The 71,614-nt window shown below is 40.5% G+C and overlaps 4 protein-coding genes across 36 annotated transcripts; 3 read left to right on the top strand and 1 right to left on the bottom strand.

The window, feature by feature from the left end:
* Positions 1–2,940: 2,940 nt before the first annotated feature.
* Positions 2,941–3,870, top strand: LOC113417832 (olfactory receptor 1f45-like). Its single transcript, XM_026676417.2, has one exon. It carries the CDS (start codon positions 2,941–2,943, stop codon positions 3,868–3,870), a length of 930 nt encoding a protein of 309 aa, XP_026532202.2.
* Positions 3,871–22,139: 18,269 nt separating this feature from the next.
* Positions 22,140–23,069, top strand: LOC113417814 (olfactory receptor 5C1-like). The gene has a single exon (XM_026676389.1). It carries the CDS (start codon positions 22,140–22,142, stop codon positions 23,067–23,069), a length of 930 nt encoding a protein of 309 aa, XP_026532174.1.
* Positions 23,070–28,979: 5,910 nt separating this feature from the next.
* LOC113417833 (uncharacterized) lies at positions 28,980–30,055 on the bottom strand. The gene has a single exon (XM_026676418.2). It carries the CDS (start codon positions 30,053–30,055, stop codon positions 29,066–29,068), a length of 990 nt encoding a protein of 329 aa, XP_026532203.2. The 3' UTR covers positions 28,980–29,065.
* Positions 30,056–45,475: 15,420 nt separating this feature from the next.
* Positions 45,476–65,393, top strand: ARAF (A-Raf proto-oncogene, serine/threonine kinase). 33 transcript variants are annotated; one of them, XM_087956676.1, is made up of 19 exons: positions 45,476–45,522; positions 47,530–47,683; positions 47,994–48,085; positions 51,330–51,561; positions 51,848–51,954; positions 53,555–53,661; positions 54,926–55,028; positions 55,522–55,676; positions 55,771–55,857; positions 56,254–56,389; positions 57,257–57,284; positions 58,213–58,355; positions 58,640–58,842; positions 58,956–59,132; positions 61,057–61,103; positions 61,386–61,504; positions 61,638–61,769; positions 62,885–63,019; positions 64,892–65,393. In XM_087956676.1, the coding sequence occupies exons 6-19, from the start codon at positions 53,573–53,575 to the stop codon at positions 64,982–64,984; spliced, it is 1,647 nt and encodes a 548-aa protein (XP_087812802.1). In that variant the 5' UTR covers positions 45,476–45,522; positions 47,530–47,683; positions 47,994–48,085; positions 51,330–51,561; positions 51,848–51,954; positions 53,555–53,572; the 3' UTR covers positions 64,985–65,393. The 33 variants fall into 33 exon arrangements, with proteins under 33 accessions (XP_087812802.1, XP_087812812.1, XP_087812803.1 ...); XM_087956686.1 differs by having other exon boundaries at positions 45,476–45,688; positions 58,216–58,355; XM_087956677.1 differs by having other exon boundaries at positions 45,476–45,688.
* The last annotated feature ends 6,221 nt before the right edge of the window (positions 65,394–71,614 follow it).

Genomic DNA, 71,614 nt, shown 5'->3' with positions numbered 1-71,614 from the left:
AGAGGAAAGAGAGCAGTTTTCTGCCCTAAAACTATCTGGCATTTTAGGGTGTTAGGCAGCCACATCTCTGATCCCTGGAGGAGAAATGGTGAAGGAGGGATGTGGGGAGAATACTTTTCAAACCAGTGTGAGAACCCATTGCCAGGGGTGAGAGAAAGAGCTCTTAGATGACGATAAACAAGCACAGCCTTAACGCCATGTATTCCTCAGGTAACTACTTGAAGCGTTCGCCTTGCCCGCTAATTCTACCTCGACGTTCAATCATTCCTAAATGATTTGGAGAACTTGAAGCGTTTGCCTTGCCTGCTAATTCTACCTCGATGTTCAATCATTCCTAAATGATTTGGAGAAGCACAGGAAGATGTTAGAAACATCGGTGTCTTTCACTCACTGGAGCTTAAAGAGTAAGTTCAACAGAAACATCTCCTGATTCCCTTGTGGTATAGGAGCCACAGCTCAAAAGAGATCATAATGTTTTGACTCTGTCTCATTCACTAACAGCACCCTTGGGGGGTGTTGTTTCCCTGCATATATTAATAGAGCTATTGAAAATAAAATCCATGATAGGACCAAAATTGATTTCTGAGAACATAGATTGTACCTCTTTAACATTCAACCTTAAACAAAAGAGGAATATGACGTGAACAGACTGGGCATATTTTTGTCTCTTCCAAGATTCCATTACACCACCTACCAATGATCTCAGGTGAGTGTGAGAGGCTATAGGACTTGTTTATTATTGACTAATGAAACAGATGTCATGCAAAAATCCATCAAGGGAACTCTTACGTTTCTTATTTAAGAAATTGAGGGGGGAGGAAAACCATACCAGGGTTAGGCACTTGGAAGGCTGGCTGGGGTCTAATATTGCTGAATTCAAATGGAGGAATATTATATGTGCATCCAACAGGTTCAGAACCATCCACTGCTGCTCATTTTATTGTCAATGCTGTTCCTTAAGGTGTGGTAAAATGGGTTGAGAGAATTACATTCAGGCTAACGTTAAAGAAGGCTGGGTTTAATATCACTGAATTCAAATAACAGAATATTATATATCCATTGTTGTTGATTAGAGGTTTTAGTCAGTCTAATTTTTGAATGCAAAAAGCACTTGTGCTTAGAGGACTGTATTTAGGATATAATATTTAATGTAATATTTCAATACCTAATCTCACCTCTCGTGTCCTCTGCTTCTCCTAATAAGTTCAGAGTCACCCAACCCTGGCCAATGTGATCAATGGCGTTCCTCAAGGTATGGTAATGATGGATTGAAAGGTAATGCTTTTATTTCCATTGTTGCTACAAATTACTGCTCTATCTGCATATTGTTCCATTTGTATGGAATGAGGTAGATGGCAGATGTCTCAGATTTAATATTGATAAGGACACCTGCCATTTCCTCAATTCTGTGCTCCACTTTCAGTGAAAATCACTGATTCAGAATGAATTTTAAATATTCACCATGGTTCAAAATTTATTTTAAAAATAGGCCATGAAATGACACAGAATACATTTTGCATAGATACAATCTAATAAATTACTTAATAAATGCCTTTTAATATCTCTAGCACCCTCATAATTTTTAAAAAATATATATCTAAAATTCCACCACGTGCAGAAACATTAAAAACAGAGCTCAGTTACCTAAATATGCCCATTACAGTTTTACCTGCAATTGATTCTTTTGATTAATAGATTGACTTTTTATTTGGATCCAGATCAGCCTAAAGTGGAAAGGCTTTAGCCGTCTGGTTGTCTGCCTGCCGGCCTCCCTTTTTTCCTTTATAGATATTGACACAGTGTTTGTGTTGGCTTACCAAGTCTACCAAATATTTTTATGAATGACAGGTTCTCTGTTCACAAACTTCTTTCATGATCCTGCTGCTCCTCAGCAGTGGTGGGATTCAAAATTTTTTTTACTACTGGTTCTGTGGGCATGGCTTGGTGGGTGTGGCGGGCAAGGATACTGTAAAATCTCCAGTCAGAAGTGGTATTTGCTGGTTCTCTGAACTACTCAAAATTTCCACTACCGCTCCTCCAGAACTGGTCAGAACCTGCTAAATACCACCTCTCCTCCTCTGCTTTGCATGCTCAGATTCTTTATATCCTTGAACCTTGCCAGTGAATTTCATCAGCCATTGTTTATCTTTTCTTCTATTCTTTCCCTCCTCCATGCCTTTAGTTCCTTCAAACCATCTAAGTTTGCTGTGTGGTCTCCAGGAAAAGGAACAGTTACCACAACTACTATAACACCCTAAATAGCAGCAGAAAGGGAATAGTCACTGTAAATATATTTCCTTTGCCCTTCATTTTCCACCATCGATTATATTTCACAAGGAACAAAGCTCCTTACATGTAATGGTTGGGGGATAACAAATGCTTAAAATCTAATATTCTTGAGGGAGTCTATATACTGTATATGTGAGTCACATACTGATAAAATAAGAGTCTTTTTCATCAGTTCCTCTGTTTCCAATAATAAGAAAATAAGAGTTTCTGGTTATGCAAGAATGTGCTTTTTTCCATGCATGGGAGACAAATATTTGCATATTAAAAATATTGTCAGAACAGAATATGCTTAGTAACATATTTATAGGTTTTATTATGTGTAATTTATTATGTGTAATTATATTGAATACAAACTGCATTGGGAGTTTTGACAAAATGAGAAATGTCCAAATTAATCATAGCTTAGGTTAAAATATCAGAAAAACTGAAAAGGAATGCATGACAATACCTATGTAAAATGGCTCAGATGAAAAAGATCAAAGCTAGAGTGGGAGGTTGAAAAAAGATACTGTAGAAAGTAATAACTAACCACTTTCAGAGCAGTGCCAAGAAAACTGGCAAGCAAGGGAACTCAAACATGTGTTTAGGATGTCTTTACTTACTCTTGTTCCTTTTATTTTATTTTGCCTTTTGTCCTCACCTTCCAACAGGATGGAGACAGATAACAGAACCACCATATTAGACTTCATCCTCCTTGGCATCTCAAGCCAACGAGAATGTGACACGTGGCTCTTTGCCATTTTCTTGATCATGTATGTCATCACAGTGTTGGGAAATCTTGTCATTATTTTGGCCATCCGACGGGACCACCATCTCCTTCATACACCAATGTACTACTTCCTTAGCAATCTGTCACTGGTAGATATATGTTTCACATCAACCACAGCGCCCAAAATGTTGGCTGGTGAATTCTCTGGAAAGAGGAGGATCACATATGGTGGGTGCTTGTCTCAAATGTACTTCTTTATTGCTTTTGGCATCACTGACAGCTTCCTCTTGGCCTCCATGGCATTGGATCGCTATGTGGCCATCTGTCGACCCCTGCACTATGCCACCACGATGAGAAGACATATATGCCAGCTGTTAGTGACAACATCTTGGCTGGCTTCTCACCTTCATTCCCTCCTCCATACACTCCTGATGTCCCGTCTCTCTTTCTGTGCCTCCAACCAAGTTCCCCACTTTTTTTGTGATGTCTTTCCACTGCTCAAAATTTCTTGTTCCAACACAGCTCTGAATACTCTGGTAGTACACTCAGAAGGTGCTTTCATTGTCAATGGAGCTCTGGTGGTTGTTGGCCTTTCCTATGCACGCATCCTGATGACTATACTGAGAATCCCTTCAGCCAATGGAAAGAAGAAGACTTTTTCTACCTGTGGGTCCCACCTAATAGTGGTTTCCTTATTCTATGGCACAGTCATCTGGGTGTATTTCCAGCCCTCATCCAGTTTCTCACCTAAGAACGACACACTGGCAGCCATCATGTACACCATGGTCACTCCTATGCTCAACCCTTTCATCTACACTCTGAGGAATGACAGGATGAAGGAGGCCCTGAGGAAGCTATTCAGAAGGAAATGAAGCACCCAAGATATACAGCCCTAATAGTTACATTTCCCAGTTTGTGGGTAATTGTTTCTGCTCTGCCATTTACATGCCCCAAGGTATCATCCTGAGATGTTCTGCACAATGAAGTTTAGTTATTTACTTACTTAAAACAGTTATAAGGTTGCCCAACTCAGCCAAGGTGACATTGAGTAGCTTATTCCCCCAAAAGCAAAAGTCCTAACAAGAAGAATACAAATTTCAGTACATATGCCTACAAACAATAATAAAGCAAGAAAATTTTTAAAAAGGTGATCTGAATAACAATAACACCATCATCCAATTGGAGCTCCAGCACAGCCTGACTCAAAGGCCTGTGGAAAGAACCAAGTATTGGCAACCTTTCTAAAGAAAGCTGAGGCTAGAAGGAACCATTGTCACACCAATCATGTGGGAAGAAAAGAAGCAAAAAACTATATCTCATCTTTGTTCTTATGTAATCTTTTGAATCTGCTACACACGAGGGGGTGTTCATTTTTCAGCCTGGTTTATTATAAACCATCCATCTTTCAGTGATCACACAGTAGCTTGGTAATAGGAGCAGCCTGCCTTAACAAAATGCTCACCATATTTTCCTAATTCTTAGCAAGCATGGATATAGGACAGGAAGATACCACAGTGTCTTGAAAATATTGGAAATTTCTTTTTCAGTTTACTTCCATAAATATAACTCATGACAAGAGTTCATGGGAGCAGCAATTGGCATCCTGCTACCCTGGCTATGCAGTGAAGAACTGAAATTGTGGGAGTTAAAATCTTGAATGACTTGAAATATCCTTATCTAAATATTCAGTCATACTGGGATCTGCTACCAGGAGGAAAAGCAGTAGAAGCACTGATTTTTTTTTTGCCAGTAGTTGAAAGTAGAATCCAACTAGAGGGTGTGGGCAGAGTATTATATTGCTCTATAATGAAGCAACAGTCTTGACTCTTGCCAAAATCCTTCTAGAAAGATTCTAGAAAGTCTACCAAAAATAGATTCTGTTTACATAACCATACATTGCCGTGATTTGCTTCTTATAACTTTATTTCTGGTCACAATAGACACAAACTGTTATCCACATGAAAAGAGGGGGGAAATGAAAAGCAAATATAGAATTTGTGGTGAAAACAATTATGGATTTTCCCAATTTGATGTCTTCCGTATGTGATGGACTTCAATGCCTATAAATTTTGAGAGTCCATCATATGCGGAAGCAACCAGATTAAATATTAAATACACACTATATTTAACTTGCCCTTAAAGTGTACAGTTCTAATTAAGATATCTAACTATTAAAGCAAACTTGAAGAGCATTTTGAGAATGGTTTTAAATTAATTATCCACCTTATGCTTAACTACAGTATTTTGCTTATAAGAGTGTTCTGCCTTATCAAAGACTTTGCTGAAATATGATAGATTATTATACCGCTTTGGTATAATGTACCAATAAAGCTATTAAAAGGGAAATAAAATTATTCTTATAAGACTTATGCCTTTCAACTACCAGCAGACTTCTATTAATTGTTGCATTTTTTTTTAAACAAGTTTTATTAATTTCAAAACAAACAAATCATCATCAACCATTACATATTTGAACCTTTTTCCATTATAAATTTTACAAGTCAGATAAAACCTTATCTTATACAATACAATTCTATTTTAAACCATTTCTAAATGAGCATAAAAACATCTCTTGTCCTCTATTTCTTTCTGACTTGATTATCGTCATTCTCTTTTTGTGTTTCTAAAAGGTTTCACCAATACTTCTCAAAAACATAAACAGACACAAACAAACATATAAAAATCTTTTAGTAAAGTAACTTGGCCCCGGTACCTCTCTTTATATGGGCTTTAATTATATTCATGCTCATCTTAGAAATCATTACCTATTTTGTTTACCATTCTGTATCTTCTATATATACTTCTCCACACATTTCACTCTTCATAATTCTATCTTATTCAATCCATCTTAATTTAAATCATTATATTTGTATCTTTTGCCCATCCTTTATTATCCCTCTATCTCATTCCTTATAATGAAAAAAAAAAAAAAGAATTTCTCCTGAAATCTCTAATCAGAGTATGATGCCTTTCTATCCTCTCCCTAAATATTAGATTAACATTTAAAATGACACCTAATATCCAATCTGATTCTGCTTGGTACATTCTATCTATTAATTTTACTTTTAATAACAATAAAAACAGAGTAATAAATCGGAAATGTTTAAATACATAGTATCCTCCTAAATACGTAGTTAAATAATAAATCTAAATAATAAATCTTATAGCATTCTCATTGCCTTTCCCTTCAATATTTTATTACATTTTAAAAATCAATCATTATTAAACATTTCAACATTTTAATTTCTTATTAACTCTTAAGCCATTCTGATTTTCTATTTCTAATACAATTATTACAATACCGTCTTATGTACCTTGCAAAATCTTTTTTAAAAAATTTATACTTTACCTTTATCCCTGAAAAAGATTCCTCTTTTCCCATCCAATTTTAAAACTTTGTGGCTTTTCTCCGCCTTTCCCCTTTCTTTCTTCCCCCACCAGATCTTCCTACCCCCCCTTCTTCTAACCTCTGTCTTGCTGGCATCCCTTCTCTGTTGTATTCCCTTTTTCTCTTGTTTGCTATCATTGTATTTATTTTGCATCATATTTTTCTCTTTCTTAAATGTTTTTTTTTTATCTTAAGTCCTTCATTTTCCTCGCTTTCTTCCTTCCTTCTTCCTTAGATAAATTTTGGGATTCATTAAAGATGGTGTCTTCGTCTTCTTCTTGCTGTTGTTCCATCTGTCGCATTGTCTGTTCATAGTTAACCAGCGCCATTTCTAAAAATAGAAAAGCTTTTTCCATACCATCTTTACAGGCTGCTTTTGTTTGCTCATATTCATCCCTCAGTTCCTCAAGGGAGAAAGCCATTATAAATCTTTTCTTGTCTTTTCCCCTCTTTCTTCTTACTCCAACCAAAATATTCCAAAAGAAAAGTAAGACAATCCCAAAGTCCACAATCCTCAATCAATCCAAGCCAAGCCAAAATTTCCACTTTCTCTTCCAGGGTAGTATCAGACAAAGGAAAAAGAAAATCCAAATCTGTGTTTTAAAGCCTTATTAAAATTTTATTTCTGTCTCCAAATCCTTAAGGCATCTCCTCCAACAAAATCCAACCAGATAAATATATTTTTGTCCTCTCCCTTCCGACTTATCCCATAAAGCTAGTTTTACCTGAAAAAAAAACAGGTTTCTCAATATCCATTTGTTAATTCCGTCGGGAGGGAGAGTAAACTTTCCTTTCAGCACCTCAGAATTGCCGCTTACTTTCTCTTGTGGAAAGAATCATCCAAAAAGCCATCACTTCCAGGAATTAAATTAAATATATCTCAGAGTCCTGGATCGACCAAGAAGACTTTCACTTTTAAAAACTTTCTCATCTTCCTCCTGCGCATACTTGCCCAGCTGCCGGCTTCTTTGTGGCGGCCATTACGGACCGCCGCTACGCCGTCTTGGTAAAAGGAGGTTCTGCCGGCCAGGGAGGGGTCTGCAACACCCCCAAGCCCTTTTCCGGATCCCCTACCTTCAGCTGCCCCTGCAGGGCAGCCTTGCTCCACCCTTTCGGATCGGAGCCCCAAAAGCGGCTAAGCGGCGGGATCGCGCAGCTTCGCGAATCCTACCGCTCGCAAAGCCGACAAACCAGAAATCCTGTTGCATTATTTTTTAAGGTGCTTACAGACGAACTCTTCATTACATGTTCTTGAATTTTCGGAAATACTAACATTAGACCAAATGATGTGCCCAGCATATGAAGGAGGGAAGGAAGGGAAGGGAGAAAGGATTATCTGCCATCCTCAATATTTCCAATGTAGAATCTAATAGATTCAGCATGAGCAGTTGTCTCTAATCTTACCTATTTGTTTCATTCACTCCTCTCTCAGAGTTGTACCTGCTATATAATAGAGATCATTCAACAGGAGAAAAATTAATATTCTTTATTAAAACTCTGTTTCCTAAAGTTGAAATTATAATTATGCATTTATAGAGGCAGAGATAGACAGACAGATACAGACAGATAATCTATACTGGGTGCTATTTATACCTATTTGGGGATACCTATTTGTTTTATAAGATTGATAGTGATTATTTCACTTGGAGATATTTTTTTTAAAGTAAGGAACCCATGATTTTGTTTAATAGGAAAATAATTGGAAGTATATTTGGTCTTCAGGACAAATATTGGCATTTCAATCCATTTTCTATATTTCTGCCTAAAATAATGGGCATAAAGATGGAGGTAACAGAAAAATGATTAAGCTGTTAAAGATGAACTAGGGCAGCACTATCAATCAAGATGAAATTTTGGCAATTCAAATCTTGTCATTTTTAAAAGCATCGTGCTTCCTTTACTGGCATTCTAATTGGTCTTTACACATACATAAAAAATAACTTTTTTCGGGTTTATTGAGGAGTACAATATACACGTGCACAGGCACATACACACACACACAAAGACACACCTGGACTGGTTAACTCAGCAAAAGAAAAAAAACATTTTTAAAAAGGTTCTCCTTGGTTTCAAATTTCAGCCTTGTATATGCCAGTCAAAGATAGTAGCCACTCTGCCTTTAGTAGCCACTCTGCAACTAAAGTGAGTTATTACAAACTACCCTGTTTCTCCAACAATACGGCCTCCCCCAATAGGAAGTCCCAGCATGTTTTATAGGCATGAAATGAAATTAAGCCCCTCCCCCCAAATTAAGGCCTATATTAAAACATGCGAAATGGGGGGGGAAATGGCGGGGGGGCTTGCCATTAGGAAGTACTTTTGTTGCACACCCGAATAGGGTGCTGCCTGAGTTGACCCTGATACAAAGTGCCCCACCAACAACGAGGTCAACATCCAAGCTGTCGCCGCCCACCTGCCCAAAGATGCAAGGGGGGGGAATTAAGTCACCCCCGAAAAGATGGCCTAGCCATTTTTTCGGGGCTCAAAAAAAAAATAAGACCCGGCCTTATTATATGAGAAACATGGTATTAGAGAGCAAAGTGAGCAGTGAAGGGGTTTCCTTCTTCTACAAAATAGCTAAGAATTGGTGCAGTTAGCCTACATTAACAAAAGTATATAATCCCAAATGTGCTGTTTCAGATGCACAGGAATATTCAAGGTAACTGACAATCCTTATGCTAACCCACTGTGCAGCAGAGGCTTCTACAGAGATAGAAGCCTTATTTATTTAGGAAGAAGTGGCAAATTCATTCATATTTATTTAAAGGAATGCAACAATTTTCATTTATGGGTTAAAATCTAAAACATTTTTAATATCTTTTCCCCTCTTACCCCCCATAATCTCCTTAATTAGAAAGAAAGAGAAACAGAGAGAAACAAACAAGTCTCCATGGAACAGAGCTACAGAAAACAGCCAACCATTTAAAGAAAGAAACTATAGTTGTTCCCATGAGGGTCTTATTTCAAGAAGTAGTGAGATTGGAGAGGGCGGAGCTGGCCTCACGACGATACGGCATGTGATCTTGGAGGTCTGAGAGCGCTGCCGATATCTTTGCTCCTGGACGGTCCAAACGGATCTAAACCGTCCCGAAGAGACGGTGAATGTAAAGAGCGCATCCTGTCGATCCCAGGGATACCGTAAAGTCCCTGGTAGATCCAAGAGAAGCTTTTTTTTGCCAGCGGCAAAGAGGCAGCCATTAAAGCTGCTGAAGTTGGGACAGCTCTGAAACGGAAGAGAATGGAAAGAGAAAGTGTGCCAGTTTGGTGAGAATTTTTTCTTTACTTTAAGATTTAAGAGGAGACCCTAAGGAAAAGAAAGAATTTGTAAAATCTCAGACAGAAGTAATTAAGCGGGGATTTTAAACGGGAAGTCAAATTAATTTTTTCTTTTCTTTTCTTTTCTTTTTGTTGGGCTCTTTGTGTACGATTTTTTTACTTTGAACTGGACTGGTCTTTTTTTCTATCTTATTTTTCATTTTTGTTTCTTCTCCTTTTTGTCTTTACAGTATTTTAGGCTAGAGATCCCCTTTTAGCCTTTTTTTTTTTTGAAACCCTTTTTACTTTTTAATTAACTTTTTTATAATAATCTGTTTGGAAAAGGAGGGGGAAAGTGAAAACAGAGGAAACTTTGTAACGCTGCCAACTAGAGCTTAGAAATATTGTTTCTCTCTTTTTCTCTTTTGACCAGACAAAGCTGAGAAAGAATTCGGACTTCTTTTCAAGGACTTTGAGCCTGTCTGATAAGATAGAGGGAAGAGCATGGGAGAGTGTTATTGCAGGTGCTCTTCTGGGTTTCTATCAGTAGCTGGAGTCTGGTGTTGAAGTATACAGAAAAAAGATGATAAGACTCTAGAGAAGAGAGCTATAAAAATTAACAAAAGCCTTGGACAACTAAATAGGTGTAGTGTGTTCTTTTTCTCTTTTTTAAGTTGGGCTATTCCTCACATCCCCTCCTTATTAGCTTATTATTTGTAATAGTTATTTGGATCTCTAGACTCTTGGAACCTGCTTTTGTCTTTCTTTTTGCTTTTGGAGCCTAATTTTTACTTTTGCATTTTATTTTAAAGGAAAAGTCTTAGTATTAATGTTTTCTTTCTTTCTTTCTTTTTTTTAAGGGAGTAGGCTTTTTCTTTTTCTCTCTCTCCCTCTTCTGTATTTTTTTATCTACCCTCCATATTGGGTGTTTTTTTTGGTGGCTTCCTTTTTTTGTATACTTTTTCATACCTGAGACTTTCTAATTGGATTAAAGTGTTGAAGAACCTGAAGAAATTCCTTTTTCTTTTTTACTTTTTATTTTTCTGCCTTCTACAAGATTTAACAATTTTTTCCTTTCTCTATGGTTTTTTTTCCCTTCCTTTTTGAGCTGTTACTGCTATTTAACTAATTGATTGGATTAAGGTATACAAGAACCTGAAGAAATCTTTTTTTTCTGTTTCTATTTGGCTATTTCATGAGTGGATTAAGGTCTAGAAGAACCTGAAGATTTTGAATTGTCCGAAATGAGCAGGAAACTAACAGCGGCTGGTTCTTCAATTCCTACTTCTTCCTCTTCACCATCTGGAGGACAATGCTCAATACAGACAATGTTACAGCAAGAAAAAGAACAGGAAAAGGTGACATTGCTGATGATAATGCAAGGAATCCAAAGCACACAAGCAAGAACAGAGAATATTGAAAGGAGAATAGAAAAAAACTGATGAAAAGGTGGAGAATATTCAACAAATGATGATGAAGTATGATGAGAAATTCAAAAAAATTGAAGAAGTTCAACAAAGAGATAAGAAAATTGGAGATATTGATGACAGATTAACAGTGGTTGAACAAGATGAAAGTGGGATGCTGAGATGGGAGATGGATAGATCAGAATTTTATCTCAGATTTCAAAACACCCTGTAGAGGTGGTGAAGAAGGGGGAGCCGTCAGCGGGGTTGAGGAGAGCCACATCTCTCCTCCTCGGCTGGCCATTACTCCCTTTCCCAAAGGCAGTTGCAATGGTGGTCAGAAATGGCCACCTCAAAGAAGAACCTGACCGGACAAGATTGTGCAGGAGGAAGTTTAAAGGAGAAAGTTTGACTGACTGGGTTGAATGGAGAACATCTATTTAAGGTACCTGGAACCTGAATTTTAAAGACTAATACTATTCCTAAAAAATATTTTAAGCTGAGAAAGAGAAAGGGAAAGGAAACAGAATTGGCTTTTTTTCCTCTAACATCAACAGTTTTAACTGACTTGGAACATTAAGAAGAAGAGATTCGAATAAGAAATTGATACTAATCCACTTTGACATTAATAGGCTATTTCTAGCTGAAAATAAAGTGTCAAAGGGATAAAGATTGTTGGATAATTTAAAAACTTTCATTAAAAAAAAAGAACGAAAGCAGCAGAGGGAAAAAGGAAAAAAGAGGGTGGAATCTGGAAAATTGAGGAGACCACCTGGAACTTAAAAAAAATTGATAGTGGAATTTTAACAAGGCTTGCAAAAGATACACTGTAGCTGAAACTTTGTTACAAGAGAACCAACCCCTGGAAAGAGAAAGTGAGAAAAGAAGCAAGAAACAGTTTTGGATTATTGGATGATTCCTGGAACTTTGGATGGAGGATCCTAATGAAATAAAATAAAATCAACTGGGGGTTGTTTAAAAATTTTTAAAATGACATCACTCCTTGAAGAGTTAAAAATGAGACTTAAAGAACAAAAAGAAGAAGCACAAGATGGAAGAGTAACTTTTGGCTTTGTATTTCAATTTTTAAAAATGGAGATCTTGAACAATGAAAAACAACAAGAAACACTGGCAGAACAAGAAGGGCGGGACAACGAAGAAGCCATCTTCAATGACCAAGCAATTTTAAGTGGGGTAAAAAAGGGAAAGCAGGTAAAGGGAGTTAAAAACTTAAGTACTGAAGCAACAACCAAAAAAAAGAGTAATTTGAAAAGTAATCATAATATCAGGAAGAAGCAGAAGGGAGGATCACAGAAGGGAGAATCAGATAGAAAAGGGAATAAAAAGGGGAGGGAGAAGAAGAAAGGGAAGAGGGAAAGGAAAAGAAGCTACACAAGACAGAAACAAGATATAGAGGTACAGGAAAAATGTACAAGAATTAAAGGTATAAACCTATCTAAAAGACACAGAGACAATGGTTAAAATTTAACTTAAGGAGAAGATTCTGCAAAGGTGCATGGGATAGCATTGTTATATAATATGTTAGATGATTAAAGTGATAGAAAAAATTTCTATTGATGTGTAGTGGAATATTTGTTTATAAAGAGAATAAGGCTCTCAATGATTTAAAAAGAACGTTTAAAAAAACTGAAAAGAAACATGGAAGATTTTTTTTAAAAAAACAAAACAAATTTTATTGATTTTCAAAGACAATACACAAACAAAAAAAACAAAAAACATAAAAACATAAAACATCTTTTCTGAAAGCTGCTTGATTCCGGGTTACATCTCTTTGTACAGACACAAATTCAAATTCATGTTCATTTTATATACCATTCCATATCTTATTACCATTTTCCATTTTCTATATAGCTCCTCACCTCTTGTAATTCTCTTAGTTTAATTTTATTTATCTCATCTCAGTTCAGATCATAATATTTATTATTCTTTGTCTGTTCTGTTTCCAGCTATCTATTTCTCTTTTCTCTTTAAACAAAACTTCTCCTGTACACTGATTGGAGTGTGACGCCTTTAACTCTTTCCCCTAAATTTATAATACTTAATGTAATACATGACTTCCATTGGGATTCTGTTTAGTACATTCTAAAATTACACATTATATTTTATAAAAAGAAAAAAAATTATAAGTATATAATATAATTAAAACAACTATCAATGCCAATACAAATCTAATCATTAATATTAATATTCATTTATATCTTAAACATTTTACACATCACTTTTCAATTGAATATCATACTTTTATGGGAACACTTATACCTCCCATAGTTATTTCCCCCCCACATCACATATTTTAAATCATTGTATTTAAATCATTGTATCATTAAAATGTTCCCATTTCCTCCTACTTCAATTCTCTCATTTAAATTTCACTAAGTTACACTAAATATTTTATCCCATTTTTGGTCACGTGTTGTTTCCAATTTTCTAACAATATTTCTAAGTACCAATATAAGAACAGAATCTTATGTACCTTTGCAGAATCCCTTTTTCAATTAAATTTACCCATTATCTCTAAATGAATCTTGTTTTTTTACATCTTGCTCCCCACCATTAAGGCTTCTCATCCCTTCCTTCCTCCCTTGCTTGTTCTTCTCCCTGCCCTTTTTACCCCCTTGTCTCTCCACCTCCCTTTTCTTCTTCTGCTTTCCCCCTTTCTGTTGTTTTCCAACATTATATCCACTTTTCACCTTATTTTTCTCTTTTTTTGGTTGTTTTTTCAAGTCTTAAAGTCCTCTTTTTCTTTTCCTCTTTCTCCCTTTCTTCCCCAAATAAAGTTACTTGTTCATCAAAGATGGCTTCTTCTTTGTCCCAATCATCTTGTTGCGCAGTCAGTTTCTCATAGGTGCAAATTGCCATTTCTAAAAATTGAAAAAGAGTGCCAAGAGAGTCTTTCCCTTCTTGTTCTTCTTCTTTGTATTTTTTGTATTCAATTTTCAATTCATCCACAAGTGATGCCATTGTAGAAAGAAAAAGTTTTTCCAAAACAACCACCCAAGTGTTCTTAGTCAAAAATAATTCCCAAAAGTCCCAAAGTCACCAAACAATCCAAATAAGCTGTTTCTTTTAACACTTTCTTCTTTCTTCACTTTCTCTTTCTGGGGTTACTGTTTAGTTACAAAGTTCCAGTTAAAATGTATCTTTTAGAAGTCTTGTTAGTATTTAATAATTCTTTGAGATTCTAGGCAATCTCCTCCTTACTTCCAAATCCTGCTCCAATTCTTTTCCTCTCCCTTCCCACTTACAGCAAAAAAGATTTTTTTAAAAAAATATTCAGAAATCCTTATCCCTTTAGCATTTAGTTACCTATTAGTGCCAATGCGGGTTATTCCGATTTCTCTTGCATTTCCATTCGCTGTCAGGTTATGAAGGAGAGTGAAAAAAAGGAAAAACTTTCCCTTTTAACTTCCATTCGCTGCTTGCAAATCTCTGGAAACGATGTGTCTTTCACAAATTTTAAGTTCCAAGGTATTTTCATTGTTGCTTTGTCCTGGTCAGCAAAAAGACTTTCACTTCTCAACTCCTCCTGCACTTTCTTTTTCCGGCTGAGCGCTTCTATGTGGTGGCCATTTCTGACCGCCGCTCAGCTGCCTTCGGAAAAGGGGGTTTAGCCAGCTAGAGAAGAGAGCTGCGATATCTCTCGACCCTGCCAGATCCCCCCTATCTTCGCCACCTTCTATGGAGGTGGATAGCCCTGAAGCCAGGTGGCTCAGGGCACTCCATCAGCGAGCACAGGCAGAAACCGCACACAGTCGTGGATTCCTGCCTGCCCCGAAGTGCTGCAGACCGGAAATCCCGAAACATGGAAGATTTTTATCAGTTGATAAGGTGAACTTGAATAAGAATAATAACTTCATTGACTACTGTTAATAACTATTGTTTTTTTTATTTAAAGACAGTAATAAATAAAATATGAAATATAGATGATTAAAGTGAAAGACAACTGATATTACTAGGTAATGTTTGTTAAAAGAAATAGAAATGTAAAAGATTGTTATTAATATTAATGGCAGAGCTGTACTTGAATAGAATAATTATTCCATTTACTATTGTTATACATATATACACAGATATATATAGCTTCCTAATAAATGATAGCCATCCATTTACTCAGAGCCAAGCCGCACTAAAAGCCTCCAATACAGGAAATACAATGTTGCCAGCCAATCAAGACAAAAAAAGCCACAAAACAGACAGAAGATATTAGAAACACCAATCAAGCAGAACACAGCAAACTCCAAGACCAATAAAAACAGACCAAGACTCCCAACCAATCAGGATGAAGAAAAAACCATTCTGGCACAGCAGTAGGCTGGCTCCAAATTTAAAACAGAAACGGCTGTGAAAGTCCGACTCACAGACGAACACAATACAGAAGGCTGATGATGGCAGATGAGATTCTGCCGAAACGTTGCTACAACTTTAAAAGCACAACTATAATGATGTGGGAAAATACCCGAACAAAGCTGAATACCATACATGTAAGTACCTGCGAAAACTTAAGAAAACAGATATATATACATATATACTTTTTTCTTTTAAGAATTTAGTGTGTATTTTAAGGGAATGTACCAAGCAGAATTTGATTGAAAATAGGTATATGTTATAAAATAGAGGTTAGAAAATGAATGTTATAACTGTAAAGATGTAACTTAAATTTTTTTAGTAAGATTTGAAAAAAGATACAAAGGTGTTACACTTCAGTCTAGTAATTACAGGGGAAAAATTGTTTTATGAGAAAAGATAATATGAAATTGTAAACAGCACAGACGAAAGTATAAAAACATTGATTAGAAATATTTTAAAAATTAGAAAAAGATATGTAATTGAATTAAGAAAGGAATGAGATAATTTAAAATAAGGCTATAGGAAGTAAAGAAAGGGAAAAGCTATTGAAAAAATTGTGAAAATAGTTATAAGATATGGATTAGAATGTATAAGATAAATATGTATTGAGTTTATGTCTGTATACAGAAGTGATAACCCGGGGCCACGCTGTTCTCAAAAAAAGATATTTTAATTGTATGTTTTGTGAAAACTTAAATAAAACTTTGGAGTGGAATTAATAATTGCATTTTTTTAAAAAAATGTTTGACATTGTGGGGAAAACAAGACTCCATATATCAATCAATTCAAGATTAACTATCATTTCAAGGAATATTTTGGGTAGTTTGCCTTGTATCATTTTTAATCCCATTTACTGATGTTCTCTTTGGTAAGCAGATTACTGCATTCAGATCTCCCATTAGGTACTAATTTTCATATGACACGTCTATTAACTTTCCCAAAAGTGCATTAAAATGCAGGTTTATTTTCATTTGGAACATAAATCCCAACTAAAAGGAACTTAGTTTCATTATAATTAATCTCCACTCTCAAATATCTGCCTTAATCACCAGATAAAATTATTTTCAGTTGCAATTGTGAATTTATGTACAAAAAACCCCCTTTACTTCAGCCTCCTTAAACAAAAAAAAGAAAATCCTCTCTCTCAAGTTTTTATTAAACAATTTTTTCCTCTTTCTTATAAGTATTTTTATAAACAAACTACATCCAACTTTAATTTCTTCAAATAGTGAAATAACTTCTTTCTTCTCTGGAGGGCACTTGCCCCATTTATATTCCATGGTAGGCATTTAAATTCCATTTTTATACATTTCAAAAAGTCCGTATCAATGGTACCTAAAGTAGTGGTATTTTCCTCATTTTCTTGCAACTGCATAGCCGCCCCCTGTTTGTCTTTTTGCTATCTCTGCCAATTCAACCTTAACATCTTTCCAAAAGTTTTTCACCTTTTGACCTGAATTAAATCAAAATCACTGTTGCTTAAAAGTCAAAATCGGTCCTTTCAATTTATTCTACATAAATGGTATCTTCTACTTTAATTTGTCAGTCATGAAGCTATAGACTCTCCCTTTATGCAGTATTTTAATAAGTATTTATTTAAAGTAGGATTACATCAGAATTATTTATCTTTAACTTTGTATTAAAATGTTGCTGTAGAATTGTTGTAGTGATGTACAATGTTCTCTTCCTAACAAAATAATATATCTAAAATGTCTTTGGGGACATTTCTTAGTTTTGGTGTACCTTGTATTAATTCTATAAACATTATCCAATTCTGCTTCCATATTTTCTTTGTCCCATTGCAAAAAAAATTGCAAGACTGAACTATCCTGTCCCTTATAAGTTCCCTGGGTTTTTCTGGGTCTAACTTCAAGCAAAAGCCCTTCTCTCTCAATTTTGGCAGTGCTAAATTATCTAAGTTGCTTTCTGTGTCTTAGCTTATTGCTTCAGTCTTGGTTTCTAAAATTTCTACTATTTCTTTAACTTAATGAACTTCATCTTTATTCTGTATTACCTATTCTTCAAATTTCTTATTCATTATTTCTTCCAAATTCACCAGTTTCTCCTCTGTAGATGCTGTCATTGTTGCTGTTACAGATGGTCCAACAGTTTTTCCTATCTTTTCAAATACCCTCTGTAAATTCTCAGATATATCCCCAGCTGGTTGATCAGTCAATGATCCTCTTCTTTCCTCATTCATTGTTTTTCTTATAGAGGCCATTCCTCTCCCCCCCCCCCGTCTCTCTCTGTCTGTCTGTCTCTCTCTCTCTGTCTGTCTGTCTTTCTGTCTGTCTTTCTCTGTGTCTCTCTCTGCCTGCCTGTTTCTTTCTCTGCGTGTCTCTCTCTGTCTCTCTCTCTTTGCGCGCTCTTTTTCTCTGTCTCTGTCTCTGTCTCTCTCTCTCTCTCTCTCTCCCTTACTCTGTCTCTGTCTGTCTGTCTCTGTCTGTGTGTGTGTCTGTCTGTCTGTCTGTCTGTTTTTCTCTGTGTCTCTCTCTGCCTGCCTGTCCCTTTCTCTGCGTCTCTCTCTCTCTCTCTCTGCCTGCCTGCCTGCCTGTGTGTGTGTGTGTGTGTGCATGTTAATTTACAATCCAAATAAAAGGAAAACAAGTTTTAACCTATGTTTTCCCTTTTTCTTGTTTCTTAAATCCTACACTTTTACAACAGTCCTTGAAGCATTCATGTTCCCATGCTCTTGCAGTTTGTGCATTTTTATGACTGTGCCTTACCCCTTTTGTTTAAGAAACCTGGCCAGATATTCTCCTTGGTGAGCCACAACAAAATGCTTGCCCATGAAGGTATGTGCTATTTATTTAATTGTGGAATTTAAAGTAAACAAAGTTTGCTTCATTTGAGCCATTCAGCCAGAGGGGGGGTGGTACGGTTTTAACTTTTTTACTGCTTACTTTTTTACTCTTTTATTTCTTAAACACTTGATTTGATATTACCTTTATTAAGCTATTAAGCTTCAGTCATAGCCTATTAGTCCTTTTTGAAGATCTGCACCATTTTCAAGACATCACTATTCTGGAATGATGAGGAGGAGGATTGCCAGAAGTGACTTAAAGAAGAAGGTGTAGAAAAAGTTTTCTTCTAATTTTGATAGGGACTCCCCCTCCCATCTTATTGCTATAGATTCCCAAGAAGGCGCTTTATAATGACATCAAAATTATAGTAGAAAGGGAGAAACGATGACAACAAAGGTCTGTAATAATAAAAGTGTCATCCATCATGCTACATCTTCTCAGCTGCTTGCTCTATCAAAACACAATCTCTATAATTCCTATCAAACATAGTGAACAGGAACCTTTCTGTCCCCAAGACAGTATAAGGATCATTAGGGTTAGTATTAGCTGTGGGCTAAAAGAAGAAGCCACATCTTTATTAAGATTCTTTATTAGACTTTATTAGAAGTTTCTAACTTCATTAGAAGTTCATGTCAAGATGTAAGAATTGCTTCTCCTATCTGCTCTTCCTCTCCTAAATTAAAAGTGTTGTTGTCAGTGTGTTTGCAGCATGACTACTATTGCAAGACAACCCAGGAACACAGCATAGCACACAGAGGCTTTCTTTTTTAACAGTGGTTTATATACAGACAGCTATATACGTACATATACATGGTAGGCAAATACCTGGCAAGCAATCCATCTTCTTTACTCTGCACAGAGAACCACAATTGAGACAGAACACAGGGAGAGAGAAGTATTCCCTCTCATGGCCTCATATATATAGACAGCTTCTTAAAGTGGCAAAACCCTGTGGATCCATCCTCAATCATAAAGCAGCAATAACCATGCTGATTCATTCCCATTGCATCACCCTTACAACAGCTGATCAGCTATTAAATCTCAATACCTTAACAGTCGAGGTACCTGACCTGGAGTTTAATGACAGCCTTCCACTCTCTAGTTTCAGCAACAGTAGATGAATGGATAAGGAGAAGGCCAGGGCAAGGATATGGAAAGAAAATCTTTTTATGTAGTTGCTAAGATCAACACCAACTTGATGGCACATGATGAATCACCTACATCAAGATCTCTAGTAAGCTCCAAAGGAACTAAGGAAAGTTCTTTATGTCATCCCCAAAAACAATTTTAGGCCATTCAAATCATGTACCATTTTAATGACATTTGTCACGTTTGGCTCCATTTTAAAAGGTATTTATACATTAGTCATTTGCATAAAGTAATGCCTTTTCTCAAGAAAACTAAGTAGTATAATAATATGCACCTATTAAACAAACAAACAAAAGTTCAGGAGGAAACTAGCATAGAAAAAGAAAAATGGTAATTAAAAAAAAAGTCTGCCAGGTTTCAACACATAGTAGCCACTCCGTTTTTCATTACTGCTAGTAAAAAGTTCGTACGAGATATAATTAGGAGAATGCAACATAAGCAGTGACTCAGTTGAAGGGGTTTCTTTCTTTATAAAGCAGCCAAAGAATTGCTGAAGCTAGCTTGTCAAAAGAGAAGCGTACAACCTCAAATGTGCTAAAATATAGGAATATTCAGGGATGAAATGTGGAAATTATACATTAGAAATGGAGCATTAAAAAATTTGTCCTGAGGATGGCAATGAGTGGGGGAATAACAGAAAGTGACACCATCCATTTCAACCCTGTAGAAAAAGTTGCATAACCAGGGGCAACTAGGAATCGTGGATACTCTTAAATTCTGGGAAGAGCTAAAGTCTCCAAATAATTATATGCATCAATTTGCCCGCCCTGAGGTAGACTCTTGTGTAGCAGTACAAAATGGAGAATGTTACTAACATCCATCTTTGTTTCTATTAATTTAACCAGAAATGGCAAACTCATTAATATGTACTTAAAGGCATGAAAGTTTTCTCATGTGTAAGTCTAAAATCTAAATATTTTAAAAACCTTTTTTCCCTGAGAGAGAGAGAGAGATAACAAGTCTCTTGGAAGTAGAAACAGCTAACCATTTAAAGAAAGAAACTACGGTTGTCCCATGAGGATTTTCTTCAAGAAGTAGTGACAATTACATCATCTTCGCAGCCCGAGGGGAGAGGGTGGTGGAGGAAGGAAAGGTAGAGAACTTCATAATGCAGTATAAGAAATCGGGAAGCAAAGGCATCTAAAGCAACCTCACAAGGACTGATAAAGGAGATTCATACTCTCTGCTCAGGTATGATGGGATCACGATCCATGCCGCAATTAGCCAATTGGAGTAATAGTTTCAGGGGGACTTTCTGTTTACATAATATAATATTTTGCTTCAGCATATTCAAAATCAAGGTAACTCGGTTTTTGCTGCATTGTAGTGGGGTGAATAGAAAGAACGAAATTTTTATTCTGATTAAGGGACTCCTAGATTTCTAACCTATGTCCTGTTCTGATGGCATCACAGAAAGGGACTGAAGAATTCAGACAGCTCAGCAGAAAAGAAAAAAACAACCAGAAAGTTCTTAAACTATGGGATGAGTTGAAGGAGGTGGATTGTTTTAGTCCTGAATTTTAGAAGAAATGAAGTGACCCCTAGGATGTGTTTTGTTGAAGGAAATGGAAACTATCAGATGAAAGTGTATTAACTTCTCCCCCATTCAGTTGCATGCATATTAATATCTAAAGAAATGTTCACTGCAGCAGCCTTGTGAAACCTTGGATGAGTAATATTGAGACCCATTTAACAGAATAACAGAGTTTGAAGGAACCTTGGAGGAGTCCAACCCCCTGCCCAAGCAGGAGTCCTATGCCATTTTAGATAAATGGTTGCCCCATCTCTTCTTAAAAGTCTCCAGTGTTGGAGCACCACAGCTTCTGGAGGCCAGTTGTTTCACTGATTAATTGCTCTGTCGGGAAATTTTGTCTTAGTTCTAGGCTGCTACCCTCCTTGATTAGTTTCCATCCATGGCTTCTTGTCCTGCCTTCAGGTCAGTGGTGGGATTAAAAAAAAAATTACTACCGGTTCTGTGGGCATGGCTTGGTGGGCATGGCAGGGGAAGGATGCTGTAAAATCTCCAGTCAGAGGTGGTATTTGCTGGTTCTCCAAGCTACTCAAAATTTCCGCTACTGGTTGGTGATACAGTGAATGCATCTTAGCCACTTAGACTTCTATACCACCTCACAATGCTTTACAGCCTTCCCTAAGCAGTTTACAGAATCAGCATATTGCTCCCCAAAATCTGGCTCCTCGTTTTATCAACCTCAGAAGGATGGAAGGCTGAGTCAATCTTGAGATCAGTCAGGATCGAACTCCTGGTAGTGAAAGAAAGTCAGCCTGTAATACTGCAATCTAACCACTGCCCTACCATGGCTCTCATCTTGGTTGATAAAAGAACATTGTTTGATGGAATCCTTTTTTAAAAACAAAAAATCTCTAGCTTGGACAGTTATTATATTCTTTCATTCACATTTGTGCTATCACTTCTTTTCATATTGAGCATTGGTATCTGCATTTAGTTCAAGGCTGGAAAGCTTGAGGTGATATATGCATAACCTCTGCCTTAAAACAAAGTGAAATGGCTATCCTAGTGCCAGTGGGGTAATTGAAAATTTGTTCCATTCCTATTGTGTTCTTTACACAGAAAGGAAAAAGAGCACCATCCAGTCCAATGCTTTAGAAAAGCTCTGAAACAGTGGTGGATCCTCATTAGCTGAGGGAAAGTAGGTTTCAAACAATATCATGACAAAAGGAGAACTGAGTCAAATTTCTTATGGAATAAGGAGAGGAAGGGTATGATATGATTTTTCATTCCAACAGGTACAATGGCTCTTCACCACAATACTACCAAAGTGACCGAATTTATTCTCCTGGGCTTCACTTCTGAACGAAACCTTCAGCTCCTTCTCTTCAGCTTCTTCTTGCCCATGTACCTCCTTAGTGTGGCAGGGAATCTGGGTCTAGCCATTCTTATCCGAGCTGAGCGTGCCTTGCACACACCCATGTACTATTTCCTAAGCCACCTGGCTCTGATGGACCTATGCTCCTGCTGCACTGTAGCTCCCAAAATGCTCTTGGGGCTCTTGAAAGGTTATGACACCATTCCTATCCCAGCCTGTGGCCTTCAGATGTTCATCTTTGCAGCTGTCTCAGATGCTGAATGTTGTCTCTTGGCAGTCATGGCTTATGATCGGTATGTGGCCATCTGCCGCCCATTGCACTATGGAACTGCCATGCCCCAGCATCTCTGTCATCTCCTAGTAATTGCTTCTTATGTGGCAGGGATGACCTCTGGAGTGATCCATTCCAGCATGGCCTTCCGCTTGCCCTTCTGTAGTGCAAATACTTTGGACCATTTCTTCTGTGATATCCCTCTAATTCTGGATTTGGCTTGTGCTGACACACAAATTAACCAGCTCTTACTCTTAGTTGTATGTGGAACTATCCAGAGTATCACCCTGTTGACCATTATAACTTCCTATGGAATTATCCTCTGGACTGTAGGACAAACAGGGTCGTTTCGAGGTATGTCCACCTGTGGATCTCACCTTATAGTTGTAGGGGTGCTTTATGGTACCCTTCTTTTCATGTACCTACGCCCTGATGATACCTATGCTCCACAAACAGACAAGATGACATCTGTCTTCTACACAGTAGCCATACCTACCCTCAACCCTGCCATATACAGTCTTCGTAACACTGAGGTCAAGCAGGCAGTTAAGAAGAGGCTCAGCAGGATATGTCATCAAACATAAAAACAGCACAAATATAAAGGGAGGGAAGAAGCCTTCCCAACAGTTTAGAATACTCTTCCTAGCCTAGTGAATTCCATGGGCTCCATGGTTGCAAATTGTAGATCTGAAGATTATAGGAAATGGACTCTTAACATATCTAGAGGCTAAGGAAGCCAATTACCGAATGTATCCAAGAGGAAGTTCTGTTGAAACAGCAAGGCCTGCTTCTGGATTTTTGTGGAAAAGATGGCAAATTGAAGATGGCTCTGCTAAAAGTAGAGCTAATGACCATAGAAGAATGATGAGCTGGTAAGTAGACCACCTCTTCATAATTCTTCTCCAGAGGAGGAGAGGACTTGAGATTACACAACAGCAGTGTCTGGCAGGTTTAGAGCATAGTAGACAAAGGAAACCCATCTTTTTGCTCAAACTGTGGTCGATGCCTTTCTGAAGAACACTGGATTTGCATACTTCCTTTCATAATCACTTTTGGAAATTGCTTTAACTACTTTTTAGTTATTAGGACTACTGTGGCTAGATTGGGGAGGAGGTTAATGACTGCCACTGTTAGAGTGGTTATTCTAGAAGAAGAGGAGGAGGAGGAGGAGGAGGTACAGAGTTTCATCTGACAAGTAGTATTGCAGTTGTGAAAAGAAAGTTCAGAACAGAATTCTAATTTCTTGTCATGTTTTCCGTTCTATTTTACCCTAACAGCTAAGTGTTTCATTATTTTTAACTAAAAAGAATAAATACTTCTAAACAGGAAGGATGGGCAATCAGGGACCCCAATCTGTTTGGAACTTTCCAGGGCCCCAGTTTTGCACAATCAAAATTGCCAATGGAGGAATACGATGTTTTGCTTAATCAAAACAATATGCAGGCTAAAAGATGACACTTTCTATGTAGTCTTTCCAAAATCTCAGGCAGAGAACACTGCTTCCCATCACCCATTACCTGGCTTTTAGCCATGGGTGGGGGGGAGTTAATTAAAATATTGAAATGGATTGAACTAGTTTAAAAATGGAAGGAGGAAAGTATTATGAACTTCATAATATTCACAGTGTTCTATGTCTAATTCAGCCTTAATTGCACACTGTCCATTTTTCTGTATATTATACTCTACCCAATCACACACCAAGCTTCATTTTAAAGAAAACAAAAAAAATATTCCCCTGTCCAATCATTTCCAACTCTTAGGGGGTGGTGCTCATCTCCATCTCTTAGCTGAGGGAGCCAACATTGTCCGAAGATACTTCCATGGTCATGTGGCCAGCATAACTATACACCGAAGTGTTGTGGCTCTGATTCCCAAGCCTGTGCTGTTAGAGGAAGAGGACTCGGAAGATGAGGAGGAGGAACTGGGAATGCCTTCCTCCCCAGGACCTTCCTCTCTGGCAATGCCTTCCTCCCTGATAATGCCTCAGGTTTCATCAGACAACCGAGAGGAACAGCCTGAGATTAATCAGGAGGAAGGCATATCAGAGCAGCCCCTAACAGGGAGTCAAGAGGACGAATGTTGGCTTGATCCTAAGCAGTGTCATAGGGAGAAACATGAGCAGCAAAGTAGGAGGCGTGGGAGGGTCAGAGAGTGAGCTGAGTCATTGAGCCACACCCCCACAGGGGATAAAAGTGGGTGTGTTGTCAGCTGGAACTTTGTACGGGACAAAGTTTAATCTTGCTTCAGGTTTTCTTTGTGAATGATTTTATGGTCTGCCTTGTAATTTTCTGGAAGTAGCTTTTTACTTGTTATCAGTTCGGACTTGGTAGGCAGAGCGTGTTGGAATGCCAAGGACATTATCAGTTCCAAAGAATTAACTCTGTGAAGTCCGAGCCAGCTTGCCTGCCTTTGTTTGTGTGAGTTTGTACTCTTTCATCTTTTGGAAAGAAGAAAGGTGAGACAGAACACCGAAGTGCATGGAACATTGTTATTTTCCCACCAAAGTGGTACCTATTTATCTGCTCATTTGCATACTTTCATATTGCTAGCTTGGCAAGAAATGGGCAAGAAATGGAAGCTCACCCTGTCACATGGTGCATGGGTCTCCAACCTGGTCTGTCAGCTTTCCAGCTGACAAGCTCAGCATCTTTAACTGCTGAGCCATCACGGTTAAATATTTTGATATTAAAATACATTTTTGTATATTATTTGCTATCCAATCATGCACCAAGCTTCATTTTAGGTATGATTAAAATTATATTGTTTAATGGCTAAGGAATGGGGGATAAACCCAGGAGATGATAAGTTCTTGTCCTGCCTTAGGCATGAAGCCAGATGATGTGACTTTGAACTGGTCATCCCTCTCAGCCCTGGGAAAAATGCAGGCACTAGTCTAGCAACCAATAGGATTAAACAATGAATCAAAATTACATTAAGTGTAACAATTAATACAATTAATCACCAAGTATGTAATCCTTTTTCTGATTGATATATTTAATATTATATTTCAGTAGAAACTTTGGGGATAATGGCCAAGGTTTGGGATTGGAAGTAGATGCACATCATGGTTTTCGGTGTGAATTGGAGCTGCTTGGGACTGAGCCTGGGCTGATCTACATGCCAAACCAAACAGTTGTCTTGTCATTGACGTCTCATGTTTTCCCAAACCCAAGCAATCTTCTGCATGTTCACTAGCAGCCCGTGGGCATAAATGAGGTGAATTTGAATTTTAACTAATTGCACTGAATCCATTTTAATAGGATACACGTTTGAAAGCTTATCCAATACACACATTGTGAAGAAAATGTTGCAGTTCATTTGTGGATTGGTTGACAACACAGATGTACCCACAGCTCTTAATTTAGAAGAAGCAACCCTTCTAAGCATCAGAAAAAATTCTTGTCCACACCAATCTCTTTAGTTATATCAGAATAAGGAGTTGGTTTTGGGAACTCTTCTCTATAGCTCTGCTCAATTCAAGGAGTATGCAACTCAAGGGGAAGGTCTCTAATTTTATTCTGTGAACAGATTGAGGGTGGGAACCAAGAAGAACTGACATCTTAGAGAGAATATTCCCTGTAGGCCAGGGGTGTGAAACTCACGGTGTCACAGCGGTGTCATGGACTTCCCTCTTCCCTAAACTGGGTGTGGGCATGGCCAGCACATGATGCATCTGGCCCATGGGTCAGGAGTTTGACAGCCCTGCCCTAGGCCAACTCTCCACCCATAGCCTCCCCAACCACAGGTTTCCAAGAAGTCTTTATAATGACACCAAAATCATAACAGAAAGGAAGAAACTATGGCAACAAGAGACCAAAATGACAAAATCAGAATGCCATGCATCACGGTGCATTTGTTCCAGCCTTCTCAACTGCTTAGTCTCTCAAAACACAATGTCTATAATTCCTATCAAACATGGTGGACCTCTCTGTCCCTAGAATATACATGTGTGAGATTAGTTATGGGCTGAAAGAAGATGTCATGTCTTTATTAAAATTCCCCAGAAGTTCATGCCAAGAAGTGATGAAGCACATGAGAGTTGCTTCTCACGTCTGTCCTTCCTCTCCTTAAAAAAAAAGAGATAAGGTCCTTGCCCTGGAGTTTAATGGCAGTCTTCCGCTATCTAGTTTCAGCAAGAGTAAATGAATGGGCAAGGAAAAGGTCAAGGATATGGAGAAAATCTTACTACACAGTTCCAAAAAGTCAACACCAGTTTGATGGCACATAATTATTCAATCAGAACATAGGTCAATTCTGTGTTTCTTAATTCCCAGTTATAACCTTCAAAGGCTGTTTCTCATTTTTTTAAAAAATGATGGAATTGTTCCATGTCTAGTTCAGCCTTAATTGCATATTGTCCATTTTTCTGTATATTATATGCCATCTAGTCACACACATCGCTTCTCTAAAGCATATTGAGGGAATTGAAGGTCACTTTTGAATGTTTTACTGCCAAAACCAAGAGTTAGCAGAGTTGCAATGAGATCTAGGAGATTCAGAAGTTTTTAAAAAGCAAAACTAGGAATATATTCTTCAAAGACGAGCTCAGTAATAAAGTCCTGAGAGCAGCCAAGAATAATTAATTACACTCTTCACACACAGAAGGAGAACATGCAAAGAAGGTGTGACAGGGAAAACATTAGTGTTAATCATGGCAATGGATGTAACATAAAATAATAAAGTATTAATATAAACTTGGGGGTAAGGCCAAGAAAGCTGATTCATAGAATTAAAATTGGTGGAATCAAATAAAACTTTCCAAGGAAATAAATAAATGCAAATGGAATTACTATAAAAAGGAAGAGAGAGATGAAAAAGCCCTAAACAATATGACCCTAAGGTAAAAGAGGTCACATAACCCAAAACAGATTAGTATTTCCTTGAAAAGAATGGATATAATCATTGATTGCTAGGATACAGTATAGAAGTTTGTTCTTTTGTTCAATTAATGCCAGGGGAGCAGAAGGGAAGTTTAGAATTGCAGAAACATAGAGAAACCAGTGTTACCAAACCTTAAAAAACCTATCTACCCGGAGGTGGTATTCAGCAGGTTCTGACCAGTGCTAGAGAACCAGTAGCGGAAATTTTGAGTAGTTCAGAATAACCCCTCTGACTGGCCCCGCCCCCATCTATTCTCTGCCTCCCGAGTCCCAGCTGATCGGCTGGGTCTCCTTTTGTTGCCCTGTACAGGAGAAAGGAGCTGGAAAGCAGGTTAGTGGGGTGGGGAGAGAATGGGGATTTTACAGTATCCTTCCCCTGCCACGCCCACCAAGCCACACCCATGGAACCGGTAGTAAAAATTTTTGAATCTCACCACTGTATCTGCCTTATCTGATGTGTATGCACAATTTGGGGATTGCATATTAATTATGCTTGATCATTCTCATTCTTATATATAATCTTTAGCCTGAAGACCTCAGGATTTTTAGAGCTTCGATTAGAGGATGGGTAGCCCCGAATACAGGAACTTCTGCACCTATCTCCAGAGGAAATGCTGGCTGGAGAATTCTGGGAATTGAAATCCACATTATTTTAAAGTTGCTAAGCTTGAGAAACACTGAACTAAATAAAGGTTCCCCTCCCCCTCCCCCGACTAGCCCCTTCCTCTTCTTTATTACCATTAGCAAGGAAAATACTGTATGTCCAAACAAAAGGCAGAAGTTAAAACTCATGGGTCAAGAACAAAAATTGAAACTATGTGTTATAGTGGTGTACATAATCATTCAACCTCAAAACAATGGATATATACAGCAGAATGGTTTTGTGTCAGGTTATTGCAATAAGAAGAACAACTTCCCAACGTCGACATGGAATTTAGCAAAGGGAGAAAAGCAGTAACTGCATCTTGTAATGGGATTCAAAATCATGGGAAAATGGTCAAGTAAGCAGCAATTTTCATTGTCAAAATATATAGAGACTAATTTTAAAATATTTACCAAATTAAGATGAGGAAAAAAAAATTAAACTTGTCTTGCTAAGAAAAATGGAAATCCTCAAGATGAATTATTTTACCAAAACTTAATTTTCTATCTCAAATTGAAATCAAGGTACAAAATAAGTGGCCAAACAAGTAGGTAATAAACTGTATATTGATCCTATAAAAGACCAAGGATTCAATTCAGTATCCTACAGGATTCAAAATAGTGAATTGGATTGGCAGTTTTGAACATTAAATGATATCCCTGGCTATCTCCAATACTGCCAGGAGCCAAGAATTCAGTGTTGACTCTTCCTTCTTCCCTGTGTACAAATAATGATCCTGACACTTTTGGGTACCAAAGAGAAGCTTGACAAATTTTATTTGTTATTGTGCTTACACTGTGAAGTGTGTAACTCTGACTCCTTCTTTCAGTAAAAAGGGGAACTACCTTTATTGTACACTAAAAGCAGGAGATTAAAAAGAATTACCAGTGAGGGAAGAGGCCTTCTATTAAGCTACAAAGAGGTGGGACCAAGTCCGTGAGGTAATCTCATCCTTCAAGAGCACTGACCAATGCATTATAAAATCCAAGTAGCCATATTTTTTTGGAAGTGGGCTGCTCCTAATTATCATGGAAGGCTGCGAGTAGTTTCCACAACTTCACATGCCTATGCAAGGCTCACACAAAGGCTCCATTGCAATGTCTACTCGAAGGTTCTTATAGACCATCCCCTTCCACGCTCCAGTTTCATTAAATCGTTCCACATCACCACAGGGTGTCACTTTTTGGATTGTGGCAAGAAATGGTACGACCACACTATGCACTATATCCACCCAAAAGCTTGCTATTGCTTTGGTACTGGGAGGCACCTCCACCTTCTTGATTATGATCTCCAGAACTGACCTCACCAGAGAAAAGTTCTGCTGATTGCTGTGTGTGTACTTCACAATGGGTGTTGCATCCTCAATCCTGAAACTGCAGGAAGAAGGCAATCCCAGTCCCCAGAGGTGCTGCCAAATCACTCTGTCGGTGGAGTTGGTCACCCAGTTGAGGCCAAAGGTATGCAGGACTGAGTTCGAACTTCTGTTGTAGAAGATGTGTTTATCCACAAAATGACAATGATACTGGATTGGCAAAAGGTCATTCGGGACCACGCTTACGATTTCAAAAGTTGGGAGATCAATATCTCCAATCTGGGGTAGAAAAAGACAGGTCTCATCAGGAAAGAACTTGGCTGCTTCCAGGCCATCGAATTCTCTAAACGTTCTGCACAGAAAGAGACCATTGGAGGCCCGGAAGGCTACCATATTGTCTCTGAAATACACTTCAAAACTCAGGGATGGTTTTGTTGAGTACTGAACAGGTTGGATGGGGAAGATTTTTTCTGAACGTACATCCACTGCAGCAAGAAACAAACCTAGCCAGTTTTTCAACATAACCCTTCCGGATGGTGCTGGAATCAGCCAAAATTTGCTTGACTTTCTCTTTTCAGGTACGCCTTCCACAGCCCAGTGTGAACCATTGCCCAGTGAATCCCAGTACATCTTGTTGTCCATCTGGAAAGCCACCCCTTCATCTGCACCAAGGTAGGCTTCAAGCTGGCCCAGGCCTTTCCAGACTTGGAAAGCCATTAACTGAAACAGGAACATAGTGACTTTAATTCAGGCATAGGCTTTGATCATATTGAGAGTATCGCTACCACTCCAGTCTTAAAATCTCTACCAACATACAACATGCCAATGATACGAAAGTGGTACAATTGGCTTTATCCTGTGGGAAGTGGCATAGGCCAATTGATTTGAATAGGATAGTGTACATTTAAAATTTGTTTCTGACTTCATATGAGCACAATCTCTGCAATTCATTAAAGCAAGCCAGACATTGGAAGGAACTATGCAAGTCTAAAAAAAAAATGCTACTAAGTTTAAGAGTGATATTGGGAGACTCCTTAAAGAGCAGCATCCTACTTTCAGGTACATGGGGAAGCTTGATAAAAATTGGGCTGCTTTAATAAATGGCAGAGAAGTGCTATAGTCATACTTGTAGAAGGTTCAAAGCATTTTTAAAACATCTACAGCCATTATGATTTGTAATTGGCACAAAGTGTTTTTTTTTTTTGTCAGATTGAAGATCCAAATCTTCCTAACCAATGCAATATCATTTTGCTTCCAATTGGTTTGATTTTGGTTTGTGAACCCAGCCACCAATGTTAAGTATGTCAAATCACAGTACAGTGTCTAAATCTAGTTATTTATAGTTCACAACTGATGAACTTTTTTACACTTTTACACTTTTTTTGACCATCCTTTGACACCAATAGCTCAAAAACCCAGTGTCAGTGGGAAACACCCCCCCCCCCCAAAAAAAATCCCCTTGGAATTATGTTTGGCTGATTCATGGAATCCACTTAAGTGAGATTTTTTGATCCATCTCCTTTCAAATACAGAGCTATACTTCAAAGGTATCGTTTATTGGGGCAGTTGTCCATCTGCCCCCAAAAGGGACCTAGTGGTTGAAATGACTTGGTCTTTGATGAATGAGGAACTATGAAATGGTTAAGAGTGCAAACTGATAAATCATAATGGGGTGGGGTTGTTGTTTTTTTGCAAAGACTAAATAGTCCGGCTCAGCTAGTCACCAAACTCATGCCGATTCAGGCTTCAGGACAATATCATTACTTCCTTCCTCAACATTCAGATGGGTCAGATCTCAAGGCTTCCTTACATTCTATGTAGTCATCCCACTGGTATTTTAAAATGAGTCTTAACAAGGGCCTGTGCCTTCAATAATTTAGCAGTGTGGATTCTCACAACTGTCTTTCAGATGCTTACATGATCTTCGGAAGTGCCACATGCATGTTATGTGGACAGTAAGATGTTACAGGGGTACCTGGCAGACAGGCAACAGCCCATGACTTCTCCATTCCAGTTCCTGCCTACTTTGCTTCCTAAGGTACAACTTTTAAATGAACCCAAGTTCATTTCACCTAGTGCAATGCAGCTCTTGGCTCCTCCCATCAAGGCTTCAGCCCACACTGAACCCCTCTGTAAAGTGCTAACTCTTATCAAAGCTAACTCTTTTAAAAGTTTTGTGGTCCTTGCAGCAAGTCCCTTCCAAACTAGAAGAAAGGGGGGGAAAAAGAGTATATCACATTCATGTAACAGAGATCACCCACTGGAATTTTTCAGCGATTGAGAAACAGCTGAAAGTCTGGAAAAGTTTGGCAGTTTGCCACTTGGGCACCCTGAAAACTAGCAGAAATAGGGCAAGCTACCAACAGCTGTCTGTCCTGGAAGGAACAACTATACTTTCCTTCAAAGTATTTTCCTTCAATGTTGGCATAAAAGTGGAATATCCAGCTCTCTTTTCCCTCTCACTTTTGCCCATTCTTTTTGATTCTTCTGCCTATTGTTTTCTCCTTCCTATGCAGCTGGACAGCCTCTCCCAAGGGCCCCATGGAAAGTGTACAAGATTATGGATGCATTTACCTTTCTACATATAAAATAATCTCAGCAATTAATAGGGAATATTAACCTGTTCAGTGGAGATAGGTTTATGCTGGTACAAGTACAGTAACCAAACATGCAATGGAACTCCTTTGCCTTTAAGTATCCCATTACCAATATTGTTACCCCTACCTCAGTTAGGGCAGGGGTCTTCAAACTTGACAGCTTTAAGACTTGTGGACCTCAACTCCCAGAATTCCTCCTCCAGTCATGTTAGTTCAGGAATTCTGGGAGCTGAAGTTCACTAGTCTTAAAGTTGTAAAGTTTGGAGACCTCTGAGTTAGGGGATGCAATATTTGGATATTTTCACACCACTCAGTAATGCTAGATTATGTGCTCTGCTGTGGAACTCCAGCCAACTAGAGAAGGAAGTAATCCTCAGTGGCTTTTTCCAGAGAAGGGACAAGCTTTTGCTGCCTCTCAGATGTTCTCCAGAAGTACAGAGTAACAGCATTGGAAGAGATCTTGAAGGCCTTCTAGTTCAAGCAGGAAACCCTATACCATTCCAGAGCAACGTCTATCCAATTTCTTTCAGTGATGGTGTGAAACGAGGCAGGAAGTCTTTTGAGTTTCAGCAAGGAGCCAAACCTCACACTTCTACTCCACATTCATACAGGTGGAAGAGTATCAGAAGAATGTGTGATTACTACAATATTAAGGTCATCTTCTAGGCCCCTTTAAAACACATCTAAAGCAGGTTTTAAAGAAGGGGGGGGGAACTACACTCAGAAATCTAAAACAGGATTCACGTACTAGTCTGAGCCACTATTTAAGTACTACTATTAGCAGGGTTTCCTCAAGAGACTCTAGTTTGCAAAGCTCAATAGTCAAGTTCACATTCCACACTAAGCTAAAACCTGGTTTAGCCTGAAACATGGAGTCAAAGAAAGAAAGAAAAACACTCCATCCCCTCATAAAAATACTTACCACCAAAAAATCTGCCACAAGGTGAGTCCTGAGGAGAGTGGGGGAATAAAAGAATAGGTATTCTTGCTCCAGTTGGCCTTCATATATGCCTGGCTCAGTGTATCTACCAATCAAAGGCCAGCATGGGCCATTGCTAATTGATTGCAAGTGAGGTGATTATCTTCCAGTGCACTGAATAAAAGGGACAACAATCCTAAAGGGTGGGAGACATTTTCCTTAGAAATCACTGGTTTGCTACACAGAGCCACCATATCTTCTTGAAGATAAAATAGTCCTTTCATTCTTCTTCTTAGAAGTTTCTAAACTATTAAACAAGGCCATTCTTTCAAGCTTCATTGCTAGGACAGATGCATCCAGGGAATGATACAGTTCAATGAAACCCTTCTAACTGACCCCCCCACCCCCAAACTAGATTTTAAATGAATTTTTCTATAAGGTGGGTTCTCTATTGCTGTAGCTTTTTTTAAGACTTGTGGTTTGCTGACTAACCCAGAATGACTGGGATTATGCATCATGTTCAGGCATGCATCAGGACTGGCCAACCACAATGGCTTGAGTTCACATTGCTAAACCACCATTGAGTGAAAGGCATTAAACTTAATGCAATGAGCATGACTTGAGGTTTGCACTTATGCAATCAGTAAGAAAACCTTCAATAGGCACACATACTTAATTTGTGTCACATACAGCTCTTTCTTATAGGTAAAGGCTAAAGGAATCCCAAATGACTCCCATCTTGTTGAATTGTATCTATGTCTAGATTTACATGTTACCTTAAGTCATACATTTAATTCAAACACTACCATAATCCATTATAAGACCTAGTTGCCTTTTGGCTTAGTATATGAACCCATGATTACTTTGTAACACATCAGAGGTGGTATTCAGCAGGTTCTGACCAGTTCTGGAGCACCGGTAGCAGAAATTTTGAGTAGTTTGGAGAACTGGTAGGGAAAATTTGTAGTAGTTTGGAGAACCAGCAAATACCACTCTGACTGGCCTGCCCCCGTATATTCTTTGTCTCCTGAGTCCCAGCTGATTGGCTGGGTCTTCTTTTGTTGCCTTGCAAAGGAGAACAGAACTGGAAAGTAGGTTAGTGGGGTGAGATTTTTCAGTAACCTTCCCCCAGGAATGGGGACGGAACAGTATCCTTCCCCTGCCATGTCACCAAGCCACGCCCACAGAACTGGTAGTAAAAATGTTTGAATCCCACCACTATAACACATGGCTTAAGTTATATGCAATCTGTTTTTAGCTTACTCAGCCAACTGTCATTAAAACAGTTGCTAATCAATGTGTGAACTAAGTCACTGTGTAGCTTGTTTATTTGTAGCATAGCATTTGTGCCACCCATTGTTCTTAAAACATCTTTTAAACTTAAGAATGTGTCCCCAAAAAGTTTTGGTTTATTCAATAAATCATAGTTAACAAAACTGCATTAGTATAAATGTGAGTAATGGAGATATTGGGGAAAGTCATAGCATGGAGGGTAAACTGTCATTTTACTAGTTTAGGGAGGGGATTTAAGATGAGACCCCCCTCTCCTTTAAATTGGTAGATCCCTTAATTGATGTCCATGAAATTATTTTTAACAGTGATTGAACTCAAAAGAAACTTTGTGATAATTTTTTTAAAAATAAACCTTGATTCATTCCACATGTCTATTTATACAATGCAATTAAAAAAAACTTCAGGTGACTCTGTTTAATATACATCAAAATGTTAAATTAGAGCACCCAAATCTGAGTTGCATAAATCCTGATGGCCATTAAGAGACACGAGAAGTAACTGTTTTCTGCTTTAAAAATCATGGGGAGTTTTGCAGCCTAGGCTTTAACTACTGGAAACATGGAGTAAAGGGTGCAACTTCACAGGCCAATCCTTCCACCCTCCCTTTAACCTTTTGGAAGTCTGTGAAAACGTGGTTCTTCAGCAACCTTGGGGATCTAATGGGGAGTCTGAGCAGTGGTTGTATTATGTTTCGATGAGTGTCTCCCACAATCTCTTTTAAAGTGTTTTCATAGTTGTGATTTTGTTTTAACTAAGGGTTTGTATCAGTGGTGGTATTCATTTATTTTTTACTACCGGTTCTGTGGACATGGCTTGGTGGGCTTGGCATGGCTTGGTGGGTGTGGCTTGGTGGGCGTGGCAGGGGAAGGATACTGCAAAATCCCCATTCCCTCCCCACCCCACTAACCTGCTTCCCAGCTCCGTTCTCCTGTGCAGGGCAACAAAAGGAGACCCAGCCGATCAGCTGGGACTCGGGAGGCAGAGAATAGATGGGGGTGGGGCCAGTCAGAGGGGGTATTTGCAGGTTCTCCCAACTACTCAACATTTCTACTACCGGTTCTCCAGAACTGCTCAGAACCTGCTGAATACCACCTCTGGTTTGTATGCCTCCCGAAGTCAGATTTAGGGAGAAGTTACCCCGTTCAGAGTCAATAATGAAAATCACCAGATCCGAAAGAAGTCCAGCCAAACTCCCAGTTTCCTTGGCAGAAGTGGCTTGCCATTGGCTTCATCCAGGATATATGTCTGACTTCTCAATCTAGCCTACAGCACTATGAATTCCAGAGATCCCTGGTCTCTGTTCAAAATCTGTTTTCTTTCTTTTTTTTTTCAAGATCAAAGTTGTTTTATACTGCCATCTGCAGGACAAATCTGAAATAATTGCACCTTTTTCGAGGGATATTGGGGCGGTCTTTATTTATTTATTTATTCAAGATCAAGGATGGTTTATACTGCCATCTGCAGGACAAATCTGAAATAATTGCACCTTTTTCGAGGGATATTGGGGCGGTCTTCAAGGAAAATTGACCCTTGTGATTGGACTTTCTTACCGTTTTTATTTTTCCTGTTTCCCTTTTCAATACACAATTATTATTTGAAAATAATGTCATTTATTTTAAAAAAATCTATCAGGGGAAATAGAATAGTTCCAATTTCATTCAACAGAGTGATACTAGGAACAATTCTATTTAAACTTCCTTGAATTTGCGACGGATAGGATTCACATCATAATCCAAGGGTCATGTACTACATATGTATAAAATATGACTTCGCTTGATGTTTGAACTCAGCCCATATTGCCTTGGTATGATAAATGTTTCCTTTGTCCAGTCATGTCCAACTCTAGGGGACAGTATTCAGCTGAGTATTCAGCTGAGGGAGCTAGCGTTGTCCAAAGACATTTCCATGGCCATACGGCTAGCATGACTACACACTGAGGGGCAGAATGCTGTTACTTTCCCACTGAAGTGGTACCTACTTATCTACTTGCATACAGGAGCCTCTGTGGTGCAGTGGTTAGAGTGCAGTACTGCAAGCTACTTCTGCCGCAGCCAGCTACCTACAATTTGGCAGTTCAAATCCCACCAGGCTCCAGGTTGACTCAGCCTTCCATCCTGAGGTGGGTAAAATGAGGACCCAGACTGTTGGGGGCAATAGGCTGACTCTGTAAACCGCTTAGAGAGGGCTGGAAAACACTATAAAGCGGTATATAAGTCTAAGTGCTATTGCTATTTGCATATTTTTGAATTGCTAGGTGGGCAGAAACTGGGGTAAGTAATAGAAGCTCACCCCGTCACACGGAACTTGAGACTCAAATCCAGGCTGTCAGCTTTTAAGGGGATGAGCTCAGCATCTTTAACCACTGAACCATGTAGCATGTGTAAATGAAATCAAAGTGTAAGGAACCTAGGAGAAAAATGAATGGATGACTCACTCTGCCACATGTGGGCATTTCCAATGGATCCAGCAATCTTCTTCTCCGAATCTCCATGCACAAATAATCTAGATTTTGCTTTAAAAAATATTTGACCATTTTATGAAATTGTCTTTACTGCCCAGTGTGAGGAGGAGAGCTAAGGCTCCCCACCTCACCCCGTTATCTTGCATTATAAAAAGGGAAACAACTTCCAGTCCTTCAGAGGCAGATATTGTGAGAGAGGCTCTTTAGGAAGCTGGTGGGTTTTTCACTCACAACTTCTAAAGGGGAATTTGCCCTCACAGTAAAAGTATGAAAAAAACAAAAAACCCTGAGGTACAGAATCTAAGCAAACACATTCCTTCAGAACAGCAAAGCTACTAGCCACCAATTCACTGCTGCCCAGGATGGGTTTCCAATGTCTAGAACTTGCTTTGATTGACAGGTTCTTCATAGTGACCTTCAAGGAGAGATCACAATAGACACCTCCATCCCAGGCCCTACCTTCATTCTTCCGCCACCATTTCTCTCTTAGGTTTCACTTCTGCAGTGATGGCAGCGTATGACAGGAGAAACAATAGGGTGCTTCCTGACAAAACAGTCCGTGTGCTGAGGTCTTAGGGGGCACCTTCACATTCTTGGGTTTCATCTCCTGGGTATCCCTTCTCAGAGACACAGGTTGTTCCTTCGTCTGGGTGTTGTGTCTTCAGTTGTAAACTTCTCAGGAATTGTAGTCCAGGTAATTGAGCCTTTGCAACATGTGGGGGCCACGTCATAGTGAATAGGTCTTGGGCTGGAACTTCACTCTTGTTGATATTCTCTAGTTCACTGCTCCAAGAAGCAATGGTGGTATCTCGTTCATGAAATGAGTCACACTCACAAAGGTTAATAGCGATATCTCAGTTACGGTCTGGAAATAACAACAACATTGAGAAAATATGCCTCTGGAAAGCTGTCTTGTTGCCTCTATGGCAGAGGTGGTATTCATCAGGTTCTGACCGGTTCTACAGAACCGGTAGCGGAAATTTTGAGTAGTTCGGAGAACCGGCAAATACCACCTCTGACTGGCCCCGCCCCCATCTATTCTCTGCCTCCCGAGTCGCAGCTGATTGGCTGTCTCTTCTTTTGTTGCCTTGCACAGGAGAATGGAGCTGGAAAGCAGGTTAGTGAGCTGGGGAGGGAATGGGGATTTTGCAGTAACCTTCCCCTGGAGTGGGGAGGGAATGGAGATTTTGTAGTATCCTTCCCCTGCCACGCCCACCAAATCACACCATGCCCACCAAACCACGCCCATAGAACCGGTAGTAAAAAAAAATGGAATCCCACCACTGCTCTATGGTAACTATTATATAGCAATGTAGTGTATTATGTGTATTGGGCACACTGGATGGGTAAAGCTGGGGCTTTGCCTTTACATATTGGGCCAAGGAACATCCACATACCATTTCTCATCATAGCTTTTCCCAAAGGCAGATAGGTGATCCAGAATTTAGAGGATGCTGTCTTTTCCCTTATACTTTGGACAGCTCAGTTGGAACTAGGATCCTGTAAATTCACGCATTGTCCGTTGTCCATCTAGAAAGTTACCACTTCCTTTCTGTTGCTTTTAGCAACCCCTGGGGAAATGAGCTGAAATGGGAACAGAGATTCAATTCAGGAGAAGATCTTGAGGGCTGTCACCACCACTTCAATTCTGCAAACAAGAATTGTCTGAGAACATATAAAGATCTCCAAACCATGATGGAAGATTGGACTCCAGATTCTCACTCCTATTCCACCCACAATCACCCTTGTAAAGAATTTTAGTTCATATATGTACAGTATATTACAATTATATACTTTGCAATACTTCAACTTGGGAGAACTAAAAAATGCATGAAAAGCTCCTTGGCATGAAATCACCAGCCAGCAACATTAGACTTGTATTGCATAAATCACTGAGAACCACACATTGGAGCACTTCTACAGAGAAATGATTGAGTCTGTCATCTGCACCTCTATAATTGTCTGGTTTGGTTGTACAACCCAACAGGACAGACACAGACTTCAGAGGGTAATTAGGACTGCAGAAAAAACAATTACTACCAACCTGCCTTCAATCGAGGACCTGTAAACTTTATGAGTCAAAAAGAGGGCTGTGAAAATATTTAGAGACCCCTCACATCCCAGACATAAACTGTTTCAACTCCTACCTTCAAAACAATGCTATAGAGCAGTGGTCCCCAACCTTTTTTGTACCAGGGACCGGTTTCAAGCAGAAAAAATTTTGCAAGGACCGGGGGTGGGGAAGAGAAGAGGAGGCTTCGCTCTCGCTGCTCCACCAGCCCAGGAAGAAACTGCTTCAAAGAGCGGGGGCTTTTCTGTCGCCGCAGCTATTCCAAAGCGCCGTTTCACCCCCCACCCGCCCGCCCGCCGCGCGCGTCTTCAATCCACAGTGTCCGTTCTGCCTGCCTGCCTGCCTGCCTTAGTTTCTGGTTGTTTGGGAGCAGCTTGGCTGAGAATAATAACTATTCGCCTCTTTTACTCAGCCGAAGCTGTTCCGATTCAACCATTAACGAAGGCAGGCAGGCAGGCAGGCAGAACAGAGCACTGGGTTGAACCAGCGGGCGGGCGGGCGAGCAGCGGGTGGGGGTGGGGAGAAACGGGCGCTTGGAGGCGCTACGGCGACAGGAAAGCCCCCTCTTTGAAGCAGTTTCTTCCTGGGCTGGTGGAGGAGCGAGAGAGCGACTGAGAGAGCTGACCCAGAGAGAAGGACAGGCTTCAGTTGCTTCCTCCTCCCCTTCTTTCATTTGTGTCCTTGATCCCCGATCCCAGCAGCATTCACCGAAGGTGAAGAAAGCCGCCATTTTTTTTAAAAAAAATTCTTTGCGGCCCGGTAGAGAGTGCTCCACGGCCCGGTACCGGTCCGCGGCCCGGTGGTTGGGGACCCCTGCTATAGAGCACTGCACACCAGAACAACTAGACACAAGAACAGTTTTTTCCTGAAAGCCATCACTCTGCTAAATAAATAATTCCCTCAACCCTGTTCAACTATTACAAAGTCTCCACTACTATTACTGTTAATCTTGTCATCACTCCTCATCACCCATCCCCTTCCATTTGTGACTGTATGACTGTAACTTTGTTGCTAGTATACTTACAATTTATATTGACTCTTTCCTAGTATGATTGATTGCTTATTGTACCCTATGACTATCATTAAGTGTCGTACCTTATGATTCTCGACTCCTGATGAATGTATCTTTTCTTTTATGTATACTGAGAGTATTTATACCAAGACAAATTCCTTGTGTGTCCAATCACACTTGGTCAATAAAGTTCAGCAGATGCTCCGGATCAATATCCACCCAGTATCAGAATATCATATCTATTGCATTACACTTTTGATATAAGGGACAGAGTGAGTGGAAGATAATCCTTTATTGCTTGAAGCATGAGTTTTGATGGCCCAGTGGTTAGAATGCAGTATTGCAGGCTGACTCTGCACACTGCCAGGAGTTCGATCTTCACCAGCTCAAGGATGACTCAGCCTTCCATCCTTCTGAGGTCATTAAATGAGGACCCAGATTGCTGGGGGCGATATACTGACTCTATAAACCACTAAGAGAAGGCTATAAAGCACTGTGAAGTGGTATATAAGTCTAAGTGCTACTGCTATTGCTATTCACAATTTTCCTATTCAAGTCATAGATTGGGGCCATCTGCACATTTCTGTGAAAATGAATTGATCTTTAGAGAGGCATACTGGAAAATATTATAATGTCTTCTAAATAGTCTCTACCTCTGCTTTCTCCCTTGCCCCCCCCACCCAATCAAAACTTTTTTCCAAGTCAAACAGGACTTCAGGATATACAGGTGCAAACAGGATTCAGAGGGAATCCACAAGTCTATTAACCCAGTCTGTCCCCCTTACAGCCCAAAAGCTGGGGACTCGCCATGATGAAATGTTTCTGTGGTCTTCACAACCAGTAAGTCAGAAGAGGAAGAAAGACACTGAGGTCAGCCATTGCATCATTTGAAGTGTTGGAAGCAAGTTGGACAGGAAAGCTGGGTTTCAGCCTCATACTGAACTGCAAATAAGAGTCCAAAGAACTACACTGGATCCTCTTCCTCCTTTTTACCCTTTGATACAGAAGATCTAAGTTTCCATCCAGTGAGAAGAAGTCAAGTACTTTTGTCAATTAAAAATATCTCTGGGAGAGCCACCATAACTCAAATAGTATCTCCAGTGATGACCTGAAGAAGTTTCACTTCTTTATAAAGGCCCTCCAGAAGGTTAAAGTAGCCAAGTAGATCCAGGGATATCTTCAGTTGTATGCAAACATTGCTCAAAGCTGTACTGTGATTTATTTGATAGTACTTTACCATGAGCTCAGCCTACTGTGAACAAGTCAACAAACCCGATTTAGCAAAACGTGTTAACCTGATATTAGATGGAAGAACGGGGATAGAATCAATCCTGACTCTAGAAAGGCCAAGCAAGTTTTCTGCTGCTTACTACTTTCCACCACTGCCATTTTCCAAAGCACCAGAAGGCAAAACAAGAAGCAATGGATGGAAACTAATAAAGGAAATAAGGAACCTAGAACCAAGGAGAAAATTTATAACAGTGAAATCAGTTATCCAGTAGAACAGCTTGCCTTCAGATGTTGTAGGTGCTTCATCACTGGAGGTTTTAAAGAAAAGACTGGACAGTCACTTGTCTGAAATGGTATAGGGTCTCCTGCTTGAGCAGGGGGGTGGACTAGAAGACCTCCAAGATCCCTTCCAGCTCTATTCTGATTGATGTGCAACTTCCTCCAGAATTAGCCACTATATTTTCATAATATTGAACCTGGCGCTTAGATGCTGTGACTGATTCTAATGTGTTTTTTCTTGGCGCCAACAAGAACAACAATAGGTAAATATAATTGGCTATATTTTGCTCTGTGTACAACTGCCTAGACACAGAGAAGCAAATAGCATTCTATATCATACTTATACTTCGGTGTGTTTATGAAGGATGTAATAATGTCAATTACTAATTTAAGCATACAGCAACCTCATTTAGAGGTGCACCTTAAGATGGTCCAAAGGACAACACATTTTTCAAGCTATTTTCACCATCTATGAGATCAGCAGCTGGCTTTTAGAGCCTGGCAAGAAGCTAAGAATCTCATTGCTCAGTCATTCATCTCCCTTGTTTGTTTGTTTGTTTGTTTTCACAGCCATCAAAATATTGCAAATTTCAAAAACTTAAAAGAAGATACTTGGAGACATTTTTATGAGCTTGGGGGGAGGGGGGACGACCCTATTGTGCAACCTGAAAAGTCTAAACAGTTGTTCTGGTATTCAAATGTTACTTTGAGGAACAACCCTCACGAACAATATGCTCTGTTTGCTTACTGTTCCCACTCCTTCCAGGAACAGCTGAGCAAGATGGTTGTGTCCATGTTGATTAAACTGCACAAATGGCTGTGTCCCTTTTGTACAAAAGGCAGCTTTTGTACAAGCTGTGCACGTTCACTTGAAAAGTAAAGATCTGTAAGAAGGGAAGGCAAAGGTCTTGGAGTTATTCACCAACAATACTTAGGCAGAAGACAGTACAGACACACACCTACACTCTTTATAGTTTTACACCAATTTCTATGCAAATGTGTGTCTCCTTTTGTACTCACATAGTTCCTTGTTTTAGTAATGCATTCAATCCAATCCAATCTGATTGGTTGGCTTGGGATGCACTACTTCTGTCTGAGAGATGCAGCCACAACATATTTAAGCAGCAGCAGTCTGGAAGAGACTGATATAGATCAAGAGTTCCACCTTCAGTGACCACACCCCATGGATGACAAAACCTTTACAGTATTGAGTTTAAGGATTTTAAGTTCCAAGAAGGAAAGGGTCACCTAAGCCTTTGGAAGACTGGGAATTATGAATCTTAATTACAGTTTATTAGGAATCAGGGCTGGAAACATGTAATAACTTCAAAGTCAATCAATATCTGGAAAGTTTGTCTTCTGATAGCTGCACATTTTGTGAATAGTCTCCTTCTCCACGTTCCTCATCAATCCTTAAGATCATCCATGGCTGGTCTGCTCGATGGTCTACTAATATGTCTATCAGGTCCAAAAGATTATTTGCTGTAGCTGGATCTAACAAAATATTGATATATGCCACCAGAGCAGAGGTGGCATTCCGCAGGTTCTGACCAGTTCTGGAGAACCGGTAGTGGAAATTTTGAGTAGTGCAGAGACCTGGCAAATACCACTTCTGACTGGCCCCGCCCCCATCTATTCACAGGCTCCCGAATCCCAGCTGATTGGCTGGATCTTCTTTTGTTGCCCTGCACAAGAAAACGGAGCTGGAAAGCAGGCTAGCAGGGTGGGGAGGGAATGGGATTTTGCAGTATCCTTCCCCTGCCATGCCCACCAAGCCACGCCCACCAAGCCATGCCACGCCCACCAAGCCACACCCACAGAACCGGTAGTAAAAAAAATTGAATCCCACCACTGCACCAGAGCCATGTTTTTTTTAATCACCTTCTCTCATTTATCACACTGGGACCCTTATAAAAAGTCAAGTTTGAGAGGAAATCATTATTTTATCTTCTTTCTGAGCTATTCTATATATCCTTTCTTTCTTGGGGGAAAGTTAGAGAGGACTCTGGCTCTCTACTGACATTTTGGGAAGACTGATTTTCTTTGGAATGGATGTGTTCTGCTTTTAGTTTTGATTGTTTTTAATCTATTTGTGGAATGTCATAGCTGTAAATGGGTAGCTTGTATTTTCCTCCCAGTTTCATGGCTATTTTTTTTTTTTAACAAAAGGAACGCCCAGTAATGAAGCTTGGCTAAGTTGCTGAAATATTTGTCCTTGTCATTTGCTTCATTATATAGGTAGTCCTTTGACTTACAACCACAATTGAGCTCCAAATTTCTGTTGCTCAACAAGACAGTTATTAAGTGAATTTTGCCCCATGCCATTTCGTGCCACAGTTAAGTGAAACACTGAAGTTATTAACAAAGTTGTTAAGTGAATCTGGCTTCCCCGTTGACTTTGCTTGCCAAAACGTCACAAAAGGTGATCACATGACCCCGGGACACAGCAAAGATCATAAATACATACGAGTTATCCAGTGTCTGAATTTTGACTACGTTACTATGGAGGTGCTGCAATGGCTGTGTGAAAAATGGTTAAAAGTCACCTTTTTCAGTGCCACTGTAACTTTGAGCAATCACTAAATAGTTGTAAGTTGAGGATTACCTGTACTGTGTGTGGGGGCAGATAATGGAGTATGAATCGGCCTACTCATTCTATGGTACAATAGTGGCCAAAAAATACTCTGGAATTGTTTATTCTCAGCCAAGTGTGTCTGTGTCTGAGAATAAACAATTCCAGAGTACTTTTTGGCCACTACACACACACACACACACACACACACACACCTTTTTATTTCACAATATTGATAGCTCATCTCAATCCTAACAAACTCTAGAGTACAAGAAGGTTTTACAAAATGCATTACAACATTTATAAATAGCAGTCAACAATAAAAACCCTCCTGTACCAGCAGCATCCTAAGAGACAAACACTTGCTGGAACAGTGTTGCTTTGGCCTGGTTTTGCATGGATATCTGAAGCCCCAGCTTTAATGTCACTGGCTACATTCACATAACTTACTTAATGAATTTTCTGTGTCTGTATACTCAACCAGGTGGCAGCACCTGGTCAGGTTTGGCTGTTTCCAAATCACAGTGTAGCACTTAGATGTGGGACCACCACAGTAACCTCAGAGTTATAGGATATTAACTTGAGAAATATATAAACTAGGAAGGAAAAAAAGTCAATGGCAAGTATCTTATGCCCTGTTGAGACAAAATCTCCAGCCATGCATATTCATATCACTGAGACTCAGTCTTTAGTAATGCCTTAAGCCAAATGAAATTGGGATTTACCTTAACTAAAATCATTTACTAAGCCTGGATTAGGTCTGTTGTGTGAACACTGCCATTATCAATAGAGCAAGTAATTGTCTCCTCTTAAATTACCAGAACCCATTTCTTAGGTATCAAAATAGACCCACTCCGTGTCTGTATTGGATCTTGAGCTACAAATGCAGAACTATAAGATAGAATTTTTCCAAACTGCTGGTACGTCAGGAATTTATTTTTTTTAAAGGACTGTATTAGAATTCCTCCCTTTGATATTTAGTTTACCACCTTGCAAGAGATTTATTTATTTATTTATTTTTATTTATTTGATTTGCCAATTGTTTACAAGATAATAAGTATAAGTGTATACATAGTTGTGAATACATGAAATGGTACATATAAGAAAAATAAAAGAAGAATAAGAGAAACAATAGGACAGGGACGGTAGGCACGTTGGTGCGCTTATGCACGCCCCCTGAAGAAATCAGGTGATTTTATTCACTCCCATCAGATTCTGTTGAGTTACAGACGGGAGAACTTCACTTTCAAGTACCTGCAATTTCAGGAAGCACAGAGAGAAAGGAAAATCCGAATCCCTTTACCATCCATCTAGTAATCGTCTGGATTTGTGTAGCTCAGTTCTGCCAGCCTTATTTAGGAGATCCCAGCCGGCTTTGAGCAATTTTTGCAACAAACGTGTAACAAATGAAGTGCTACTGTAATGCTGAAGAGACTCGTTTCGGAAAAGTCTGATGTGAGCATGCGTACAGTGTAACCTTTAATTTAGAAACACAGTATTTATTATGATTAACGCTGTTTTACTCAAGCTTCTGAGAAACCGGGGGCTGCCCAACCACTTCTGGTTTTCTCCTCAGATGCCTTCGGTCTTCTTTTCTCCAGCCTAGCGCGCCTTCTGCTCGACACCTTCCCTTCTGCGTAAGGCACAGAAGGAGTTAAAAACTCTTTCCTTGAGCGGGGAGATTCCTTCCCTTCATTGTGACGTCCGTTCGTTGGCCACGCCCCTTCGGAGCCGTTCATACAAGATGGTGGATTTTTCTCTCTGACAGGTAGGAAGGGGGAGGGGGGAGAGTTGGTCCTTCTTTTACATTTTCTTTCATTCCGCTCGCCTGGTTCGGCTCCACCCCTCGGTGGTAGACCAGTGGGCGGGTAAACGGCTGGAGCGTGCCCCTTCGGTCATGTACAATGGTTTCCCCCGTGTCATTCTGGACGGAGGTAAGTCGGGTTCACCCACTTCTCTCTCCCCCCCTCCGAGTTATGGTATCTTCCCGTGTAAGTAGGAGCCCTGATACGAACTGGAGGTGCTTCAGTTCACTCCGTCGGTCCCTTTCCCAGCGCCTCTGATGGACCCCCGCCCACTCCTCGCCTTAGGATCGCTTTTGTGGGCGGGGGAATCTGTTGTACATGCCCCGGAGGCCCTTTTCCCGTTAGCCGAAGGAGCTTCTCGGGCTTGAGCAGGTGAACGGGAGGGGGGGCGCTTCCTGGGTTCGGTTGCATTTGGGGGAACGGGATCGAGCAAGCCGCGCTGGAAAAGGTGTGGCGGGTCCTGGGCCAGCAGTTCGAGCCAAGAGTCCAAACGATCCGCTGGTAAACTAGCCTCCGTACCTCGGGAATGCTGCCGAACCGGCCTGGATTTGGCCTGCGGCTCTGGTTCCATTTACAGGTCGGTGGATTTTTCTCTTCCGCAAATCTTCCCCGCCCACCTTGTCGTGGATTCCTTTCCCTAAAAGTCAGTCTGAGCCTCAACTGTGGAACCAAGAGAGCCCGGACAAGTCTCCTGCAGCAGAGGTCTCCAACCTTGGCAATTTTAAGACTTGTGGACTTCAACTCCCAGAATTCTCCAGCCAGCAGAGCTGGCTGGAGAATTCTGGAAGTTGAAGTCCACAAGTCTTAAAGTTGCCAAGGTTGGAGACCTCTATCCTGCAAGGTTCTCAGGATGGAGATACCTTAGATTTTAAAAAAAAAAAAAGACAACAGCTGCCCCGGGGGTATCTTCCTGCTCCTGCCCGTCAAAGAAGTGCTAGTTTGAAGAATTTCCGCTTAGTGGGGAAAGTAAGTAGAACAGTCCCTTGTACCTGCTAAGAAGGTACAAGGCAGGACCTTTGGTTAAATGTGGCCCCAAGACAATTTGATGAAGAGTAGAAGTCCTCGCGGTGCTTCTGTCAGTCCGTGGGGCCCTGTTCTGGATCAAGGGTCTTCAAACTTGGCAAGTTTAAGACTTGTGGACTTCAACTCCCAGAATTCCTGAGCTAACATGACTGGAGGAGGAATTCTGGGAGTTGAAGTCCACAAGTCTAGATTATTATTATTATTTTCTACCGTTTAAATGGTACTCTAGTCCAAACAAGGCTCTAAGTGCCTTAAATGTTAATGCAAACATTTGAATAGAAATAACAGCCAACAAATAGCAGAACAAAACAGCAGGACCAAAGATGCAGTCAATAACTTCCAGCCCTATAGCAGGGAGAAGCCTTCTCATCCCGAATCTATTTCTCAAATGCTTTTGAATAACCAGGTTTTAATGGCTATCCAAAACACAACAGTTTTGCTAGGCCAGTTTTCTTGCAGTGAGGAACATGTGCTTGAGGGCATTTCAGTATGCATGAATAGTTAGTTGGAATTGGGCTTTCATGGAGCTTTCACCTGAGTCAGCTGCTTGCTTTGCTTGGGCGACTAGAATTTTTAAGAAATGTATTACTCACTGTAAAAATGCTGAGAAAGAAGCCCCTAATTTGAGAAATAAAATATAGGTCCAAGATTCTGCAAGGTTAAAAATACAAATGGCATCCGTGGAAGCCAAATGAAAATGGCTTCTTCTAACTGGACTGTTGTTTAAAGAGTGAGTGACATCAAAGGATTTGGTTGCTTGAGATTCCATACTTGCCCTCAAACAAGTGGATATTCATTTGATGTTTGGTTGGGGAAAAAGAAGATATCTGTATGGATCAACAGTATTCTATCAGTATTCTACTGAGAAGGATTGAGAAGATAAAATAAAAACCAGTGATTAATCAATCAGCAAGTGAGTTTAACTTAGGCTGCTATTCTGTTTGCAGTATCTGCATTTCAACACTGAAGAGATCTTTGTGAACGATCTTACCTTCACTCCAGCTCTTGTTTCCTTTTAATAAGGAAAAAAAATTGGTACAAAGATCTGCCTCCACTCCAGACGCAGCTGTGTCTAAGCAAGAGACTTGGCTTGATTGACAGGTGCAGTGCAACTTTGCTCCTTTCTGCTATCAGATATGAAATATTGGGGTATATCTGAAATCTGCAAGGCTGTTTCTTCTCTAATGGACCCCTTTGCTTTTAAATTGGGGTGAAAAATCTGTAACTTTCCAGATGGGTTTCCAATATCTCTTAACTTTGAGGATACCCACAGGGAATGTAAGAGTTGATAACTGCAGGTTATCAGGTTGCAGAATTGTTGATGGATATGCTGAGGATCTTTATTTTGCATTGAGGATGGATTTTGTAAACTCTAAACTGATTGTAAACTTCCCTTAATTGGTTTTAATAGAAAAAAAATGATTGTGATTATTGATTACAAACAGATTGAAGAAGAGCTACTAAAGGGACATTTATCCTATAGCCAGTTTCCTCTCAATTTAGGTGAGTCTTGTAATTACCCTTTCCATTCACATGCCTTGTCTTGCTTTTCTACTTTGAGGTAGTAATTTGCTGCTTATAATACCTATGATTAACATGGACTTGAGTGACAAAACTGCTCATTTGTTTCTTCTTATGGATATGCCTACCACGTCATTAGAGAACGATTTAACAGCAGAAAATTTTCATCTAGCGAAAGCAGCTACTGAGAGTTAGGCTTTAACCAGGAACAAGTCCCTAGAGCTGATGCAAATTAATTGCTGACAGAAAACTCTTGCATAAAGAGTAGCGGGGACATTGCATTTACCCCTGAGAGTCTAATTTTGTGACCTGAGATAGAATTAACCCTCATTTATTTCTGTATGCTGCTCCCTATGGACCAGTTTGACTGAGTGCAAGTGAGCTATAAATATGGTAAACGTGTCTATAAAGAGCAATATATGTATGCACACACATCATAAATTTAATACACAGAAATACAGAGTGTCTACTGCAATTGAAATTTGAATTTCTTTGTGCTGAGGAGCAATTTCTACTTGGAATTTGAGTAGTGGTTGTAGCAGGGTATATCTTCATTTTACCAAAGCTGCTTAAAGTCTGACTATGTTGCTGTCTCCTTGTTATCTTTATATATATGTTATTCAAGCTCTCCGTTCTATACATCTGTGTGACCACCCACAACATTTTCTCCTAGAGGAAAACAATATCACTTAATTAAACACTGTCAGTTTATCACACAATTGTTAATGTGCTGGGGGTGACCTCAGAGCCATTATTCTCCCATTTAATCAGGCAAACCGCAAATGGATCTTGATAGATAGGCTTTCTAATGTGCTGTATGGCATCCTCCCCCAACTCCAGTTCTTTTCAGCCTTAGCTGGCATGGTTAGTGATGATAAGAGATGTAATCAAAGGTCTGGAGCAGGGGTGTCAAACTCACATCGTCATGGAGGTGTCACGTGATGTATCAGGACTTTCCCCCCCTTCGCTAAACTGGGCATGGGCGTGGCCAGCACCTGAGGCATCCAGCCCACGGGCCAGGAGTTTGACAGCCCTGATCTGGAGGGTAAAAGAAAGGGACTTATGAATTAAAGGATCGGTTGTCTTGTAAAAGTAGATCAATACTTAGTGAGGTAGTAGTTTAGTAGACCAGTTTGTATAACATGCAATCTCTTTATGCAAGAGGATTTGACTTCTCTGACATCTGTCATATTCAAACGTGCAATTTGTCAATACTTATAGACTAGTCCTAATTTTTTTTGTGAAGCTTCTTCCCATTGTTCCTTGGGGATGAGAAATTACTAATAGCCCAGAGGAAGTGATTGATCTAGACCAGGGGTGTCAAACTCAGGTTGTCACGGTGGCGTCACATGACATATCGGGACTTCCCCTCACCCTTCGCTAAACCGGGCGGGGGTGGGGCCAGCACGTGATGCATCCGGCCCGCAGGCCTCGAGTTTGACACCCCTGACCTAGATTGTCTCTTGTTCTACCACAGCTGCAAACGTTCTGTCTATACAGGTAGTGTTTGACTTATGACTGTAATGGAACCGTCCCATTATAGTCATCGGTCATAACAGTCATGAAGTGGGTCGCCCAACCAATTTTATGATCTTCTTTGCAGCCGTGACTCCCACAGTCGTAAAGCAAGCCCATTATTCGTTATGGGTTGTCTTTGCTGAAAACGACATAAATAACAGTTGTTGGCAAAAACATAAAACATGGTCATATGACTGCAAAATGCCATAAACTGCTATAAATGCAGGCCAGTTGCCGAGCGCCCGACCTGCAGTCACATGACTATGGTGGAGGATTTAAACTTTGGAACTGGGTCTTGTACCTGTAGAGGAGGTCCTTTGTAACTTTGAATGGTCATGAAGTTACCGGTCATAAGCAGAGGACTATTTTAGTTGCTGTGAGTAAAGACTTCCAAGTACATTCTACAACCTCTTGGTCCCTGGCATGATATCCGGGGGCAAGTATTCCTTCAGATATACTGTATTCCTTAGCTACTGCCCAAACTAATTTATAAGGATGATTCTAACATACTTTCAACTTTCCAAATGACCTCACAAACATTTATGGATTTGGGACTATAAAGGAAGGGGATGACAGAAAAAGAGAGGAGGAGAAAGAGTAAGATGGTAACTACTTGGTGAAAAGGACAGAAGTCATAATTCTATTTTTTTTTTTTTTTGTTCTGTTGATTCTTTAGTTTTTAAACATTCTAATAAATTTAAAATAAATTCCAAATGTCCTCACAGTCCCAAAACAACTGGAGACCCTTACACTACATCTTAACATCAATAAACCATAACTGTCTGTGAAGAGCAGACCAGAAGAGATCCTTTAGCTGATACCGCTGAGTGGTACATCTACATTCATAACAATGGGGCAGCACTCCCTAATTTTTAAAGCATATCCTCATAATAGTAATTTAGAACTCACTCTGATGTGATGAATATTCATAGAATATGTCAATTAGGGAGCGTAAGGGCATCAACTGCTGCATTACATTTACTCAGATTATCGATTCATCCAGCTCAGTCTACACTGATTTATAAGGTGCTCTGGGTTTTCAGAAAAAGTTAGTCTCCAACTTTATCTGGAAAGAACAAGCACTATGTCTTAGTCAAGAGGTCTCCAAACTTGGCAATTTTAAGACTTGTGGACTTCAACTCCCAGAATTCTCCAGCTATGCTGGCTGGAGTCCACAACTCTTAAAGTTGCCAAGTTTGGAGAACTCTGTCTTAGTCTATTTGGAATTATTAACATCTGACTATACAATGATAATTCCCTTTGAAGCATCCGTTATCCATAAAAAAGTTTGAAATGCTTCCTGATTTGTTTCTTAGCTGACCAGAGGTAACAAGGCAGAAACCTCACTGGTGAAGAGGTTGAGATATGCACTGCCTTCTCTCTTCTCTGGTCTTTATGATCTCCATTCTCCACAGGAATGGGAGGAATGTATAATAATACTTCAGTCAAATTTCCTGTTGGGCGGTTTACTTGTGGTTTTGCTCCAGATGTGGTTCAGTTATCCCATATGTGTGTGTGCCTATGTATGAAACTGAGATTGAGATTAAAACAAGTTTTATTTGATTTGGCTCTTTCAATCAAGAAGGCGCAAACAAATTATTGCCAGCCGGAGAGATTAGACATGTTCTGTAGTATTGTAGGTCATGCACACAGATGAAAGCGCGTCTCCAATATCCATTTGGGTCTGTTGTCTTTTTTTCTTCCTCAGAATTACCTGCATGAGGCGCAACCTACACTCCTCCGACTCTCTCTCCAATGGCTTCTCCTCACCTTCTCCAGATCGAGACCCTTCAAATGGGGGTAGCAGTGAGGACATCCTACCTTTCTCGGGTAGCCTGACAACGGTGATTGCTTCTTGCAGGAAAAAATTAGGAAGGAGGGCCATGGCTGAGAATCGGAGCACTATTAAGGTGGATCTTCCCAACCAACAGCGAACAGTGGTGAGTTGGCAAAGGATCTGGTGCTTCCTTTTGGTTAAAATGCTTGGTTTCCTGTAAGGGAGGGATACAAGATCCTCTCACTTTCCAGCTGTTTTGGACTACAACTTCCACTCTCTCTGGCCTGGCTCACTGGGAATGATGGAGTCCAACAACAATTGGGAGTCTCAGGTTTTCTATGTCTGCATGAAAATGATGAGTTGTGCCCTCTCTCCCCCTCATCAAAAGTGGGCTGTGCTTTAGCCCAGTAAAATCCCTACTCTTTTTATGTTTGTTTACCTTCTTTAAGGAAAGGAAAAAAATATGGAGGTAGAGAATGAGAGAATAGCAGACAGAAAGGGAGAGAAGGAAAATCTCAAAGAGGAAGAGTGAAAGAGACAAAGGAGGACATATGTGGTAATAAATATATGTAGATCCTATTGTTTGCAAGTTAGAATTGAAAGTAAATCTTGCTGGTTTCTTTTATAATGAATCAATTGCTTTGTTCTGTTTTGTTTTTGTTTTTTTGAAAATCAGCTTTTGTTTAATTTTATGATAGTTCTAAAACAACGGCAGTTTATTTTTGTTATTCGTAATCAGTTTAAAATTTAGAAAAATAAGCTCTTAAGTAATTCTAATGAATGCTGAACCAGACTCAACACAAGGATGATTACATTTTTATCTGTATTGAAAGGGAACTGAGGTTGCTTTTATTGGATAGGGAGACAGAAGAGTTCCCAATCCCATCACAATCAAACCTGGACCAAAATTAGTATAAAATTTGCTAAAATTTCAAGCTGTGAATTTTGCCTTTGAAATTTCATTTTAAAATTTGATCAAGCGTGGGTTCTGGTTAGTCATCTGAACTTGAGCAGGAGCTCTTCTGGTCACAACCTGCTGATCAGGCAGAATTCATCGGTGCTGGAGGACACTCACGTCATAGACATTCTTCAAGAAAAATGCAACCAAGCTCAACATAAGAGCCATGATCAAGCCAGAGTAACTGTAAACAAAGTGTCTCCATCCTGTTAGGATTCAATTTCTGCTTGTTTAGGCTCATGCACAACCTTTCCAAACATCAGCTAAGGATCTCCATTACATCTGTGACTTAATCTAGGCTGGAGATTTATAAGTGTCATTTTTTTTTTTTTGGCCTGCACAGAAAAAAAAACTTGATAAGAGCAGCTTTGTTACACTCCACCCACACCTAATCCTACCAATTTCCTCCTCGTTCAACTTTAATCTTCAGAATCCATAGTGGCTAAGGTGCCCAGGTAGAAACTGGGAGGCCATAAGTTCTAGTCTTCCCATAGGCATGAAAGCTGGCTTGGTGACTTTGGTCCAATCACTGGATCTTTGCCCAACCTTCCAAAAATGATGGGTGACTTCTGATAGAGATGTTAAATAACATGGAGCAGATAGCTGGGCCTTGTGTAGCCACTCCTCCCTCTTAATTACTGTGTGGAACTATGTGCTCAGAATTGTGTGGAACCACTATAAAACTCTGTCTTCCACTTTCAAACCATGCCAAGAAGGCAGTCCAAGAATACACCATGATTAGTGGCAGTGAATACTGCCAAGAGGTCGGATAAGATCAGGAAGGCCACCATTTCTCTATATGAGTCTTTCTTTACTGCAATTATGTACCATAGCAATCAATGTACAATAGTTTCCATCTTATTCAGATCTGAATCCTAACAGAAAGATAATCCAATTCCTATAGGATCCTTTGCAACTGTTGGCCTAATCAATGTATTAGTCATTCTGTGCCAGGATTCTCTCCTGCTTCAGTGAACCACGATGGATTTCATTTTAGCAGCATTATTTAGGATTGTGGTTTCTACTCTTGTTCAGATGACCAGTAGGCTGAGATCTATATTGTAGGGATCAAGGAACAGGAGATAGAGTTTAAAACCCAGATAGAACCTCGATGGGAAATAGGAATAGAAGGATCAATTTGACAACATGACCCTACACGCTACCTTGATCACATGACTACTCTGCTGCTTCCTTCTAGGTCACTGTCCGGCCAGGTATGACTGTATATGACTCCCTAGACAAGGCCCTGAAAGTGCGTGGACTTAACCAGGACTGCTGTGTTGTTTACAGAAAAAGGGGTGATGGGTAAGTAATTCCAATGAGGAAGTTGATATGAGAAGGAATTGGAGGAAACATGAGCAGAGCTAGTTGTGTATAGACCAAAAAGCTGTCTCCTGCCACTTGGGCAGATCATCTTCAGTATGTTTCACTCTCTGTGGTTTTTGCAAGCATTCCTCATATAAGTAGCATAAATAAATATCTAGAAACAAATTCCAAACAAACTCAAAACTCCAAATAAATCTTACACTCCAAAGTTTTACATGTTTTCACAAGGAATTACTCACTGGACCAAATGTCTGCATACTGGTAGCAACTCCATCTCCAGCTGTCATTAATTAGGACATGAGATTCTGGTTTGTACCCTGTTTCTCCAACAATACGGCCTCCCCCAATAGGAAGTCCCAGCATGTTTTATAGGCATGAAATAAGAAGCCTACTTCTCCCCAAATTAAGGCCTGTTCCTATTCCAATAAACTATCCTCGAAATGGGCATTATCATTTGAGAGGGCTTCTCCGTATAAGGACATTACTTGATATGTGGACATTTCATCGGATTTGAAATCCTTGTGCCTGCCATATCGTTTGGCATGTTTTGTTTTCCTAAGTTGTGTAATATTTGTCAGTATTCCATAGTAAGGTCAGAGCTTCTTCATCATTCTCATCCTTCCTATTACCTATCATCTTTCTACTTATGACTATAACCTTCTTGCTTGTATCTTTATGCTTTATATTGTTTTATTTAGTTTCCTAGTATAATTTTGATTGCTTTTTTAGTATCCTATGACTATCACCAAGTGTTATATCTTATGATTCTTGATGAATGTATTTTTTATGTACGAAGACAAATGTACGAAGAGCTTATGCCCCGAAGACAAATTCCTTGTCTGTCCAATCACACTTGGCCAATAAATAATTCTATTCTATTCTATTTTGAAAAAGCAGATAGAGTGGAGAATAATTAGGGGGCACAAATGTAGAAAAAGGGCTATAGTATTGTTGAAAAAAGATCCTTATTTCCTCACTGCCTGTTGAAGGTTGTTAACCATTAAGTTTTGCTGTGGTGTGGTAATATTTCAGGATTGTATATTTTGGTTTCCCAAATCTGCAACCTTAATATTAGAGATCTACATGGAACTTACCTACATGTGAACACATTTTAAATTGGTCTCTCTAAAATGGGTAATGTTGCCCCTTGATTTCATGAATTGGAAGCAATGTTCGATTCGTAGGCTTGGGGTCACCAAGTTAGATGGTGCTTAGTATCTTGTTTCTATTTTCTTCTATGCAGGCGAAAAACTATCACAGATTGGGAGACAGACTTGGTCAATCTGGAAGGGGCTGAGCTTTCTGTAGAAGTTCTGGAGAATGTACCTCTTACTATGCACAATTTTGTGAGTCCTGCAAAACTCTGCAAAATCATACTACGAGTCTTATGTGCTATAGTTCTTTTCCAGGCTAATGTGTAAAATGAATGGGGGATCTGCAGACCTGCAGATATTCTTGGACCAAAGTCTCCCTCACTGATGATTGTGTGTCTTATTGGCTGGCCAGGAGTGATGAACATGGGAGACCAGCGACATGGCTGGAGGTTTCCCCATCTTATAAAAATGCTTTAATTTTCTCTGTCCCCGAGATCAACTACAGCAACTCAAAGGTCCTGTGCTGTTCTGCTGTTCAGCAAAATCACTGGATTCTATTACCAGAGCCTAGAGAATGAAAGACTTTGATAGCCTGAACTGATTTGTTTCTGAATTTATATGACTTTGGATAATTTTTCCAAATCTCATCAGATAACCTCACTGTCTACTGTTGACCATCAGGCAGATAACCAAACCTTCCTCCTCCATTTTTCCTCTCATATTCCTAATCCATTTCTTTGTACAGGTCCGCAAGACCTATTTCAATTTGGCCTTTTGCGATTTCTGCCTTAAATTCATGTTCCATGGCTTTCGATGTCAAACATGTGGCTACAAGTTCCATGAACATTGCAGTAGCAAAGTACCTACAGTATGCGTGGACCTGGCTACACATCACAAACCGTGAGTATCCCTCCCTTTCACCTGTTGTGAAGATCAGCCCATAAAAAATTGGTCTCATTGGTTTGGTATTGAAGACAATTTTTCTCCCTTGTAGTGTTTACAGCCATGAATTGTGTCAAGACAATATCCTCACATCCCTTATCCAGCCTAGCTACAAACTCATGACCCCTCAAGCAGTCAGGTAAGATACTTGTTCATTGGACAGCTGCATTGGGACAGGTGAACTAGAACTCTCTACCAGGGAGTACTATGAAGCCAGAGAGAACAATGCTTAATTTGTACTCCACTAGTAATGTCAACATGTGTTAGGACAGCAGCAGAGCCATTAGCAATCCTTTGGAGTCATTATACCAACACATCTGGAAATTACCCAGATAAAAAGACAAGCACTTCCAGGGGACTGTAGATAATTGCAAGGGGGAGGCACATGTTAATCCATAACCATATTTGTTCTGTTGCATTAAGTGTTCATACAAATAAAACTGGAGAAGAACTCACATTATGAATAACTCTAATCTTAATACTTAAGAATTTTCATTTAGAAAGTGAAAACTCTTATCCTCCTTTTCCTTTGTAGCTCACCCATCAATCAAGATGCCTTCAATTTCCCCAGCCTTCATAGTGATGGGCGTCTACAACGACACCGCTCAACTTCTACCCCTAACGTCTATATGATCAGCACCACCAGCCCTGTGGACAGCAGCATCCTTGAGGTGAGACCATCTGAACCTGGCGCATGAGCTCCTTTCTAAAATGCTTCTCTTTCTCAGTTATTTTTGCCTGCTAAGTGTCACCTAGACACTAGTATCCATATGGCTTTGCAGCAAATATGGAATCCAGGGACTGGTCTTAGTGAGCTAACATCTATTGGTCAAAATTAGCCTAGATATGACAACATGCAAGTTTTGCAGCATTATTTATAGGTTAATCTCTTCAGGATATTTGGTACATTTTAAAATATCTTAAAATGTATCTGGAGAGTTAAGAGATCATAGGTCTCAAAAAGACAGTAGGCCTGTAAACTAGATTTCTTATTCTGACATGTAGTTTGGGGTCCTTTTTACTGATCCACAGCCTCTGAAAGGTAGATCTAAAACTTAATTATTCTGATCTAGTTTAATTCACTAGATTTTGCATTTGTCTTTTTTTTAAAAAAAAATAAGATACTTGAGTTCAGTTTTTTTTTTTTTTTAAAGCAACACGAGCTGTTATCTTTCAGCCTATAGGTAGATTCTGTTTTGGTGAAATGTTTCACCATATATTTCCTGTATCTAGAAAATTAGATGTGGGAAATCAGGATTCCAAATTCATTGGGGGAATCCATAATATTCTACTTTTTATGTGAGAAGATCCTTTACCCAATCCGACTTTCTCTGGGGATGGGTTTGAACAGAGAAGTATTCACAGAGGAGGATTCTGAAATTGTATTGTATCATATCGTCCCATCTTTTTACTGTCATGGTCAAGGCCTTAGGCTTTGAAGAAAAAGTGATATCAAGGTACAAGCAAACAATCTGTGTTGAGAATCCAGTTCTATTTAGACAGCTACTGAGCACAGAGTCTTCCTTTTCCTTTTCCAGATCTTATCCAGGAACCACAACACAGATGGTGAGTTTTTAAACTAGTAATTGAAGGGGGTGCCTTGTGAGCGTTTGAGTGTTCTGTATGAAGTGCTGCACTATATTGTAGGGACCAAGTGTCAGGTAGCAGGGGTAATGATCCTCTGAGAATGAGTGACAGTCAGTGTCATGCAACAGCAGATGCACCACAGCTGGAGAGTCTAAATACTAACATGATCAGATTGTTTTTGATGAGAAAGACTGATGGGGATCCAGATAATTTATCACCACAATGAGTGGTTCTCTACCTGTTGGGTTGCAAGCCATCAACACTTCTGGCCATTAGCTGTGCTAGCAGGAACCATTAAGGCTTGGAGTCCAGTAGTATCTGAACAGCCTATATTCCACTCCTCTGCAGTCTGCAATGATTCATGTGATTCTTTTCAAAAGCCAGTTTAAAATCAAGCTTCCAGTTATAGAAAGATGCAAAAGTCTATTGTAATATGCAGTCTAATGTTGTATTAATATTTGCCCACTTTTCTAAATTACAAATTAATGGGCAGGTGAGACAATCTGTTAATTGGACTTAAAATATGTTGGGTTCACTGATGTTTGTGGTTGTATTCTATTTTATCAAGTCTGGTTTTAATTTGTAGCCTTATATTTCAAATGTGTTGATACTGGATAAATCCTGGCTGACAATTTATGTGAAATGAGTTCCATAAATTAATTGTGCAGTATGTGAAGAAACCATGTCCTTTCATTACTACAGACACTGATATCAGTCCAGTTCCTGAAATGATTGTAAACTCTGTTATGAGATGGACAAATGTTGATTTTCCAATCTGTGCTTTCTGTGAATTATTTTACATACTCCTTGATTTTTAGTTAACTTTTGTAATAGTTGTAAATTTCTTAAGGTCGTTTGAAGGGGTTGTGTAGAAGGGGGTAAAATCCCTCTTTTCCTCTTGCCACAGCAGTGAGTGGGCCTGAGTTGTTTCCTAACACCTCACCAGTCCCCTCAGTTGCCGTTTCTCCCGGTCGACGTTCTCCACACCCCAAATCCCCAGGCGAGTCTCCAAGAGAGCGCAAGGTGCCTTCTGAAGACAAGAAGAAGCCTGTGAGTATTGAGGTGGGAAAGTAGGTAATTTGGCATGTGGCTCTTGATTGGATATTTCAAAATGGTAGCCACAAGAAGTGATGGTATCTGTACTATTAAGCATAGTACCAGGGAAGAGGAATGGCTAAGCTGTTAGGGTGGACCAAGAGGTGCTAGAGGGTTGATAGCAAGGGGTAATAAGTGGAACAGTGTTTCGTTGTGGTGATAGCCAACACTATGACTGCGAACATTTTGTCTTTCTCTTTGGCTCCTCCTCTTCCTTGGTGTCACCTTGCTTCTTATAGAAAACTTTGGGCTATCGGGACTCAAGCTACTACTGGGAGGTTTCCCCGAATGAGGTCACTTTGCAGAAACGCATTGGGGCTGGATCCTTCGGCACTGTTTTCAAAGGCCGCTGGCATGGGGACGTGGCAGTCAAGATCCTCAAGGTCACCAACCCCACCAGTGAGCAAGTGCAGGCCTTCAAGAATGAGATGCAGGTGCTTAGGTAGGCCAAGTATGTGCATGCATGACCTGGCAGCCATGTTGGGGAAGGCTGGTTTAAAGGCCAATCCTGGAGACTTTGCCCAGGAAATCTTTGACTCCATTCCTACTTTTCAGGAAGACGCGTCATGTCAACATACTGCTCTTTATGGGGTTCATGACTCGACCCAGTTTTGCCATCATCACCCAGTGGTGTGAAGGCAGCAGCCTTTATCAGCATTTGCATGTGCAGGAAACACCCCTAGAGATGGTGCAACGGATTGATGTGGCCCGACAGACAGCACAGGGCATGGAGTAAGTGCAGAGCCATCAAGTCCTAAGGCAGCATGTTTTGAAGAGCAGTTGCAAAGGAAGAAAGCGGACTATGAACAATGTTCCTGGTTGGGGTCTACTCGGAACCTCTCGGCTAACTGAGGTGGAAACCTAATAATCCACAGGATTTTTAGCAATAATAAATGATATATGTATTTAGAGCACATCTTTCAACAAACAACACTTTAAATAATCTCTTGCGATAGTACTATAAAAGTATAACCAACCAATAAAAAGACCAGCAATTTACAATCATTAAAAGAGCAGAGCTAATTAAATGTGCTATACCAAAATCGCCAGTGCAACAACAACCCCAGTTAAGGAATGTAAGAACTCTGGCAGACAGGTTTAGGATTGGTTTTTTTTTTTTAAATCATCTGACTTCCAGAACCAACATTAGTTTTGCCCCCACATTGTCTGCAACACTTTTTCTCAAGCAAGCATCTTCCAGTTGCTTTGGGGCTGCAATTCCCAGAATACCGTCAGGGTTCCAAGTAATACTCCAATAGCAAACAGAACTCCGAGGCAAGCGGATTCCTCCAAGAATAGCTTTATTGGATATACCATATTGGCACAGTTCTGGTGGAAACCGACTCTGAAGGTCCCTGCGGTTTTCACCTAATTAAAAGTAAATGTTTTTCACCTTCCCCAAACAGTCATATGGCCCAATCAAGGTGCCATCCGGTCGCCTGGTAACATCACTCTTCCTCTCTCTGGCCAGGTGTTAGAATGTCCTTCGTTCCCAGAGGAAAGTATTTTATTTTGGGTACAAAACCCCAGCTATCTCGATTCCCCTCTCCCTACCCCTTCACTCCAGTGTGGCAACACTGAAGCCTCAAAATGGCTGCCATCAGGTCAGCTTCAGGGATGACAAATATCTAGGTAGAGGAACAATATTCCTGGCGTGACAGGCACAGCATAGAGAATCAGCACCTGGGCTGTAGGCTTATGTTGAACTCCACAACATCCAACCAACTGTAGGCAGAGGTCATAAGGTTCCACTGGGTTTATAATAAGTATCAGAGATGTAGAAGTGATTATAAGTAGTCCTTAGGTTTCAACAGCAGATCAGAATTGCTAGTACTAAAGAGTCCGTTATAAAGTGTGATTTCGCATGACCACATCACCTAGTAATGGCAATGGCAGCAGTCCTGTTGTCCTTATGTCAGACTGCGGCTTCTGACTTCCTGTCAGTATTCCCCTGATTTTGTTTGTGGGAAGCTAGCAGGGAATATCGGAAATTGTGCTCATGTGACTGTGGTTCACTACAACAACATCGTGAGCCTGGCACCAAGCATCCAGATTCAGTCCCATGACCACTGGGACCTTGCAATTGGCTGGAATGCTGAGGACCCATCCCCAGGACCCTTTGTCCAGCACTGCCCCAAATTTAAACAGTTTTTGAATGAGAGGTAATAACCTGAGAACCACGTGTATGTTCATGGGATCTGAGCTCTGAGAAATGGATCTAATGCAACAGAAATGGTCCTGTGGTGAATGTAAAGATGCCTGAATCAGAAAAATTAAGCAAAATAATAACAATTTCTTACTCCATGTAATGTATGCCCAATATACATGCAGGCAGGCAGACCGAAAAGTGGGAGGCACACCTAGGAATGATGATGTAAAGACAAGATGGTAAGAACTATGGTAGTACAGTGGTTAGAATGCAGTATTGCAGGCTACTTCTGCTGACTGCCAGCTGCCAGCAGTTTGGCAATTCGAGTCTCAATGGCTCCAGGTTGACTCATCTTTCCATCCTTGTGGGGTCAATAAAATTAGGACCCAGATTGTTGGGGGGCAATATGCTGACTCTCTAAACTGCTTAGAGAGGACTATAAAGCACTGTGAAGCAATATATAAGTCTAAATTCTATTGCTATAACTCATTGTCTCTTTCCCCCCAGTTATCTCCATGCTAAGAACATAATCCACCGGGACCTCAAATCTAATAGTATCCTTCTCTTGCATCTGTTCCGTCTTGGGTGGGAATCCTTTTTTAAAGAAAACCTGAGTGATTTAGTTACCTAACAGCCAGCATGTCAGAGTAGGAAAAAAAGAGGGTTTGTATTACATTGTTGAAGCTCCTAAACTGTAAGTATTTCCAAGATACTGCATGAGGTAAAAGTGAGACTTTGGGGAACTGAGGTCAGGAATAGATAACCGGTGCTTCTTGTTGGACAAGTGATTAACAACTCAGGCCAAGATTGAAGTTCTTTCACTTAACTGCTGCCAGATATCTTCCTGCATGAAGGCTTGACAGTGAAGATTGGTGACTTTGGCCTTGCCACAGTGAAGACACGTTGGAGTGGCTCACAGCAAGTGGAACAACCCAGTGGTTCCATTCTCTGGATGGTGTGTATGTTGGGAGGCAAAACTTTGAAACAGGCCAGGGCTGGGAGAGAGGAAAAGAGATAGGTAGCAGGAAACAGACAGCATCTGTCTGCAAATCTGCACATCTGAATGCCTTTCTACTGGACTCCCTCAGGCATCAGAAGTGATTCGAATGCAGGATCCCAATCCTTACAGCTTCCAGTCAGATGTCTACTCCTATGGAGTCGTCCTCTATGAGCTGCTCTCCGGGACTCTTCCATATAGTCATATCAACAACCGGGACCAGGTAAGGAAGGAAGGGAATACTGGGTTCAGCCGCATCCTGTGTCCTAACTCTTTTCCCAAATGGTCTTCACCGGCTATTTAATGCAGTCAACAGAAGGGGCTCAAGTGATTCTCAAAGTAGCCAAGGTCTTTGCTGGGTCTCTTCATCTTCTGCCTGTGGTCTGATCTCCCTCTGAAGTGTTCTTCAAGGAGAGGCCCTATCTTATTCAGATAGAGAGTCCCCCTTTTTATTAGAAAGTTCATGTTCAAAATTGGGCATTATTCAGCCCAAAACCAGAAACACACCTAGAAAATTCCTCCATTGTCTTTCTTTGGGGCACGGAGGGGAATGCTGCCAACTCTTCCATTCACGTTTTCCTCTCTACTAGTCATGTGATCCAGAGTGGAGCTATTGGGGGTGGGGACTTGGAAATAATTGTTGTGGTTCACTGGCAGCCGGTGCAGATGGCAGCGGAATCGGACAGTGAGGAAAAAAGGGGACCAGTCAGGGAGTCTGGAGAGGACTTGGACGAGGGTCCTGCATCCGATGCAGGGATGGGGCTAGGACCATCTGGGAGTGGGGTGCTGCCTTTGGAGCCTTCAGAGCCTGGCAGCAGTGAAGCAGAGGACCCAGGGGAACCTGTTCCTAGTGCGCATGTGAGCAGGGCTGCTAGAAGGAGAGAGCAGCTGAAACAGAAGGGGTGACTTGGGAGTAAGGCTGGGAGGTGATGGCCCCTCCCATAAGGGATAAAAGTCAGACCTCAGTGATGAAATCTTTGCAGGAAGCAAGGTAGTGCGATAGATTCTGAACCCTCCTCGAGGATCTCTGTACTCTGGTTGTTTTTTTCTGGTACTTCGGTTGGTTTCTGTTATAATTAATTGGATACTTCTGTTTTTGGCAGCATTCCACAGCACTGATAGGGTGTGCTTATCTTGGGGAACTGTTTAAGATTAATTCTGGCTGGGAATGAAAGCAATTCCCAGCATTGCAATAAAATAGGTTTTGCTTTTAAAACAAGTTTGTGTTTAATTACGTTTGACAAAGCCTGGGTCAGAACAATAACATCAGAAACTCTGTCTTTGCACAGTTTTCCTACATTGCTTTTAAATAACACTGCATCTCTCTTGTTCTTTTAGATCATATTTATGGTTGGTCGGGGATATCTGTCCCCTGACCTTAGCAAGGTGCCAAGCAATTGCCCCAAAGCCATGCGCAGGCTAATGAACGATTGCCTTAAATTCAGTCGTGAAGAAAGGCCTCTCTTCCCTCAGGTGAGACCATAAGGGATTGGGATGTAAGATCCATCAGTCAGGGTGATATTTTAGCTGATGGCCAAACATACATTTCTGAGAAACCAATCAGGAAAATATCATGGCAGAAAGTATCTCCAGCAATCTAGTATGCAGAGGTACAGAACATGTGCACATGGATTTGCCTGTTCCTGAAGATGTGAGGTAACTTTTGCCATGAAAGCCTGTAGACAAATTTTTGAAAGATAAAACAACTAATCATAATGGTTATATTCATCAATATATTATAATTTGACTTTCAATTGCTGGGAAATGCTAGCCAAAAATACTACTATTGCTCTTATGTCCTGCTTTGGTTTGTTAAAAGGCTATTGTTGTACAGCTTTCCATGCACTCTTATCCATCAAGTTAATGGAGAAATGCTTTACAGATAGTCCCTCAACTTACAACAGTTCATTTAGTGACCGTTTGAAGTTACAACGGCACTGAAAAAAGTGACTTAATGACCATTTTTCACACTTATGACCATTTCAGCATCCCCATGGTCACATGGTTTAGTTTCGGATGCTTGACAACTGACTCACATTTATGACGGTTGCAGTGTCCCAGGGTCATGTGATTCCCTTTTGTGACTTTCTGACAAGCAAAGTCAGTGGGGAAGCAGGATTCACTTAACAACTTGTGTTTCTAATGTTAACAACTGCAATGACTCCCTCAACAAATGTGGCAAGAAAAGTCATAAAATGGCAAAACTCACTTAACAAATTGGCAACGTAAATTTTGGGCTCCATTGTGGCCATAAGTTGAGGACTACGTGTATTGCATGTGTCCTAAAGTTGCTGATTAAATATCATAGTGTTATGAAAGAGAAAGATTTATTTTCCTCTCTTGAGCTTCTCATCTCCATAAATAAACTGCTACCGTATCTGACTTCACTTTCATGCTTTCCTCCTAGGACTTTTGATTCTGAGGCAGGCCAATGCAATTGCAGTGTCTCTGTGTTCTTTTTAACATGTAACTTCTTTCTAACAATGAACCAAAACTCCAAGATCACAGAACAATTAGAGACATAAATCACGCAGATCTTCATGGCATCACCATCTCCTTTTTTATGACTCCCCACCATCCCTTGCAGGATGGAGTCTGGGCAACTAAATGGAGCAAAGTGTTTATTGACCGGATGCCCTTCCCGTTGCCAATGCGGAATTTTATTCAGCAGATAAATTCTCATTGTGCCCAGAGAGAAATATCTGCTTCTACCTAGGATTGAACTCACAGCCTCCTGAGGCGAGAGCTCCACCTCTAGGCCACCGCACCACTCAAAATCTTCATATAACAGATCTTCATCTAACATACCTCATTCTACTTCATGGAGCTGTGGAGAGAAGGAAAAGAAATGGGAACAATAAAGTGCAGATTTACACATTTTCTCTCTTCATCTGTGTCACATAAAGAGAGACAAACTTCTGCTGAGTTTCTATGGCCTTCAAGCTCTTATAATTGTATTTTGTGCCTATTGAACAGCAAGCCCAAAGGATGGAATTTTGCTTTTCTGCAAAAAAAAAAAAAAAAAAGGTGAAAGGAAATGAGATCTGGATCGGCCCCCCCCCCCCCCCCCACCCCCCCCCCACCCGGACCCCCACCATACCGGGTGTGCCCCCCCATTTTCCCGGAGCTTTCCGGGGCCACCAGGCTTTTCACGGCGGCCCAGCGCCGGGCCGGCGCCCACACCGACGCGTTGGGGACCCTCTGTAGATGGTCTGGCAGCTTTAGTACTATTGTTACTGGGTCACTTTTAGAGCTAGGCCAGTTCTACCTGTGATAGCATTTTGAACCCAACTCTGCTAAGGTAGCATTTTGTGAGATGCTTGTTCTCTCTGTCTTCTCTTTCAGATTCTGGCCTCCATTGAGTCACTTCAGCACTCTTTGCCCAAGATAGAGCGCAGCGCCTCTGAACCTGCATTGCACCGTGTGGCCCACAACTGACCACTTTAGGCTCTGCAGCTGATGTGAATTCAGAGAGTGAGGCTGCCAAGGGCCATGCAGTCCTTGAGGCCAGTAGCTGCTGTGCTCAGCCTTTCCATAAAGTTGGGAACCTGGTGCAGTCAGCATTGCATTCTCTTTTCTACCCCTATGGACAGAGGAAGTCCCACTGAGGAGTTTTGTGTGGCCTGATTTTTATTCTATTCTTAGCCCTATGGCTTCAAGGAATTCCCAAACAGCAGCTGCTGTGTTGTAAAAGCCCACCGTGAGGTGATGTGGGCTCCATCTTCTCCAGGAGCACTTCTTTTAACGGGCTCAACCTATTTCAGGAACTCTTGTTCATTTGTTTTGAAAGTCAGAAGAAAAGTGTAAAAAAGAAAAGTGATTAAAAAAGCAATAACAATGAAAGTAACTACAATGTGGGGTTTGTGGACATTCCTTATAAGAAGCAAAGTGGAGAATTATCAAGCAATAATATCATAGAATATTAAGGCCTTTCTGGTTTAGGGATTTCTTCTGTGTGTTCAGTCCTGTCAAATTACAGATTTAAGACTGCGTCAGCAACAAAATATTACTAACCGGTTGCTTTGTTTCAAGAACTTCTGGAGAGTAAAAATTTGCATGAAGGAGATGCTGCTAGAATTCTACTGTAATTTGTAGGCTTTTGGTACCTTCAAAATAATTAGTGTTTCTGACTATTGCCCCCTAGTCCAAATACCTAGGCCTTTCATCTACATGCACATAAATGAAATAATAGTGGATGTGGCAATCACTGTGTTACCTCATTAAAACAAAATATCTGGTGCCATATGGTGATACTTCTAAGATCAGACACTGCTAAATAAAATCAGCTGTCATACACCCTGTATATAATCAGTTTAAGAGCTGCTATGGTAACAAGAAAATAGGAAAAGAAATGAAAACATCTGAACAGCATGGGTGTTGAGAGTTTTGCTCAGACCTGCAGAATCTAGTAGCATTAAAAGGAAATAAAAAGGAAATAAACCAGATGAAGCTATAGTAATGTGATGACCTGGGGCGTGGCACAAAGGCAACACAGTCAGATAAGCAATAAGAGTCCCTGTATTATCTCCAACTTTGCCCCCAATGTCCAGGTTACCTTCAGGCTGGAGAAAAACTCTTCCAGGAACAGCCTTTGACTGTAGAAAATTCAGTCCAAAACAAGGTGCACACACACTGTAACTTAAAAGTCCAAAGAAACCAAACTGAAGTAATTAGTTTAGCAGGGCAGGAGCAGGAATTTCAGACTTGAAAGCACGGCAAAACTCACACAGTTGGGAAGACGCCAGGAATACAGATAAACCACAACGATACAAGATAAAATCACGTTTGCTCCCAACAGCCTGTTTCACTCAGCTTGCCTTTTTTATACACTGTATTCTCAGCTGCAGTGAATGAAGGGAATCAGGGCCCTTTCCTCCCCCGTAAGCCACACAACCCACATTGCTCTCTTCTCTGTTCCTCCCTGCGTGCCCTAGGATGAAGAGGGGGTGGGCCTGGGTCTTTCTCTGAATTCCCTCTCCCTTGTTCTACCTCTTTCCTGCTCTGCCCAGCCGGACTTTGCCCTTTCCCTGTTTCTTCCACAGCCAATGGAGCTACTCTCCCACTCCCTGTCAGCTGTTCAGCTTCCTCCTCTGAATCAGATTCCGACAGGAATGACAAGTAACTTTAATAGTGAAATACTAAAAAGTACAATGCCAAAAGGGGAAGAAAATGATAGTGATTATAATGTGTGTGTGTGAATTTTATAGTATCCTTCCCCTGCCACACTCACCAAGCCATGCCCACCAAGCCACGCCAAGCCGCCCAAGCCACACCCACAGAACTGGGAGTGAAAAATTTTGAATCTCACCACTTATGGGGACATATTACCCTGCCGGTTCTTTGAGAAATCAAATGTGGCTAGTTTGAATGACAACTATAAACATCAAGGCAAGAGAAAATTTGGCAGAAGGTTTGAGGGGAAGCTTTAAATATCAGCAGGGTACACTGGGAAACAAAGTTTTCCTCTGGAGAAGGAGCCAGGAATAACAGAGAATAAGGTGAGGAAAAAAGAGCCACTTTCTTTTGTAACAAACTCTCTAGAAAAGCCAATATGATATAGTGGGCAAGGCACTAGGTTTAGAAACTTAAAGAGTTTTAGCGAAGCATCAAAACTAGCTGGTGACCACAAGTCATTCACTTACTTTCAGTCCCAGGAAGAAGTCAATAACAAAACATTTCTGGAAAAGCATTATCAGCTTCCTTGTCCTCATGCTCTTGGGAGGTCTCACAGATTCCTGCAGCTGTGTGTGCAGGGTGGGCTGCGCAAACAGCCGCAAGATGAACAACCGGTAGCTAATTTTATGGCCGGTTTGGCGAACCAGCAAATCCCACCCCTGGCTGGCCCCGCCCCACCCACCCCGCCCCATCCCACCCCTGGCTGGCCCCGCCCCACCCACCCCGCCCCTGCCAAGTAAGTGCAGGGCCCGTGAGGAGGCTCAATGAGGGTGAAAAATGGGCCTCCCGGAGGCTCTGGAAGACCAGAAATGGACCCATTTCCAGCCTCCAGAGGGCCTCCAGACCCTAGGGAAGCCATTTTTGCCCTCCTGGAGGTTTTAGGAAAGCCTCCGTAGCCTGGGGAGGGCAAAAAATGGGCCTCCTGGAAGTTTGGGAAGGCTAAAAATGGGCCCATTCCTGACCTCCGAGGGCCTCCGGAGTCTGGGGGAGGTCATTTTTGCCCTACTGGAGGCTGGAGGAAAGCCTCCAGAGCCTGGGGAGGGTGAAAAACAGGCCTCCTGGAAGTTCTGGAAGGCCAATAACAGGCCCATTTCTGGCCGCCAGAGGGCCTCCAGATCCCAGGGAGGCTGTTTTTGCCCTCCCAGAGGCTTGAAGAAAGCCTCCAGAGCCCAGGAAGGGTGAAAACATGCCCTCCACACACTGTGGTACAGGAGGCCGACTCGGCCACACCCACCCAGCAACCAAGCAGAGAACCGGTTGCTGAAATTTTTGAAGCCCACTCCTGGCTGTGTGCAATCATGTCTCCAGAAAGCATGTTGCACAATTAAGTTTGGTGAGTTTTGAAAACGCATGTTTTTCTCCCTTCAATCCCTCACTACTTCCCACTTCCTTAGTTTGTAGGTTTTGCTGCTAGCATTAATCCTTCCAGTTGCAGCAAAATCATTCATATGGCGTGAATGCCAAACATATTACTTATATCAGAAGCTTTTGTTGAATAAGACTAACCAGCACCATTGAGTTTGTCCATACTGAGAATCTGCAAGTACCTCTTACAAGAAAATCTCTCTCTCTCTCTCTTGCTCTGTCTCTGTCCGTCTCTCCCGTGATGAGGGCCAAATTTATGAGTGTCAAGCCAGATCCTGAATCTCCATTGTTTTCACCCAGCTCACCCAAGCCTCTCCTCCTCCTCAAACATTATCAGGAACAAGTTTGCAGACATTCAATCTTTTGTGATGCAATATTATTCCTCTCATGACAAATTCTCCTGACTTACTCTTGTCCTTATCATATAATGAATTATCTTTCTTTCTGAAGATATAAAAGGGTCCAGAGAAACTAAGAAGTGCACAGTTTCTCTGCAGCCCAGTCTCAGGTGATTATTGTGGATATGTACATAAAGGCCCTCACAAAGGAGAAGAATATGTATTTTCAAGTAGAAAATACCAACTAGGAGTCACAATTTGCCTTTACTCCATGTACTCCACTGCAAATTTCCAATGTCGACATGTCCTGTGAAGAAATGGCAGCAGCGAGTTTGCAGAAGGAATTTGGCATTGGTGAGGAAACCACCCCCCAACTGGTCATGTTAAGCTAGCGGCATCAAGTTATCATAGACCCATCTTGGGTACGGGGTCTTTTTTTTTAGGAAGCCTGAGTGGATTAATTACCTAATTTATTATACCAGTGTAAAAAAGATTGATCGTTCATCTCTTTTTAAATTTTGTTTCACAGGATCCAATACACAAAATAATACTTTCTGAGGAGTTAGTCATGTTCAGGTCATGAATATATCTGATATTTCTTAATACTGAAAACTATGGACTCTCCAAAATTAGATATTCCAATTTGTCATTAATCAAATACAAATAATTAATACTTCCATTTCACTTGTTCAGGTTTTTTTTTTTATAAAAAATGAATTGTAGTTAAAAGTACTGAATTTCTTAGGACTCCTGACGTTCCAGCAGGCTGTTAGACGTTCTGGGCCATGCTGTTCAATGCGTCTGTTTCAACTGCATATGTAGCTGTTATGTCTCACCTGTACGAAAGAGGTGAGAAGTCCAAATTCCAACTGAATACAAACAAGCAAGCAAATCCAGTAATTATAGAGTTAAATTCCTTGAGCCGATAAAGCTCTTGGCAAACTCACACACGCTGTCTGCCAAGTCCGACAAGAAAGCAGGAATATAAATCACACAAGCTGTCACAGAATACTTCGGAGCTGCTCTGGATAAGTAACATGTTGTCCCGAACGAAGCTCCCGGAGCAAACACGCCCACTTTTATTCCCTGTGGGGCGTGTCAGTCCCTCAGCTCAGTCTCTGATTCGTCCCTTCTTCCTGCGCTGCAGCTCGCACTTTTGCCTGCGACGCTGCCTCGCATCAAGCCAGCATTCCTCTGCTTGATTCTCAGTCAAAGACTCTGATACGCCCTCCTCCTTTTCCTGATTAGCCTCAGGTCTTCCCTCCCGGTTATCTGCCGACACCTGAGGCACAATCAGGGAGGAAGGCATGGACGAAGAGGAAGGTCCTGGGGAGGAAGGCATTTCCAAATCCTCCTCTTCCTCATTGTCTGAGTCTTCGTCCTCTAACAAAGCAGGCTCAAACCTCAGAGCCACAACATGTAGCCATGCAAAGATTGTAGAAAATCTTCAACACAGAATCTCACAAAGCGTTAAAACATTTGAAATCAACGGATTTTGATCTCCTATGTGCCCAAGATTTCTAGCAAAACATCTTCTCTCTTATTTTCAAATCTGGTTATTCCATAACTCCAAGTTCTCATATGATTTGGAATGAAAGTGTAACTGCTCATCTATTAATAAACAAATAGGTTTAGCAGCCAAGATCACTACATCCTGAAGTTTGCAAAAGTCTTGGACTTTTCAAAAGAAGGCAAATATACGTGTCCCAGGATCAATGTTTGAGGATCCAATCTGGGTCAGTCACCGGGACCAGAGGTTTAATCTTTGGAGGTTTCAGACTTAGATAACTTCTCTCCATCAGTTATTTTTTCCTCAAACCCCTCCCCCCCCCCATTGGACCGTGAAGAGTCTAGAAACACAAATGGCTGGTTTTTATGGTCAGTGTTAATATTACATTAGTGTAAGATAGGCTGTGTCCAAACCTGTCTTCCAATCTACTCAGCAAATCAAATGGGAACATATGCTGCCAGTTCTTGGAGAAATCAAGAGTGACTAGTTTGAATGAAAACTATGAAAAACAAGGAAAGAGAAATTTGGGGGAAGGAGTGAGGGGAAGCTTTAAATACCAGCAGAATAGGTTGGGGACAAAATTTCCCTCTGGAGAAGAATCCAGGAGTAACAGAGAATAAGGTGAGGAAAAAAGAGTCAATTTCTTTTGAAGGAGAGACAGTTTGGTATAGTGGGCAAGGCAGTAGGTTAAAAACTTCTGGTTAGGCATAGGAAAGGAAATGTATTATTTCTGATGTTGTGTCACATACAGTATATACAAATGATCAACAGGTCTCTGACAATACATGATTATTTATTTATACAGATGATATAGCAGTGACCACAGAAGGGTCAAGTTTCAATGAGTTAGTTGCAAGACTCACTGTAGCCCTTGAAAAATTAGGACGGTATTATATACCATCAATCATATGCAGCCCAATCCAAGCAAGACCCAAGTGTGTGTTTTTCCTCCTTGAAATCGAGGTGCTGGGGTCAAGTTGCATGGCAAGAGAATCGAATACAGCATTGCACTGCCCCAAAGTATCTCAGTGTGAGACTTGGTAGGACACTTTCATTTAAACAACATTGCCTGAATACTAAGGCTAAAGTTAGAGTGTGGAATAACATTATGAGGAGTTATATACAGTATACAGTTTATAATATACAGTATGTGGTGCTCAGCCACTCAATCTTCAGACATCGGTTTTGGCCCTGTGTATTTCAGCAGCGCAGTTGTGGTAGGCAACCCACTTTTAACCACCCTAACCACGGCACCAAATTGGCTCTCCTATGGAGTACCTCCACACACACAAAGCCAGTTGACATTGCTGACAATGGAGCAGTGCGGATCATGTCAAGATGCCTTAAACCCACACCAATTGAGAAAGTGCATCCTCTTGTTGGTATTGCTCCACTGAGGATTAGGAGAGTAGTAGCAACAGATGGTGAGGGACCCAAAAGATCCCCACTATCCTCTGAATGGACAGGTGCCCCAAACTCATCAACTTAGATCGAGAAGACTTTTATGGCACAAAGAAATATGTTTGAAGGACCTGCGGGAGCAAAAACGTATTAGAAGATGGAGGAGAGAATTCACAGAACAAGAAATAATGCCAGAAGAAAATGTGGCTGATGGATTTGATTGCCCCTATCTTACTTAAAGGACATTGAATAGGCGGAGGGTGGGAGTGCCTAAAAATG

Source organism: Notechis scutatus, chromosome 2, assembly GCF_049901735.1.
Source record: "Notechis scutatus isolate UNSWTSFEM ecotype Mainland chromosome 2, rNotScu1.2, whole genome shotgun sequence".
Classification (NCBI taxonomy): domain Eukaryota; kingdom Metazoa; phylum Chordata; class Lepidosauria; order Squamata; family Elapidae; genus Notechis; species Notechis scutatus.
Note: the sequence above shows the minus strand (reverse complement) of the source record. Positions and strands in the feature narration are given on the sequence as shown.

What these genes read in the sequence shown, in the direction of transcription:
- LOC113417832 (XM_026676417.2), top strand. Translation starts at nt 2,941, where the DNA reads ATGGAGACAGATAACAGAACCACCATATTAGACTTCATCCTCCTTGGC.
- LOC113417814 (XM_026676389.1), top strand. Translation starts at nt 22,140, where the DNA reads ATGGCTCTTCACCACAATACTACCAAAGTGACCGAATTTATTCTCCTG.
- LOC113417833 (XM_026676418.2), bottom strand. Translation starts at nt 30,055, where the DNA reads ATGTTCCTGTTTCAGTTAATGGCTTTCCAAGTCTGGAAAGGCCTGGGC.
- ARAF (XM_026676368.2), top strand. Translation starts at nt 51,340, where the DNA reads ATGAGGCGCAACCTACACTCCTCCGACTCTCTCTCCAATGGCTTCTCC. An exon ending in CTCTTACTATGCACAATTTT is followed by an intron (nt 55,029 to 55,521) that starts GTGAGTCCTGCA and finishes TTCTTTGTACAG; the next exon opens with GTCCGCAAGACCTATTTCAA. An exon ending in CAGACAGCACAGGGCATGGA is followed by an intron (nt 59,133 to 61,056) that starts GTAAGTGCAGAG and finishes CTTTCCCCCCAG; the next exon opens with TTATCTCCATGCTAAGAACA.